The 67817-nt window shown below is 32.4% G+C and overlaps 1 protein-coding gene, 1 long non-coding RNA gene and 2 pseudogenes across 2 annotated transcripts; 2 read left to right on the top strand and 2 right to left on the bottom strand.

Moving 5' to 3' along the window:
* Positions 1 to 12624: 12624 nt before the first annotated feature.
* LOC120167110 (protein ORANGE, chloroplastic-like) lies at positions 12625 to 15424 on the bottom strand. Its single transcript, XM_039176219.1, has 8 exons — positions 15074 to 15424; positions 14805 to 14919; positions 14572 to 14688; positions 14342 to 14428; positions 13961 to 14037; positions 13469 to 13596; positions 13015 to 13151; positions 12625 to 12843 (listed from the first exon to the last, which is right to left on the bottom strand). The coding sequence occupies exons 1-8, from the start codon at positions 15262 to 15264 to the stop codon at positions 12766 to 12768; spliced, it is 930 nt and encodes a 309-aa protein (XP_039032150.1). The 5' UTR covers positions 15265 to 15424; the 3' UTR covers positions 12625 to 12765.
* A 1546-nt stretch (positions 15425 to 16970) lies between these two features.
* Positions 16971 to 18896, top strand: LOC120167122. The gene is made up of 3 exons (XR_005520005.1): positions 16971 to 17001; positions 17992 to 18087; positions 18874 to 18896. It is a non-coding gene; the product is annotated as an uncharacterized LOC120167122 (long non-coding RNA).
* Positions 18897 to 21284: 2388 nt separating this feature from the next.
* On the top strand, positions 21285 to 26157 carry LOC120167089 (annotated as a pseudogene).
* Positions 26158 to 43710: 17553 nt separating this feature from the next.
* LOC120167113 lies at positions 43711 to 44396 on the bottom strand (annotated as a pseudogene).
* Between the last annotated feature and the right edge of the window lie 23421 nt (positions 44397 to 67817).

Here is a 67817-nt window from a genome sequence, read left to right as displayed (position 1 = left end):
ATTTAATAGATAGTGACTAATCATGGTAATAGCATCCGTTATATCCGCAACTGCGATAAATATAACCGTAATAACATATGTTATATCCACAACTGCAATAAACGCAACTTAACCGAAAACACGACCACAAACGCAATTTAAATCCCTAGTTATTATATATGACTTAGCAACACAATTAATTCAAAAATACTTAACTTGGTAAAATACCCATCCCTATTAACAATTATAGGCATGTTGTTAGTAGAATAATTTATAGTAGGGTCTGCTTAATGGTTCTACAGATGCAACAAGGGGATAGGGGTTACTATATAAGAGTTTCTTTGTAATTCCTTAGTTTATATAAGGAATAAGCAATTAAAATATATTATCTTTTTAATTCAAGTACCTAAAATATTTTTTTGATTAAAATAGGTATTTAAATTTATCTTTTTGATAAAAAAACAAGTATATAAAATATTTTTATCAAAATAAATATCTAAAATATTCAATTGTTTTCAACTGAATTCTTAAAATATTATTTAATCAATGTCACGTGTCAATTTTTTAGAATTTAGATGAAAAAATTAAATGTTTTAAGTACATATTTTGACCAAAAATACTTTAGATACTTATTTTGACAAAAAAAATAATTTCGATACTTAGATAAAAAATATACTTCAGATACTTACTTATAACATAAAGCCTATTCCTTTTAGTTTTATTGTAATATACACCGCTTGTTCTTTTGGATATATGATACTTCAATTATCCAAATAATAATAATAATAAATAGCAATAACATTATTATCATTTATCAGTAAATATAATAAAAAGGTGAAACGAAATTGATTTACAGAAAATTGCATTTGCTTACTCATTGGAAACCTTTGTAACAACCCGTTGTGCTCCCTAATGACAGAAGAAGTAAGAATAAACGAATAAAAAAATTTCAAAACGTTCGTAACCCAGTTAGCCTTACCTGAATGGTACTCAATCACACAATCCTAGTCCTTTAACATCTCATCCATATGCCCCTGCCTCAAATTCAACTCCTTCTGAGTGAGAAGGTATTTGAGACTCTTGTGATCAGTGTAAAGAATACACTTTTCACCAAACAAGTAGTATCGTTAGATCTTCAATGAAAACACTACCGCGACCAACATTAAATCGTGTGTAGGATAGTTACGCACATGCGACTTCAACTGCCTCGACGCATAAGCAACTGCCTTACCATCTTGCATCAGCACACACCCAAGACCCACAATCGACGCGTCACTATAAGCCAAAAAATCCTTTCTGACATTGGTTAAACCAACACTGGAGCCTCTGTCAAAGTTGACTTTAATAACTCAAAACTATTTTGACTTTTACTCGTCCACTCAAACTTAACATCTTTTTACAACAACTAAGTTAATGGAGAAACTATCCACGAAAAAACCCTCAACAAACCGTCTATAGTACCCTGCTAACCTACGAATCTCAACAATATTCCTATGCGACTTCCACTCAACTATCGCTTTAACCTTACTCGGATCAACCCGAATACCCTCGGTCAAAACAACATAACTAAGAAACACCACTTCGCCTAACCAAAACTCGCACTTAGAAAACTTAGCATCCAACTTCTTTTCCTTCATAACTTGCAAAATAACCCGGAGATGTGAATTATGATCATTCTCAGAAGCTGAGTACACCAAGATATCGTCAATGAACGCTACTACAAAATAATCGAGATACGGGTGAAACACACGGTTCATTAAATCCATAAATATAGGTGGAGCATTAGTTAAACTAAACGACATCACTAAGAACTCGTAATGACCATAACACGTCCGAAAAGCTATCTTCATCACATTCGATTCACTAACCATTAACTGATAATACCCAGAATGCAAGTCGATCTTCGAAAAGACCTTGGTACCCCTAAACTGGTCAAACAAGTCATCGATCCTAGGCAAAAGATACAGATTCTTGATCGTCAACCTGTTCAACTGATGATAATCAATGCATATCCGTATTGTACCGTCCTTATTCTTTACAAACAAAATTGGAACACCCAACGTGGAAACACTTATATGGATGAAACCTCAATCCAACAACTCTTGCAATTATACCTTCAACTCCTTTGGTGCCATACAATAGGGCGTAATAGACACAAGGGTTGAATCGATATAAGTCTCTATACAAAACTCAACCTCACGATCCGATGGAAAGCCTGGAAGCTCTTCTAGAAACACATATGGAAATTCCCAAATGGTACAAATATCCTACACACATAACTCCCGACCACCCGGATTAAGTACGTAAGTTAAGTACGCCTCACAGCCACGACCCAACATCTTACTTGCATACAAAACTGACACAACATTAGAAAAAACTCTGATCGCTCACCCATAAACAATAACTCAACGTCACCCGCCATCTTCAAAATTACCTGGGATAACTCGAAATCCAAATTCACACGAAACCAATCTGTACCCAGAATGACGTCGAAACTATGAGAAGATAACTCCATCAAATCAGCCAGAAAAACCTCACATTGAACAATAAAAAGACACCTACGGTACACACGATCCATAAGTGCTCTCTCACCCAAAGCTCTAGTTACAACCAAACCCACACTCTTAACACAAACATGAACACTCAAACAACTAGACAAACTACCAAGGATATAAGAGTGCGTAGAACCATAATCTATCAAGTCAAACAAAGAAAAGTACTCTAGCAGAAAAAGTACATTTGATAAGTCCATCGGTACATAATTCTAAGGCTCACGAGTCGCGTACACTCTAGCAGATCCACCTGTCTCCGTAACCTCGATACGACCACAGACTCTACCACGAGCCTGACCCATCAGACCACTAGTACCAACTCGACCACCTCCTCTGGAAGGAACATGTGCACCATCTCTAGGCCCAACTCTCCTTATACAATCTTGCAACTAATGACCCTTGTCGCTATAACAAAAACAACATCTAGTAGTAAGTCAACACTCGCCTGAATGACTCTTACCACAAGACGAACAAAGTAGAAACTGTTTCCAACTTTTAAATGATTCAACAGCCTTACCAGACTAACCCTGATGAGAATCACACTGATATGATCCTTAATCCCTCTTAGTTGAACGACTCTAAAAACTTGTATCACTGGACCTCTTCCTAGAGAATTGCCTTACTGATCCACCCAAGGTATTTTTGACATCCCTTGCCTGATCTATCAGAACTCCTATTAAAGTTACTACATGTTAAACAATCTCATAAGGAAGCAGCACGCAAAATTTCATACCAATCAGACATCATACAATCACTCAATTGATCATACAAGATTAGGGACCTAAACATAAATAAGCAAAACTTATGTACCAAACAATAACATGTATATGAGGGTTTCATTATATAAATAAGTGTGTAAAAGAAGTGATTACTCAAATTTCATTAAATTCTAATTTAAGTGTTTAAGTAACTAAATAAATCAATTTCTAGGTTAACTTGAACTCACATAATCATTCAAGGGTCAAATTAGAATTTAAAAATACTTTCGACCTTTAATGAATGCAATTTCACCTTTTTCCATTGAGCAAAACAGAGAATGGATCAAACATTTCTTGAAAGAGATCGATCATTTTCACGGGGGATCGATCTTTTTGAAAAGGGATCGATCCTTTGCAAGGTAGTAAGTTTGGGATCGATCCTTTCCCCTAACAGATCGATCTTTTTTCTGAAAAACTGCAAATTTGCTAAGAACACGCATATTTAGTCATCTAATCACCGACATAAATGTAATCATGGACTAGGAATATGCTTGATCACTATTCAACCACTTTATACATGTCAAAACAAAGGTGTAGCATGCTTTATAACACAAGTCAACACATTAATCAATGATTTGGCACCGAAAGTCAACAATTGTATAAAAGTTCATCACAAGCACAAGTCACCTACTCATTTTTGGCATTTAAGTTCATTTCATGCAACCTAAGAGTCTAACACACTTAGTTTACCAAGTTACACTTAACTAAACACTCTAAACACTTCTATAGGGTCTAAATCAACATGTAAGTAATCTCATGCTTCAAGCAACAAGTTCATACTTATAAATCCAATGTCAATAAATCAAAACAACATCGAATCCCAAATATAAATCAACTTATTACAAACCAAAATCCAACATTATAAATACCACAAAGTGAATAATATGTATAAGTCCCAAACGTCCCCAAATTGCCACACAAATCAAAATCCACATACTTAAAGCTTTATACCTTACCCTTGCTTGATCAAACCGATGCCAAGCTCCTCGCCTCCAAACTCGACTCTAATCCTCTTAAAAATGTTAACAACTAGTGTGAGCTTATAAAGACTAGTGAACGACTTACATTCAAAGCAATGCACATAACCAAGATAAAAATCAATCATATATGTTCATACGTAACTTGTTTCTTACTCTACGCATATAATTCAACATCTCATACTTGAATGATCAACTAATATTTTCCAAATCACTTGATTTCTAGATTAAACAAACATCAAGGACCATATAGTTCAAAAACAATCACAATCACACATGCATAATTACCTTCATTGACAAATCACACAATCATACACATTTTTCCACTTTAAGATCAACGGCTTTTGTTCGAAACACAACTCACTCATTGGATAAATGGACTCCATACAACTCCCATTTTGCTTACATACTCACATAGATCCAAAACCACAAATTACAGAGTAAACTCAATGCCCAACCTTACATCGTATATTCTCGGAGCAAAACTCAACGTACCATCCAAACCCCGTATAACCCCAAATCAAACACTAATACAAAACACATAGAGTACACTTTCTTAGGCATGTCTTTCATATCCAAAGGTCCTATTAAGAACAATAGTCAATTAATCCAATTCACCAAGAGTAGTTGTCAATGATGCATAATTTTCACATATCAATTCAAATACACTTTGAAACACACTTACGGATTTGGTTGTCATGATCAACCCACATATTTGGACAGTGAGAAAGTTCAGCTCATCCAATTAACATTCATAATACATATAGATTTTCACTAAACTGTTTCCAAAAATTCTATGCATCATTTGCAACACATCACATTCACAATTCACATTCTCATTCTCATTTCCAAAATAAGTGGCATCATATGTAAATCAACATAATTCAAATTCCATCATCATAATTAACCAAATAACACAATATATATTATAATTAACAAATGCAACACTACACGAACCTCAACCTTGAATCACGTTCATTTCCTAAGAATGAGAGCCACTCACCTTGCTATCCGAAAATAAAAAATGCTTTCAAACACTACCTCAACGTTCACCAAACTCAAAGAACCAAGTTTCCTAAACCAATCAACACAATAATAACCTTGCAAAGCAAATTAACACATCAAAATCTAATCTAAAACAAAGCAGAATCCTGTGTTTCCAAAACAAAACATCAACACAAAAATATCGAAAACCTTACCAAAACGTCACTCTGAAAGCTCCAAACCGAAATGCACGAATCTCCACACTAAAAGATGATAAAAAACAACTAGAATAAACATCTAAATAAGCTAGAACTACACAATCTACAAACCTAAATTCTTGTATTCCCAAAAATACCTAAAATCGACATTGTTTTCAAGAAATCAATATCCAAATCATTTGCAATTGAAAAAACTAAGTTAATATGATTATAATCACTCCAAAAACAAATCAATTTCATTAAGAAAATCTCAAAATCAATTCAAGAAATCAGCACATTAATTATCTCTGAAAATCAATTAAAATCTTGGAAATCCTTTCAATTAAATAAACAATTCAATAGAATCGTTAATGCTTAGTCATTTGCCCTTGAAGCTTGAAAGAAAACCAAGGAAACGATTCTTACCTTGCTATAAAATAGATTGAAATTGAGATCATCAATGGAACTCCATTATGATCAAGCTTTAAAAACAAGAATAGAAAAGAAGAGAAAATTGAGAATTAAAATCAAGATTAAAATGAGTGAATTTAGAAATAAAGATGAAAAAGAGAAAGAATTGATCAACTTGTTTGGGAGAAAATGAGAGAAAATGAAGGAAGTTATGAGAGGTTACCAAAATGCAAAATAAGAAGGAAATGAAAAGCACGTGAATGAAAACAAGTAAATAAGGAAATATAATTTAGATTAAAATGAATTTAGACGGAAAAAATGGTAAAAAGGGAAAATTAAAACATTTTAATTTAAGAGGGAAAACTCTAAACATAAGCCTTGGTATAATTACTTCATAGACTTTGGACATTGTAAAAATTTACAAAATGATCACCGAAATTATAATTTCCAATTCCTTTAATTCGGTTACCAATTTATTTAATTAAACTTTCATAATCCACATTAATCATCTAAAATCACTTAAAACCTTTCCAAAATATTTTTAAAACCAAAATATAAATTTTAGAAAATTTATTCTTTTTATCAAAAATTTGGAAATCTACCTGAAACCGACCCTAACTACCAGACCCGAATTTAGGATGTTACAAAAATAGAGGTTCTGGGTCGAGGGTATCAGTACTGTAAGAATAATACTGATATTGTTCTTTGTGGGAGGTTGACATTTGAATGAATGTGAGAGAGTATCGATACTCATCATGGGAATATCGATATTGTTCGTGTGATATCGATACTCAGAAATGAGTATCGATACTCGATCTCACATTTTGGATTCCAGTGTGCTATTTTGGTACCGATACTCATGGGGTAGTACCGATTCTTTCCATAGGGGTATCGATACTTGGATATTTTATGAAACATCGAATGCAAAATTCGTATCAATACCCTAGGGAGTATCGATACCGAGGAGGTGAGTATCGATACCCACGTGAAATCTTGGGCAATTTTGGTAGTTGATTTGATGAGGGTGAAATAGGGTTCCTTCAAGAGGTACACACTTTCATAAAACTAAAGTGAAACAGTAATTAAATGTGTGATAACATAAGGTCTTAATGAGGTAAGATTTCATAAGACTTATGTCTTTGTTTTATGTTCGGGAAACAATGAGGACACCCGAATTACTTAACGACGCTAGCGTAATTATGTAAGGATATTCCAGATAATTCTAAATAAGTTCTTAGGCACTCTAATGCTAGTTGGATGATGTGTTGATGCTATGTGACCCAGACACATCCCAAGTACTCTAGAGGAGTAGACTAGTCGGGTAAAGTACTGACGCTTTGTGACCTAAACTTAACCCCAAGTTTAGGGAGACATTGATGCTATGTGACCCTGGTCTTTCTTAAGTGTTGTAATAAGTAAAAAGGGATGTGAGTTTCACGAGGCTAAATGACCCCAAACTACACCATGATACTTGTTTGCTTAAGTGTTACAATCGTTTATGACCATATTGTATCATGTTTTTATGTTGGATGCATGTAGTATAATAGGGTTATTTATGTGGCACTGAGCTTGTGAGCTCAGTGTATGGAATGTGTTTCTGTGTGTAGGTCCTTAGATGCCGATTCGAGGAGCACATCGCTAATTCAGATCTTTCCAAACTTGATCGCTTTCATAGTATGTCTCGAGTATTTTAGTGGGCATGTACTGTCATAGACTCTTATTTGTATTTGAGTCATAAACTCTGTATTTTGTTTAATTTGAACTTATTTGGAGACTTTTGTTGGGAGCTCCCTCGTAACGTATAAACTTTTATTTTGCATGTGTATGGTATTTGTATATTTTAGTTATGCATTTGATAAATATTTTCAAAAAAAAAAGTTAGCCACTTAAGTGGTCTCATGTGACATCATAATACATCGACTTTCGGGTCAGATCGGATTAGGGTGTTACATTATCCCCACTATTGTTGTGATTTATTTTCTTTCAAGTGTCACCCTTTGATTGGAGAAAAATAAATCTATTAAATTAAAAATAAATTAATATAAATTTAATCTACCAATCGAATGATGACATGTGTCACCAATGGCACATTACACCTCTTGATTTCAGGGTTAAATTTATTTTAATTTATTAAAATTATGACCAAATTGAAAGAATATATAAAAACAAAGACCAATTATGTAATTATACCAAAATGTTTTAACTGCCACATCACCTTCTCCATTAAATATTAACGGCAGGTTGAAGTATTTAAATAGTTAGGTCGTATGATTGATCAAATCGAAACATTGGTGGTCAAAATGTTTTTTTACCATAGTTGAGTGGTCACCCGTGTAGTTTACCCTTAATTCAATGGTAAATTACGTATTTAGTGCTTAAACTATCAATTTTGGTTTGTTTTAATACCTAAATTTTTATTTTTTTTAAATCATATCTAACATTTAGTTTTTGTTTCATTTCAATACTTTGTCGTTAAAAACTTAATGGACATGCTCATCAGTCATTACATCTAGAGTCTTCAGTTGTTATATATGTCAATCGATGAAACCCCAAACTTTTTCAGTTTACACCTTTTTGACCCGTAAACGCAATTATGATCACCATTTTATCGAGAAACGCCTCAATCTCTATCTATTGACGGTAGACTCTTCGATTTTTTCATCTTACAATCTCATGGTCTACCATTCGATGGGTCTGAAACTGGACTATGTTGGTCGATTCGTCATTCTCTCGTGGTTCACCATTCGGATTGGTCGTCCATCCACTGGAGCTATGTCACGTCAGCCCGTTTGTAAATTTTTAACGATGATATATTAAAATAAAACATGTTGAACTTATATTTTGATATAACAAATATTTGTAAAATTGATTTTTGAACTTAGTCCAAAATATCTTGAAAAATATGTTTTCTAAATTGTTTTATATATGTGAAATGTTTTTGAGTTCATTAAAACATGTTTAAAGTGTTTAAAATGTGTTTAAAGCTTTTAAAATATGAAAAATATTTTTCAGTCACTATTTGGCATTGTTCATACACGAGTACTATTCATAGTTTCAAAACTTTTATAAGGGTTTCGAAACTTTGTACCCTAAAACTGTTTAACGGCCTGATTTTCATCAACAGATATATTTTCAAGTAAGAGTTTCGAAACTTTGATTAAAATTTTGATACTTTCCCCAGAGTTTAGAAACTTGCATGTGCATATGGCCTTTATTGCATGCTTTTAAATCTTCTAATGACTATAACTCATCCCCAATGGTCGTAAATGGATACCAACTCATTCCACATAATAAAAACACTCCAAGGACACTTGAAGAAGGTTACAACACCTATCCAAGCAATAGAGATCAAGAGAAAAACTCTTTCACTCTTTATTTTCCTTTTTCTCTTGTACATAAGTGTTTGAGCTTAATTGCCTATCTCATCCATTATTGTCAGCTCAATTATTGTAAATACCTACCTTTGCGAGGTTTTCTTGTTTAAATTTATTATCCTTTGTAAAAGGGGAGTGGTTCTAGCTTAGCCTTTGAAAAGCTAGGAAATTGTGAATTTATTAGTGAACCTAGGGGAAAAAGAACAAATTAATGAATTTATTAGAAAATCCTTAGTTGTGGAGCTAAGGCAGTGGATGTAGACTTGGTTGAGAAGTTGAATCACTATATATCGTTGTGCAAAATTTTCTATCTTTTATTGCTTCCACGCCAAAGATTTTTAAAGGCCAATTCACTCTCTCTGGGCGGTTTTCATTGATAGTTTCGAGCCTAACAAAACAAAACGTTGGGTATGATTTTAAAAAATGAAAGTTTATATACTAAAACAAACTAAAACCGATAATTTATATACTCAACACGTAGTTTACCCTTAATTCAATAATTGATATGATATTTTTTTATCATTTTAGTATGTTCGATCTTATATTTTTATATACATATAAAGTTGATCATGAGTCGAATTAGTTGAGGTCTTGATTCACTCGAATATAAACTCAAGTATAACACTCTTTCGTTTGTTATCTTACACGGGTTCAAAAAAGATCCACTTATGTTTTTTTTAAGTCTATGTTGTTTTCTATAGATCATATTTATTTATTTTTTCTTTGACTTTTTTTAGCTAACGGTAGCACCGGTTTTTATGTTGGTTGCTGACCATTGATTACATTTTTCTTTTTTAGTTCTTAATAAGAATAATTCTACATTTGTGACACGTTTTTCTCTGTCTTTCTGGTGCTTTTTTAGTTGTTCTTTTTATTTTTATATTTTCTCAGTGTTAGATTTGATGATACCACGATTGATCAAGATGACACTTATTTGAAAAATTCTCAAGTTGAATTTGGATACGCGATTTTGCATTCGTTGATTATTTCTTGCTACGCTTGACTTTGATTTGTGATTCTCAATTGTCCTTAAATAGCTTAGTCTTTTTTATGATTCGTTTAACGATGCAGTCAGATTCGTTTATGTATCTATTTTTCATTCGAATCTTTTGGTTAGATTTTTAACTTTTTCCATGTATGGTCCTTATATGATCTAAATTGACTAGTTTCAATGTTAAAGGAAAATATTCAACTAACGTATTTAGTTTATGATGATTGTTATAAACTCTTATTGTAATTTTAGATATTTTAATTTTTTTAGCAAGACTAGCGGCTTCTATTAAAAAGAAAGACTCACTCGACTTGAAACTCAATTAGACTTTTTAGGTAAAATTCCGCACTTGACTTGTTCTAAAATATATATAATAGTTAGGATGCACACTTCTAATTTTACATCTTTTTAGAGATCGTTGGATGAGTAATATCTCATTATTTTTTCTTACAAATATCTTCTCATTTAGTGACGAATCCACCCTTAGCCTAGTACCCACCCTGAAATTTAATTTTTCTTCAATTATTTATATAATTTATTAATTGTGTCTACCTCATTCAAACATTTTATATTATTAATGCATGTGTACTCATACTTAAAACATTTTTGAATCTCAGTATTCTCATTTATTGTTGTTAATCTAAGTTGTCTTTTTTTTTCTCATTTAACGATTCTAAAAAAGTATAACTAAAAAATATACGGTGTGAATGGATCATGCCTCATAAATTCTCATTTTATCATGTAAAAAAAAGATCTAATTGAAAAATATAGAGATGTATTATAGCAACAATCCATAAATATGTAAAGTCAATTATATTATTCTTGGGTTGGATTGAGTCAAGTCGAGAAATTTTCACCTATTGACTCGATCTTATCCTTCAAAAAAAAATTCCAAACCTGATTTGTTTTTTAAAAAAATAATGCTACAAAATCATATTCGATCAAAATTCATCAAGTTTGGATTAAATACTCTATTCCATAATATATTAACAATAATATTAATCAAATTAAAATTAAAATTAATCGATAGATAAAACAACATTTTTTTATAATAACAACTTCTTAAATGAAAATTAATAATTTTATAAGATTTTTATCTCTTTAGGTTATATATATATATAACTCTGAACATACAATTAATGAATTGATTTATCATTTCATCTATTATTATTGTTACATAATATTGATAAAAACTTACATAAATAAATTTTATTTATGTATATTGTTATTATGACAAAACATAATATATAACAAGATAAAATATGTAAATAATCATTTGATATTGACTTTTTGTTGAATACATTAACTATGAAAAATTATAAAATCATTGGATTTAAAAAATAATAAATTAATCATTTTCCGTAAAAAATAATAATGTGATAGACTAATTTTTTTATTCTTATATTTTGTTTTAGGGCATGCAAAATGAATTATATTTTTTAGAAAATAATTTTTTGCATTCATTTTATAATGTTTCGATGAAGTTATGTAAACCATTTATCACAGGTTGATAATTTTTTAGAAATTATTTATTTAAAATTTTTAATACAATAAATAATATTATTTATTAGAAAAAATTAATATTATTATCTTTAAAGTACTAGAATAATTTAGTTAATATTATTTATGTCAATATTATTATTAAATTATTATTTCTACACTTTTATAAATAAAATATTAATACTATCATGTTTTATTAGAAAAACTATAAATTATATTAATTATTTATTCAAATAATAGTATTAAATTATTAATTATTAAAATAGGACTATTATTACAATATCATTAAATTATATTTTTATAATATTGAAAATATAATATTATATTATTGAAATTATTAATAAATATATGTTTATAAGTAATATTTTTTTATTAAAATGATATTACAATAATATATTAGTAATAAATACATAAAATAATACTATTTTGATTATTTATCTTTTAAAGTGAAAAATTCGAAAAACGACTTACCAAAAATTAGATTGTAAGTTATTTTTATAGAAAATGTAAATTAAATTATATTAATCAAAAAATGAATTAAATTGATCATCTGTTTTCCTCCAACCAAACACTAGAAAATGAAGAAAACATTTTTCATAAAACTAATTACATAAAAACAAACATACCCCTAATTTAGACCAAATTTTAAAAAATTAACTCCAATATTTATACCTTGCCATCTTCTTCTTCTTCTTCTTCTGATCCATAAACATAAAAGTAAATAAAAAGTATATGAGGGTTATTGAAATAAAGAAAAGTATATATACTCTCTACTTGTTATTGAAATTAATTAAATAGAAGTACAAAATTTCCGTTTATTTGAATAATTACTATATAATAGAATAATAATAATTACTATATAAGATTAAACAGATTTGTTAACATAAAGAAACGGGTAGACGAATAAAATTCATTTGCAGAAAAGGAAAGCCTATTGAGATGCTTGTATGTACAAAAGATTGGTCATCTTGTGAGTTTTGACAAATAGATACATACATGGATTTTACATTTGAAGCAAATAATAAGAGGTGACCATGTACCTCTAATCAAATGGATCGATTCGCGGGTCGTGTTCGCTTGCCATTGCCATTCCGGTGCAAAGACATGTTGGACACATCACCTGCCGCAAGTTACAAAAAGAAACAGTTATGAAGAGACGTACATATTCCCGACATCAAAGAATGCTACCTCCGGCAAAGATAGTTATATAATGAAACACCATTAGATTTCCCGGTTGATATGCAGCACAAGTAAACAAATCACTGAGACTACATACTTTTAGATGACTAACCTTTCCGGATCCCGAACAGTTTGAACATCTTTCGGATATGGGGGGTGATAAAGGCCGGTCTCCGCCGTTCACGGTGGAGACTGGTTCAGTAAGAACAATCGATCCAGTAGTTAAGCAGCGAGCACAAGCAAGATATCCTGCATATACCAGTTCATATAGACCTATCAAATCTCAATCCGGAAGAACGCATACCTGAAGTGACTAGAACGGTAATGATCCGACTATAACGACTTGAGCCAAAAACAACCCCAACTTGAAATGACAGTAATCCAAAACCCAAAAGACCTGAACTGAAACCGAAATGATCCAAAAATTCTTAACATCCGCATGGACTGTTCTAAATTGACCCAGCCCAAATCTAACCCAACTTGTCCGATTGATAGGTCTAGATGAATAAGATACCGTATATGGAATATAGCAAGGCTGGAAAAAGAGGGAAGTCAAAAGAATATACCTGTTCCAAGACAGTATTTGCATCGTTTATGCTCTTGCTGTTTAACATTGTTTATTTCAACTACCATCAAGGCTGAGATTACCCCTACAGCTCCTCCAGAGAAGGATGCTACTATAGGATCTACCTGACTGCATTTACCACGAACGGAACAGTGTTTAATGATACTACAGTGAAACAAAATTGAATCCACATGTTTAACAACTTGATAACAACAAACAGATGTAACTTCTTTCTGGAAGCGGACTTCTCTAAGAAATTAATTCCCCATTAATATTTCTAAGTAAATATCGTAAATTTCATAAGTTCGGTTTGTGACAATTGCAGCTGCCATTCTTATCTAGGAGTATAACCAAAAGAAGTGTTATAACTTACAAGGAAATCAAAAGGACATCAACTTTATCATGGTAGCAAGATAGCAATCAAGCAAAAGAGCTCAAGTTATGCCAAATAATAAAACAACGATTCACTACAAACGAAGAAGACTGTTCATACCTCAACTGCATAGGCAGATGTACACTCCCAATGAAATCTGCATATGATGTGCCTCCTAGTCCAAGCTTAAGCTCCAGCTAGGATATATGGGAAGAGAAAGAAATAGGATGCATAAGGAAAAAGAATGCGACTTCAAAAACCATGTCTAATTCTATTCTGTGCATATTCATATTAAAATAACATAGCATGTCCATCAGCAAATTCCAAACGAGATTCTTTTACTAAAAGAGAATTTCAGCACTAGTGAGGCAAACAATGTAAATGATTATTTCCCTTCAAATGTTTTATCAAAAGAACACATTCCATTCATTCTATTCCTAAAAGCACAACTGCCCAACCAACGACATCAACCCAAGAGAGACTAGATCGCGAATGACTTACAGTGGGAGCTAGAAGTCCACCAAAAATAATAATCCCAGCAATAAGAGAATAACAAGTCACATAATAAACCTTGAGATTCGATGAGGTCTGCAAGTGAAATACAAGGTCAAATATAGATAATTGTACATTGATTAACTTCAGTTTATTAATAAAAATTCTGTTCATCTAAAAAAAAAAAAGCAAAAAGTTAAGTTGATTGGCGAAACACATAATTAAAACAAAAATCTTACCAATGGAGGCAGAAATGGGATGAATGATGGAAAATTAGGAAGATCACTTTCTTGCTCTTCCTTGTAAATACCAAGTTCAGCACACTTAATTCTTTGTTGTATCCTTAACCTCCGAACCTACAGAAATATTTGGGATTTCTCATTATAAGCCATTGCTACTTGATGAGAATATGCAGGAACTTTCCAAAACTCAGGTAAAAAAAACTAATTTAGAAGAAACTCAGTCATTTGACCTCTTCCATTTGGAGAAAGATTTTATTTCGTCTACTTCGAATATTATCCTCAATTTCTTGCAGTTCCATTGTGGCGAAATCCTGGACTGTTTCAGGCCCTTCTATGATGCAAAATCTGGATCATATAATCCTAAGCTTTTGAAATTCATACTTTGATACTTTTCAAACATAAACGAGTCCGATCTTAACTAATTTAGCTTTTCATAGCTCAGAATTTACATGACAAATGAAATTCAAATTTCGATTCCATAAAGCAATAAAGAAATTACCCGGCGCCAGTTTTATCTGCGGTAGAATCAGAATCAACAGACGGCGCGGAGAAAGAGGAATCGGGATCAGTAGCCATAGATTGCCATCTCGAATTTAATTTGCGCTTCGTATGAACGAATCTACGACTCAAAGGAGGAGCCGAAGGCTTTACCGTACAAGAAACCACAAAGAATCGACTCAAACAAACCATCCTCGAGAAGAAGAAAGATGTTCCACCTTGATTTGCACTTTCTGCTCTCAATTAAATCTCATATCCAGTGGTGTGATTTTCCTAAACGATTTACAGAGAGATCGAAGAAGACAAAGCGGAAGCATTAACTCTTGATGCAAACGTGAATGGCGAAGATGAATCGGAAGCCAGTAATGCTGCCAATTAAGTGGAATCATAAGGTTACCTGCTTTTCTTTTTATGGATATTTTAGTTCCCTTGACAATGACTTCCATTTTTGTTTGTTTGTATTTATGGTAAACTTTTTCTAGATGAGGATAAGAAAGAAATTATTCAAAAAGGTAAATTCAAAATTCCATCACTTAACTGTTATATCAATCTTATTATAGTCACTATATTTATACGAATTTTAATTTACTCACTTAACTTTTGATTTGTTCTCATTTTGATCCTTAGAACCTTAAATCAGAAATGAAAGTATGAAATCGTAACCATGTATGCTGATGCGGACTTGTTTTTTTTCACTCGCATCCGCACCAATTTTTTATTTTGTTATTTCATATTCATCCTTTAAAGGGATGAGATTTAATAGGGACACATTTATTCGATTCGATTTGATTCAATCTAATTAAGTTGGTTTTGTTTTCTTTTTTCTTGTCAATTCAAATTTAGGATAAGTCGATATTTTTTAAAGGGATGAGATTTAGTAGGGACAGATTTAGGTTTAGGATGAAAAATTTTCACTTGAGATAATATTATAATATTGTTTATATATTTAGGGATATTTAGAATAATATCATTCTTTTAATTCTTTATTTTACGTAATAAATATATATATATCCAGGTCGGGTGCGAATTTTTACTCGAAAAATCGAGTCAAAATTTGAGTTGAATGAGATTATCCTAAACTTAGGTTAGCTCGAATGCAAGTGGAATTTTCGATCCAAGTTCGGGTAGATAGAAACTAGACTTAAAAAATCTAATTGGATTTCAAGTTGGATGAAGTTCCCTTAAGCACATATTGAATCAAATGTGAGTAAAAAATTAAATTTTAAATTCAAATTCAAATGAACTAAAAATCAGACTCGACTTGATCATGATATATTTCAAGTTGAAGTTGGGTTGTAATACCCCAAAAATTTGGATAATGACCAAAATGGAAATTTTGAATGTTTGATGGTTAAAGTAGAATAATTGAGAAAAAGTTTAGGGAATTAATGGTGATTTTCTCAAAAAGAATTTTATTTCATAAATGGATTTATTTAGTGGCCAAATTATAAATTTGGTAAAGTTTGGTGACCAAAATATAAACTTTAAAAAGTTTAGGGACCAAAATGTAATTTTAAAAAAATTACATATGGGTCACGAAAATAAGTAAATAAAAATATTATTTTCTCATTTTTAAAATGTTGGAAAATAATATTTAATGGTTTAATTCAATGTTTAATTTGAATTGTTTGATTAAAGTGACTTAATTGTAATTTTTGAAAATTACAAGGGAAAAACGGTAAAGTGAAAAATTAATTAGTACATCTTTGACTATTGAAAGATGACAAGATGATATTTATCTGATTTTGAAGATGATAAGGATATGTATTTTGGTTTAATGGTGATTATAAATTTATATTAAGGGTATATTGATATTTTCTCAAGTTAATGATTAAATATTATTTTAAAAGATGATAAGCATGATATGAATCTAAAATATCATGCTAAATGTTCATCTTCTCCAGCATCTTCACGTGAGAAACCTTGAAGGTAAGAAAATATTTTATTTTCAATTTTTGAGCTAATTACTTTGGAATTGGGGTTATGTCGTGAAATAGGAAAATGATCTACGCGAAAAACGCTATCATTTGGTACCAATATTACTTTATAATTTTGTTGGATTTCAAAGATCCCAAATCTAAGGTTTGTGTTCATATAAGGGATCATGAAATTGATGATGAATCTTGATGTTTTTGAGGTTGTAGATTCATATTCAAGCTTGATTGATGGTTATAACATTTCAATCTTCCTAGAATTAATTCTATAAAAATTTTCCAACTATCAAGTTGGATAACTTTGTGTTTTGATGAGAGATAATTAGGGATTTGATTGTAGAAATGTTTTAAGGTTGATTGAAAGTTGATTTCATACTTGAATCGAATCAAAATCGAGCAAAATCATGGAAAACCTAGTTTTGATCTTTAAACCATTAGGCTTTGGTCTTAAAGGATGAGAAAAACTATGGAAAAATTATATATGGGTTGGAAATGATGAAGGAAATATTCTACAAGCCTTAGAAAAATTAGGGACCATTTCATAATTTTTGAAAAGTTGGAGATCAATTCATAAATTCTGGAAAATTGAGGGGTTGTTTTATAAGTGTTGTATAATTGATGTACTATACTGGAAATTGTTGATTGGGAATTTAAATGAGTGTTATATGTGAAAAATGACTATTTTGGAAATTTGAAAAGATTGATGATTTAAGTACAACACTTACATAGTTGGGGTACTTAAATGTAATTATGCCTTTATAAAGCATTTGTATGATAGATATTACAATTTTGGAATTTTGGTATTAAGAATTTAAGTGATAAAATGGTGAAGGACCATTTTTGTGTAAATTGGAAAGGTTGGTTCCAATGTTAAAAGGAATTATTAAGTGTTTAATATTTGGTAGAAATGGAGTTGTTATGGGATATGTTTATGTTAGTATAATACTAACATATGTATCATTTTGAATTTGTGATTTATATACAGATCATGATTAATTTGCGATTGAAGCAAGTCAAGTATAAAAAGGGTTTATTATGGAACATACTGAGGCACATATTGTGGATTTTATAAAGTGTCAAGGTGAGTGCAATACATGCATGAAATTATGCATGGATGTTTTATACATCATCAGGAAGACTTGCGATAAGTCAACCTTATTTATATCAGCATGATATATGTTATTTTTATAACTTCGACATGACATTGAAATGTCACGGTATGAAATTAAAATGCATTGATCATGAAAAAAATGTGATATTTTACCATGAATGTTTTCGGGTATGAACTGCCCAATGATAAATTTGATAATATACTTTGCCATGGATGGATTGAATAAAATAGACTATATGCCCCAGTAAGTCATTAAAGGATAGGGTATAGTTGGCATGCCATAGAGTATAGCAGCTATAGGTTCATAATACACTTCGGTGTATATGGTGGGCACGACTTTATGTGTAATACACTTCGGTGTATATGGTGGGCACGACCTTATATGTAGCACTACGGTGCAAATGTTACTCGAATACCCAGGGTCCTCATGGTTGTATATTGGGTTATAGGCTATGGATTATGGTTTATTGCTTGATAAATGGTAAGCATGCAAATAAGCTTACGAGCTTATGGAATATTGGCAAGTATATGGGTAAAAATAAGCTTACGAGCTTATGGGACAAATGGTAATTATTTTGGTAAAATAAGCTTACAGGCTTACGAAAATAAATGGTAAAATATTGGATATGCAAATAAAATGATTTTATGTCATTTTGAATTTGACATTGAAAATCATGCATGAATTGTATTGAACTGGTTATTGTTTTTAATTGCCTCACTAAGTAATACTTAGCGTGTGATGATTTTCACGTGTAGGTAAAAAGCCAGTAGTGGTAAAGTGACATCAAGCATCGAGATGTATATTTTCAATATCAGTAAGACATCCTAAGATGTAATGTTGACTATATTAGTGGCATGTAATTATTAAGTTTTACTTGCTTTGATGAAAGGATAAATTTTTATGAATTTACATGTGTAATGCTGAATTTACTGTAGCAGTCACTGTAGCAGTGCATCGACGCAATGTAGCAGTACATCGATGCACAAATATAATTTGAAATTTTGGTGCATCGGTATACTGTTCACGTTACTGTAGCAGTGCATCGGTACAATGTTCACTGTTCACGGGTAATGTTCATCACTGTTCATGGTAATGTTCATCACTGTTCACGATATTGTTCATCACTATTCATAAAAAATCTTTTAAATTAAATTTGCTATAACAAAATATAAATTATATGATATGATATTTTTATAATATCAATTATCATTTTAAGAAAATAAATTTTAAATCGCTGTGTAAATTGGATAATGGTTTTCGAAAATTCGGGTGACATCTATAATCTATATAAGTATAATTATACAGGTTATGAGTGTTACATTTATTGGCATCAGAGCTACATGTTTAGCCGATTCTAGGACTAAACCGAGGTTGTTTTGAGTTCAAAAGTGTATATATGCCACTAGGATGTCAAAAGTTACTGATAGTTGTATATATAATGTGATGATGCTTATTGGGAGTAAAGTTATTATTTACTAATGAATGATGATTTTGACTATGTTTAGATGTTGGAATTAAAGACAAAGGTTAGAAAGTTGAAAATGTTGAAAAGAAAGTCGAGATATAAAATCGACAAAAAGGGACCCGACATGGTTTATGTAAAACACCTTAGAAGGGTGGATATAGTAAGGGATTTTTCTCCATTGTGTGGAAGAAATGCCCCAGCTTTCAACGAAGTTTATAAATTGGAAGAATCGATTAAAAAGTTTAAATGGATTACAAGAAAAGTCGAATAGGATGAGGATCCATAGGAGATTTCTGAATCTAGTGATGATTTTGAGGTTTTTCATGTAAGCTTAAATAAGTGAAATATTTAAGTTAACCATTAAATTGATTAAATCATTGTTGATTTGAGTAAGACGAATTGAGTAAGCAGTAAATATGATTTCCGCTAAATGTTTAAATAAAGTTGAGTTAATAGTGAATCAAATGATTATGAGTTTGATTGAAAATAGATATCAAGTCCATAAAACGGGATAGAATTACCTTGTGAAGGTAAATATGAGAAAATGGGTTGTCTAGCCTTCCATGCTGAAATGAATTATTGTATAGATCGATATTGATTCTCAAGAACTTGAAAAGTGCCAGGTTCTTAGTGAGAGGAAAAATAGTAAATTACTTGATAGTGTGATTTTAGCATTAACTGCTATGAAGTTATTGCTACAAATTGTCAAATTTTCTTATTGAACGATATTGACATTTAGACTTTCAGTTGTGATTGAAAATGTTTCAACTGTTCGAAAATATTATTTTTGGATATGGAAAAGTTATACAGATTTCCTTAGGATGAAATAAGGAATTCCAAAGTAGAAATATTCAATTCTACTTGATATCGAGAGATATTATAGTGGACGACTATAGGTTACGGTCATGATACAAGTTTAGTCGGACGATTAATAAATGTTCGATAAAGACTTAGGAACTTATGTTCCTGATGAATCTGATGGGATTATCATTAACAAGTTTTAGATCATTTTGATCATGAGTTGGTTGTCTCTGCATTAAGGTTGGGTTAATAGTCGCGAGAAGCGATTAATTTAGAAAAATACAGAGAAATAAAAAAAATATAGTGATTGATGAAAAAGCAAAATCATCACTAACGTGATATCAACAATGGTTGCGATTAAGAAGATGTAAAAAGGATACATAGCTTTTGTAGCTAAAGTGATAGATACTTAAGTATCTGAAGTAAGATCATATGATATTTCCATAACTCAGGAATTTCCATATATCTTTCTAGATTTATTATTTGGGTTACCTCCAAATTGAGAGGTGGAATTTAATATTGATAGTTATCAAGGCATTAATCATGTATTTATGGGTTCATATCGAATGATTGCGATTGAGTAAAGAAAATAAAGAACCAATTGCAAGAGCTACTAAATTGAGGATTCTTTAGACCGAGTATTTCACATTGAGGTGAACCAGTGTTGTTTAAAAAAAATGGATATGTGCGATTATGCATAAATTATCGATAGTTAAACAAAGTAACTATCAAGAACAAATATCCTATTTTGAGGATTGATGACTTATTTGATCAACTTATTGGAGTAGTTGTTTTCCCTAAGATTGATCTTAGATGGGATATCTCCAGTTAAATATTAAAGAGGAAGATGTTTCAAAGATAGTTTTCAGAACACGGTATGGACACTATGAGTTCGTAGTAATGTCGTTTGGTTTGACAAATGTTGAGGCAACATTCATAGATTTGATGAATCGAGTATTTTAAATTTTACTTGGATTAATTTGAGATGGTATGTATTGATGACATTCAGGTATACTCGAAGACAAAGTTAGAGCATGATGCTTATCTTTGTAATGTGCTCGAGATACTTAAGGATAAAAAGTTATATGCCAAACTGTCAAAGTGTGAGTTTTGGCTATCAGAAGTTGATTTTCTTAGTCATGTTGTCTCAGCATATGGCATAAGAGCTAAAAAATATATATATGAAAAAAATAAAAAAAAATATAAAAAAAAAAGAAAAAGAGAAAAAAATGAGAGATGATTAATATATATATATATATATATATATATATATATATATATCACTGGTGAAAAAATAAATATGCGAGACTAAAGACTTTGAAGTTAACTCTGATGGGTATCTATTTTATCAAGAAGAATTTGTATTCCTCATAATGATGAGTTAAAGAAAGATATTATTTCTGAGGCACATTATAGTCTACTGACTATGCATACAAGTGGAAACAAAATGTATCAAGATGTAAAAATTCATTTTGGTGGCCATGTATGAAAAGAAACATTATTGAGTTATTGCTACATGTTTGACATGTTAACAAGTAAAAGTTGAGAATCAAGTGCTTTCATAATTGTTGCAACTGATTTCTATTTCAGAGTGGAAATAGTAAAGAGTCACTATGAATTTTGTTACAGGATTCTATTTGGGTGATAGTGACCGGTTAATTAAATCAGCACATTTCATTTTGATGCGAATAGACAATGCATTGGATAAATATACAGAGTTGTATATCAAGGAGATAGTTTGACTACATAGAATGCCAGTATCCATTATATCGGACAGAGATCCAAGGTTTACTTTAAGATTTTGAAAATATTTGCATAAAGTTTTGGGTACTTGATTGAATTTCAGTATGACTTTCATCCATATACGGATGATAAGTCAAAAAGTATTATTCAGATATTGGAAGATATGCTGAGTGCATGTTTGATTGATTCTAAGGAATTATGAAAAAAGAAAAGTATTTGTTTTTAGTAGAATTTTTCTACAATAACAGTTATCAATTGAGTAGCAAAATGGCTCTGTATGAAGTTTTATATGGGAGAAAATGTTGAATCTCATTAAATTGATTCGAGTTAAAAGATCGAAATCTGGTTGACCAGATTTATTGAAAGAGGTTGAGGATAAAGTAAAGATAATCTCAAGATGACATTTGATCGGCAAAAGTTTTATGCAGACTTGAAGCAAAAAGAGATTGAATTTCAAGAAGGTGATGAAGTTGTTTTTCTTAAAATATCACCTTGAAAAAAAATTGTGTTTTGGGCTCAAAGGAAAAACTAAGTCTAAGATTCATTGGACCCTATGAGATATTAAAAAGAGTTAGACTGATAGTTTATTAGTTTACATTAACTCTAGAGGTAATTGAGATCCAGAGTTGGATAAAGTACACAATGTTTTTCATGTGTCGATGCTTAAAAAGTATCGATTGGATCTTTCACATGTAATTTCATCAGAGGAAAATTGAGATCTGACCAGATTTGTTTTTTTTTTAAGAAGAATCAATTCGGATCTTAGCTTGAGAAATCAAAGAACTGCGTAAATTGAGAAATCAATTCGGATTACTATTCATAAAAAATCTTTTAAATTAAATTTGCTATAACAAAATATAAATTATATGATATGATATTTTTATAATATCAATTACCATTTTAAGAAAATAAATTTTAAATCACTGTGTAAATTGGATAATGGTTTTCGAAAATTCGGGTGACATCTATAATCTGTATAGGTATAATTATACGGGTTATGGGTGTTACATGGGTAACCATACCCAAATACATAGTTTATCCTATACTTTAAAACAATAAGTAAATGAATTTTAAATTATAAAAATTATGTCATATTACACTTTTAAATATTTATATTTATATTGATTGCACGAACAAATGAACTCAGTTTTTAAGGGATGATTGTTATTATTAGAGGTCCACAACTCGAGCATGACGTATGTATGATGTTTGAGTGTTTTTTGTCAAATGATTAAGAATATTTTGAATGATTACTGTATTATAAAAATACATATATAAAAATATACACCATAAAATAATTTTAATATATATATATATAGTAAATATAAGTATAAAATATGTAATGCTTGACAAATATAGGGTTTGTTTGTTTCATTGTAATTGATTTTTCGAAAACTATTTTCTTCATTTTTAATGTTTAGTTCGTAGAAAACAAAAAGTCAACACAATTCATTTCATGGTTAATATAATTTCCTTTGCATTTTCTTGAAAATTACCTATAATTTGATTTTCCTTAAGTCATTTTCCAAATATTTAAAATAATAATATTTTATGTATTTGATATTAATATACTATTTTAGTATAATTTTAATAAAAAATTTAATTAGTAAAATATATTTATTAATAATTTTAATAATATAATATTTTTAATGTTATAATAATATATTAAATTATATTATAATAATATAATGTATTACATTTTTATTTTAATAATATATAATAAATTATTAATAAAATTAAGTTTATTACTTAATTTCATAAAATAATATTATTAAATTATTAAATATTTAAAATATATTTATTAATAATTTTCTAAAATAATTTAATATTATAATTTAAATATTATAATAAATATTTTTTTAATAAAATATAATATTTTTATTCTATAAAATTATAAAAATAAAATATTTTAAAAAAATATTGACATAAATAATGTTAAATATATCATTTTACTATTTAAAAATGATAATATAAATTATTTTCTAATTAATAATATTATTTATTATATTCAATATTTATACTAAATAATTTTAAAAAATTTATCAATCAATAAAAAATGATTTACATAATATCATTCGTATATTGTAAAATAATTTTCAGAATTTATTTTTATGAAATATAATTTATTTTACGAAAATCATTTTTTGAAATTTATTTGTTTATACAAATGTACCTAAATATCAAATTAGTTATATATATATATATATATATTAAGAATAAATCACTTCAAAAATCACTTGAAATCGTCACATAGGGTTAGACCTGAAAAAACTTGACTCGAACCTGATTACTCGAATCGATTTACCCGACCCAATATCTGATATTAACCCAAATATAATAATTAAATTTGATCCGATACCCAATCCAAAATTTAGCGAAATCGAAATTAACCCTAACCAAAAGCAACCCGTACTAAAATTAACCCAAATCGAAAGAAACCCGAACCAAATTTAACCCGATGCGAAAGCAACCGAACCAGATTTAACCCGACCTGAAAAACAACCCAAACATATTGAAATTGATAAAAGTTATTAAACGATAAAAGTTATTTTCAATAATAAATTAATTTAAATAAAATTGATAATTTATTAAAAATATTAGATTTATAATAAAATAATAGAAAGTTTAAGAAAAATATAAAAGTAAGAATCTAATTGGAAGATTGAAAACAATAATAAATAAAGTTTACTTATCTTACTTGTTATAAAAATATTAGATTTATAATAAAAATGATAGAAAACAACTAAAACAAAAGAAATAATATTATATTTATAATAAAATTAATATAAAGTTTACTTATGTTACGACAATAGCTCAACAAATAAAATTATGTATATTTTTTAAAATTTAATAAAAATATTAAATTTATAATCGAAAATAAAAAAATTAATAAAAATTTATTTCTTTATCAAATAGTTATCATTATAAACTTTTCATACGAGATTAACATAAATTTTGATAACAAATTCTAACACGTATTATAGGATCATATGTGTCAAATTATCAATATATCATCTCTAAATGATGATTTAATTCAAAATAAGTGAGTGCAATGCATCTTCTCTTTTCTTTTTCTTGCTTAGTGTCGTGTTAAAACAAGAATGTATGTTGATGTTTGCATCAGCTTGTTAACCATGGTATTCGCCAATCGATTCTCGTCGAAGCGCTCGTGGCGGCGGCGGGTTTCTTCGATCTGTCGGCCAGAGAGAAGCTTAAGTTCAAGTCGAGCGATGTTTATAACCCGTACGGTACTCGACGAGCTTCAAAGACGGGGTTGACAAGGTCCAGTTTTGGAGGATTTTCCTCAAGCATTATGCACATCCCTTGGACGCCTGGATCGATTCATGGCCCGACAACCCGCCTCACTACAGGTAACAGTTAGGAATCAAATTATGTCAAATTAAAGTACAAAGACGAAATCCCGATATCGACTACACTACACTATGTCATCTCCAACTCATAATGCCTAATGTAATAAGCCCAAATCACCTAAGCCAAAAACTTGAACATGGAATGCAAGTGATTGCAGTGAACTGTTACCCGCCTTGCCCCGAACCGAACACGGCGCTCGGATTGCCGCCACATTCGGACTACTCATGCTTAACCATCGTCCTCCAAAACTCAACCGACTTCGAAATCTTGGACACCGAGGACGGCGGCAACTGGACTGTCGTCCCGGAGATTCGCGGTACGTTACAGGTCCATGTGGGTGACCATTTCGAAGTGCTGAGCAATGGGATATACAAGAGTGCGGTCCATAGGGCTACATTGAACAGTGAAAGCACTAGGATTTCCATTGCAAGTTTACATAGTTTGGGAATGGATGATAAAATGGAAGCAGCTGCAGAACTCGTGGATGAACAAAATCCCAGGAGATATAGAGAAAGTAGCTTCAAGGATTTCCTGGATTTCCTTGCAAGTGATGATATTGTAGATGGGAAGCGTTTCATTGACACACTTAGAGCTTGAAAGATAAGAGGTTATTTGGTTTTCTTGGGTTTAATCACATCATCATAGAGAAGATAATACGTCTGTTTGTTTCCTAGGAAAAAGTTGTAGTTTCTTCTGCTTCAGCATTAGTGTGTGCATCTTTAGTTCCCTTGATGGTTAAATTCTGTTCCTCTGGTTTCCTTATGAGTAATAAATAATTTTATAAAGTTATATATATATATATTCATGGCTTTGATTTGACTTGTCGTGTATTTAGAGATAAGTATAAACTATATTTAGTACCTAAACAATTAATTTTGATTATTTTAGTACTTAAATTTTTAGTTTTTTTAAAAATTATACATAATGTTTAATTTTTATTTCATTTTAGTACATTCATCAAAAAATTAACGGAATTTTGCATGTAGCATTTTTATGGGTAAATTACATCATTTATCCCTTAACTATCTTCTCACTCCTATTTTGGTTATTAAAGTTTAAAAATTTTCAATTTAAGTACTCAACTTTCAAATTGCTCATGTTTTAATCATTCTAATTTATTTTATTAATAATATTTTGTGACATGATATTTTTTGTTATTTTATTAATGCGTAATTAAAATAAAATATTAATTTAAAGTGAAGTAATCAAATTAAAAAAGTTAAACTTCAATTACCAAAATAGAAGTGAAAAGATAGTTGTGATAAATCAATGATGTAAATTACCCATAAAAAAGTGTCAAGTTGTAACCTTTCCGCTAAGTTTTCTACGACGGAGTAGTAAAATGAAACAAAATCTAAACGTTAGGTGTGGTTTTAAAAAAATGAAAGTTTAGATACTAAAATAGACCAAAATTGATAGTTTAGATACTAAATACATAATTTACCGTAGAGATAATTATGGGTCGGGTTAATTTTAACCCATTTGAGCACAATTCAAAAATTACACTTTCCACGTGCATATGACTTGATTTGATTTTAGAGAGGTTTCACTTAATTTGAATCAATACAAATATATATATAGGTAATTGCACCAAGTGTAGAAGAGATTTAATGAATTTGACTTGACTCGTGGTATACTTAATGGATATTTTTAAATGTTCGTGACTGAAAAAATGATAGACATCATGGATAGATCGGGAGTAGTCGTCCTTCCTAAAAGTTTAAAATTAGTATATATTTTAATTTTTTTTATGTATTTTCGGTTCAATTTGTTTTGCTCCTGAAATTTTTTAAGTTCGTCAATTTTAAAATTTTAAAAATTCACTCCTTTAGGCCTTAATATAAATTCATATGTCCGTTCTTGGAAACCTATATTGACAAAAAAAAATTTAGACGCCTAAAATTTAGACACCTACATGAGCAATTTGTTTTGCAAACTTGTTTTTTAATTAAGCATCGAATAGTTTCAGTAACCAAGAATTTTGGATCAATTTATAATCTAAGTAATTGTTTGGGAATGTATGTTGATATTAACCCAGAAATATATAAATAAAAAGAGAAAACTATCATAACATTTGATTCACCGTCATTCAAACCAACCTTTAAACTTTTGGTTTACCATAGTACAAATAAAAAAATTAAATTTAAAATACTCAAAATTTGAAATACATTATTCATCATCAAAATGGATTATTCAAATAGGAACCCATTCAGTTCTTGTGGAGCTTTTAATGGATTTTGTACGAAAAAAATTAATATCAATTTACTAAGAAAATATGACAAATAAATATAAATCATGGTAAGTGTACCTAAAAATGGTTAACAATGCTATCATCATCATGATTGTTCTCGCATAAACGATACACCAATACTAAAACAACCCTTTTTCATGATAAAATCAAAACCACAAATAAAATTATCAAATCTTATAAGTAATAAAAATTAGTATTGACTAATCAACCTTTGTGTTTTTACCCTTTGTTATATATGTCAAGAACTGTAAAAAAATAAAATAAAATTACTTTTATTTATGGAGACCCAATGCTTAAGTTGACCGTTTAAAATTTGTAATACTAGTTCTTTAATTAACACCCCCTTTTATTATTTATATAGTTGTCATATTCTTGATAAAAGTCACAAACAAAAATAAGACTTGAAAAATGAACATAGAATTGAAATAAATGCCTTTGCGTCATCTTGCATAGATGATTGTTGAGATTCAAGTTTTCGCCCAAGTTTAACAAATCAACTCATTATAACAAGCAAGATAGGGAAACTCAATCATAAACCTGATTACATACTAAACATTAGATCTCGTTAGTGAAGTAGCAGAAGGGTTGTCAGTGTCGTATTTGGATCTGCGCAAAAGAGGCACCTGTCCAGGGCCCAGAATTTTTATAATGTATTAGAGGGTCCAATTATTTGAAATATTTGTTCTAATATTTGTTAGTGGGTATGTATTATCATAGATCCTTTTATATTATATGAGCAAACTCACAGTAATAGCATGTCATAAAATAAACAAAACGAAACAACAAGAACTACAAGGAGAAGAAATATAAGAACAAAAAGAGAGAATTGTATTATTATTTCAATGTGAATTGTGTACAATACTTTCTCTGAACTTAATAATTATAAGAAGTAGATGTCATATAAAATAACTCTAAGGGATATTAATGTTTTAATGATAAAATATATCAAAACTCTATATCACAGAGACATATAAAATAAATGATAGAGAAAAACATTCACAAAAATAAATATTCATAACACCCATAACTTTTTCAATCCAACGGTTTCATTTATTTACGATCTTTAGAACTCCAACTCTTAATTTCATTTAAATGATTTAACAACTTTTGCAATCCAACAATTTAATTTGTTTACAATAACTTTGTCCATCCAATAATTTAATTTATTTGATTATTTACTATTGCTAAATTTCAAACTCTTAATTTTGTTTAAAGAATTCAATCGTATTAGAAAAATTAATTGTTGATTCCATTCAAATGATTTCGAGATACGTTATTTTTTTTATTTATGTAATAGTAAATCAAATGTCATTCCAAAATTAGTTCAAATCAAACACTATATATTAGGAGGGTGCATCATTCGATATCGAATATTATCATATCCAAAATTTCGAATATTTAAAATTGAAAATGAAGTAGTTTGTATAAAAAAATGAAATGAGTGAGAAATGAAATTGGAAAAAATATAACATACCAATGCGTATAATTAATTGTCGTTCATCATTCTTCTTATATTTGTCATGATAGTTTGTAGCAATACTCGGATACAAGACGATGTTGGACGTTTGGGGTTATCACATTGGACCCAAAAAGTCCTGTAATACCCCACTTATTGAATTAAGGACTTTATTGAAAGGATTTGAGATTTGAGATTTTATTTGATTGATTTATAAAAGATGAGAATAAATTGGGAAGAATAGTTTAAACTAAATTGTAGTAGTGGAGGATTAAAAGGATATTTTAGTCAACTGGAATTAGATGAATTTAAAATTCATTACTTTTAAGGTATTAAAGTAAAGAGTAAAGGAAAAGGGGAGTAAAATTTGGTCAACTCCTTTCCTACTTTTTCTTTCCCGTGCATATTCTCCTCCATAGCTCAAAGGTGAGTTTTCAATTTATTAGTTTATTCTTTTATTTTTAGTTGGGTTTTGAAGCATTGAGTATACTAGAAGATCAAGGAAGGATTTAATGGGATTAAAACTAAGTTATGAATGAGATAATAGAGATTGAAAAAAATGGGTTTTTGAATGATATGTTAAAATATGAGTGTTTATGGATGTTTGCTGGTAGATTTGACTTGCCAAAGAGGTAAATGAGAGATTAGAAGTATTAGATGGGATAAAGAACATATTAGAAAAAGTGGTTTGATTCTTAGAATTTAATGTTCTTGAATGATTTTAGATGATCTAAGAGGCTAAACGAAGTAATGTTAGTATGGATAGTTAAGGAAGAGTTTAATAGTATTGTATGGGGTAAATATAATGAGAATTGACCACAATGGGATGAAAATCCAGTTGAAAACTGGAAATTTTGGGTAAGGGTATCGGTACTGCTAAGAATAGTATCAATACTATAGGCTAAAATTTGATAAATTAGATGAGTAATACCGATACTGATTCAATCAGTATCGATACCGATGAGGTAGTATCGATACCATGATAAGGGGTATCAATACCAAGCAACTTCGAATCTAATTTTGGTATCGATGCCGGTAGGGGGTATCGGTACCTTAATAGGGTAGTATTGATACCATGATAAGGGTATCAATACCAGGCAACATCGAACCTATTTTTTGGTATCGATACCCAAAGGGGGTAATTGACCATAGTATAAAAATATCGGTACTAGGGTAGTAGTATCGATACTATGGAGCCATAAATGTTAAAATAGACTGATATTGGTATAGAAAGTTAATGATATGTTCTTTTGAGTATTGTTTAAGTATAATGGTTAGGAAATATTCTAACATTGGGTATGATAAAAGTTTTTATGGATGCTTGAGTAGATCAGAACCAAGCTCCCGAAACACGCAAAACTAAGAGCAAAGGCAAAGTACCAGAGTAATCAGCCTTACCTTTTGGATACATATCAAGGATAGTCAGGTGAGTGCATTTATTTTGTACATTAAGGGTTATAAATATATGTTGTTAAAAACATATATTTCATCGATATATCAGTACTATGTGTACTACAGGCACTTCGTGTGCATATTCATCATGAGATGATGAATCGCCGTACAGGCACCTTGTGAGCAAATTCATGGAATTCATCATGAGTTGATGAATCATCGTACATACACCTTATGTGAAAATCCACGGAATTCATCATGAGTTGATGAATCACCGTACAGGCACCTTGTGTACAAATCCACGAAATTCATCATGAGTTGATGAATCACCGTACAGGCATTTCGTGTGCATATTCACAGAATTCATCATGAGTTGATGAATCACCGTACATGGCACTATGTGTGTAACTCACATAATTCATCATGAGTTGATGAATTTCCTTATATGCACTAATTGTGTATTCTAATAAATGAACATGAATAGAAAATGGGAAAATGACTGTAATAGCACCAATGGTGAAAAGTTATAAAGTTTACAATAAATTGTAAAGAGTTGCTCGATATTAGAATTGTTACCCTATACTATATTTATAAGTTGCTTATGATTATGTATGCCTCACTAAGTAATACTTAACGTGTGTTCATTTCACGCGTAGGTTGAATACCAGCTGAGTAAGGAGATCATCGGACTTCAAGTCAGAGTCGCCTAAACAGTAACAGTATGACATACCTATTACTTTTGCTATATTTTTGTTGGCATGTAATAGGTTTAGTAAAAACGCTCTGTAAAACCTTTTGAATTGAATTACTATAAAACGGTAAAATATGGAACATCTCTTTTTATGTGTATATGTAAGTTAATGTATGTTTTAATTATAAATAAATTCTAATGGTTTTATAAAATGAACAAAATTGTACGGATTTTCAAATGGGAAACTATTTTAAAAATGATGTGACGTCTATAGCTCGTATACGTAAAGGTATACGGGAGATGTGTGTTACATTTATTGGTATTAGAGCTATAGGTTTAGCTGATTCTCGGCTGAATCGAGTGTAAATTTTAAGGTAAAAAGAGTTTAAATGCCACTAAGATGTCAAGGTTACTAATAGGGTATAAATTGGATATGATAAGATGTCTCTCCTTACTAACTTCAGTATTATCTTTATGAATGTTATGATAGATTTTGGATTCTACAAATTTGAGAGGAGCGGCTGGTTGAGAGAGTAGAGACGAATCAGGTAGTGAAAGCTATGAAGAGAATAGCGAACATCTGATTCCGTCAGAGAACGCCAGCATACCAACACCTCAGAGTATGCATGTTCTAGAGTTTGGAGCTTTTATGCAAGCTCTCAACGCTATTCTGAAAAGGTTCCAAACTTCCCCACCTCCCCCTACTCCTCCAGTACCGCGAATGCTAATTCCGAAGGAGTTAAGAAGTTTGGGAGCTCCTCAGTTCAGAGGAAAAGAAGGTGAAGGTCCGCAGACCTATGGTTGAACGATGTGATGATGATATTGGAAAGTCTGCAGTGCTTTGATCATGAAAAACTAAGAGGAGTTGTATCGTTACTCAGAGGATCGACTTGGGTATGGTGGACAAACACGAAAATGTATGCTTCACCCGAGCAAGTGAATTGCCAGTTCTTTCAAGAGGAGTTTAAAAACAAGTATATCAGAGAGCAATTCATGAGATCAATGTTGTTGAATTTTCTCAACCTAAAACAAGGCGACCGAGCGGTACATAAATATGAAGCTGAATACAACAAGCTTAGTCGTTACGCTACTGAGGTGTAACGACTACTGAGGTGGTCCCTAATGATAAAGCTCAACGGGATTGGTTTATTGAGGGAATGAGGCCAAAGTTGAAAGAGGTAATGCTGGCCTTGAGTTTTCCTAGTTTACAAGAAGTGACAAATAGAGCTAAGGCGATTGAAAGAGCTCAAGAGGAGACATTGGCAGCAGAACAGAGTGTACAGTCATGAAAAATAATTGAGATGTCTTCATCTACGTATCATGCTAAAAAGGAAAAGGCTCAGGTTCCCAATATACTGATAGAGGAGATACCGCTGCAGCTGCACAGAAGTCTAAGCAGTCCCATTCTTCTGCTGCGAGCTCGGGTAGAGCTTTTGGAGAAAAGAGTAATCAATGTCAAATCTGTGTAGATTTCATTGGGGAACATGTAGAGTGCTTTTTGGCGCTTGTTTCGTTTATGGTGAAGCGGGTCATTATGCTCAGAATTGTCCGCTAAAGTCCGGGGATAGATCAACACAAACTGAAATATCGATAGCTACATCAAGTAGAAGCAGAGGAAGAGGAAGATCAGGGGGTCAATATGGGGCTATTTAGAGACAAGAGACTCGGGGAATGGCTCGAGTTTATAATATAAAGACCAATGAAGATATGGATGATCCAAAAATAATAACACATACATTTCACCTTTTTGATGAGCCAGTTTTTGTTTTAGTTGACCCTGGTTCTTCACATTCATATATTAGTACCAAGCTAATTAGAAATATAAGAATTCCTTTAGAACCAATTTCTAGTGAAATGATAGCGATAAACCCTATGGGTTAAAGTGCATGGGTGACTAGGGTGTGTAGAAATGCCCAATTAAAATTCAAAACTTGATGGAGTTACCCTTTGATAGGTTTGAAATCATTTTGGGCATGGATTGGTTGTCTTTACATCATGGATGGATAGATTTTCGTCGGAAACGATTATTCCTAATGGATGCTGCAGGCTCCAAAATTGTGGTAGTAGGTGAGAAGGAAAAATCCCTGTTCAATGTGATATCGGCTTTGACCGCCAAGAGAATGATATAAAAAGGATGTGTAGCTTTTCTAGATAATGTGATAGACACTCGAAAGTCGGAAGCGAGATTGTAGGATATCCCCACAGTAAGGGAGTTTCCAGAGGTTTTTCCTGAAGAGTTACTGGGTTTACCTCTGGATCGTGAAGTAGAATTTAGAATTGAGGTTTACCCAGGCACCAAACCTGTTTCTATGGCTCCGTATAGAATGGTTCCAACGGAGTTAAGGGAACTAAAAGCACAGTTGCAGGAGTTGCTTGATAAAGGATTTATCCAACCCAGTGTTTCTCCTTGGGGAGCACCTGTGTTATTCATGAAAAAGAAAAACGTGTCTATGCGGTTATGTATTGACTATCATCAATTAAACAAGGTAATGATAAAGAACAAGTATCCTCTTTTGAGGATTGATGACCTATTTGATCACTTAAAAGGTACAACAGTGTTCTCTAAAATAGATCTGAGGTCGGGGTACCATCAGTTAATGATTGAAAATGAGGATATTTCTAAGATGACTCATTACATTCTAGTTCAAGTAGATTACCCAATGAATAAGTATGATAAGTTGTATATAAAAGAGATAGTTAGACTGCAATGAGTTTTGATATCGATAGCGTCTGATTGAGACACCAGGTTTACTTCAAGATTTTAGAAGTATTTGCATGAGGAATTGGGTACTCGATTGAACTTTAGTACATCTTTTCATCCCCAGACAGATGGTAGTCAAAGCGAACTATTCAGATATTGGAGGATATGCTTAGGACGTGTGTGATTGAATTTATGGGATCATGGGAAAGGTATTTGCCTTTAGCATAATTTGCGTATAATAATAGTTATCAATCCAGTATTAAGATGGCCCTTATGAAGCTCTATATAGGAGAAAATACAGAACACCATTAAATTGGTTTGAATTGAAAGATCGGGAATTAGTTTGGTCCAGATTTGATGAAAGATATGGAGGATAAAATAAAGATTATTCAGAGTAATCTACCTCATATCGACAGAAGTCCTATGCAGATTTGAAAAGAAAATAAATAGAATACCAGGGGAGACAAAGTATTTTTGATAGTATCGCCTTGGAAAAAAGGTATTACGTTTTTGGCGAAAAGGAAAGATGAGTCTGAGGTTCATTGGACCATATGTGATATTAAAAAGGGTTGGACCTGTAGCTTATCAGTTAGCTTTGCCCCCAAACATAGACAAGATCCATAATGTTTTTCATGTATCGATGCTTAGGAGGTACATATTTTTGGTATCGATACCCAAAGGGGGTATCTGTACCATAGTATAAAAGTATCGGTACTAGGGTAGTAATATCGATACTATGGAGCCAAAAATGTTAAAATAGACTGATATTGGTATAGAAAGTTAATGATATGTTCTTTTGAGTATTGTTTAAGTATAATGGTTAGGAAAGATTCTAACATTGGGTATGGTATATTTTATGGATGCTTGAGTAGATCGGAACCAAGCTCCCGAAACAAGAAAAACTAAGGGCAAAGGCAAAGTACCAGAGTAATCAGCCTTACCTTTTGGCTACATAGCAATGATAGTCAGGTGAGTGCATTTATTTTGTACATTAAGGGTTATAAAGATATGTTGTTAAAAACATATATTGTATCGATATATCAGTACTGTGTGTACTACAGGCACTTCGTGTGCATATCCACGAAATTCATCATGAGATGATGAATCGCTGTATAGGCACCTTGTGTGAAAATCCATGGAATTCATCATGAGTTAATGAATCGCCGTACATGCACCTTATGTGCAAATCCACGGAGTTCATCATGTGTTGATGAATCACCGTACAGACACCTTGTGTGCAAATCCACGGAATTCATCATGAGTTGATGAATCATCATACAGGCACTTCGTGTGCATATTCACAGAATTCATCATGAGTTGATAAATCACCGTACATGCACTAATTGTGTATTCTAATAAATGAACATGAATAAAAAATGGGAAAATGACTGTAATAGCACCAATGGTGCAAAGTTATAAAGTTTACAATAAATTGTAAAGAGTTGCTCGATATTAGAATTGTTACCATATACTATGTTTATAAGATGCTTATGATTATGTATGCCTCACTAAGTAATACTTAACGTGTGTTCATTTCACGTGTAGGTTGAATACCAGCTGAGTAAGGAGATCATCAGACTTCAAGTCAGAGTCGCCTAAATAGTAACATTATGACATACATGTTTACTTTTGCTATATTTTTGTTGGCATGTAATAGGTTTAGTAAAAACGCTATGTAAAACCTTTTGAATTGAACTACTATACAATGGTAAAATGTGGAACATCTCTTTTTATGTGTATATATAAGTTAATGCTGTTTTAATTATAAATAAATTCTAATGGTTTTATAAAATGAACAAAATTGTATGGATTTTCAAATGGGAAACTGTTTTAAAAGTGATGTGACATCTGTAGCTCGTATACGTAAAGGTATACGAGATATGGGTGTTAAAAGTCCTTTCATATTTTGATCCCATCTCCTCAATCTGAAATGATACAAATACGGTCCTGGGTGATGACATGTAGCCGCAGATTTCTTAGGAAAAAGCCCAAGACTATGCATATTCTTCTTCAACAAGGGCAAATGCAACGGGAAGAATGTTGTGATTACCGTCTTGGACAATTGTCAATAATAAAACTTGTTTTTATTTCTCATACAAAAATGTACCATCAATTTGGAAAATGGGTTTATAGTATTTGACTGCATTAATGCATTGTGGGTAAGTACAAAAAACACGTTGAAATTGGCAACAATCTCGAAGAACTTGATTATTGTGGTAGGCATGGTGAGTTTCGAACTCAACTATTATCCCAGGATTAAGTTGTTTAACCAGGTTAAACCAACTGGGTATTTCATTGTAAGATGAATCTCATTCGCCATATAGTTTTATAATGACATTTTGTTTTGCCTTCCACGTTTTTTATAGAAGACAATGTACCTATATTGAGATCGTATTGCAGAAATCAACACTGCAATAGGTACGTGGGAGCTTGCTTTGACCAAGGGTATGATGGCTTGGAAAATGACTTTAGAGTCCAAGTTTCGATGGTCCTGGTTGATCCTGTGCACAATATATATGAAGGTCACTGTATTTTGTTAGTTCTCACCTGTCAGTCTTCTCTCTTTGAAACACGAACCATCTAGCTACAACCGTTATCGTGGTTGACACAATAACATACATACTTTTCAGTGGTATATCGATCGACTTTGGAGTGAACTGAATTATGAATATTATAATTCTTATTGCCATTATTGCTTCTTCCCTAGACGTGAACTCCATTCCACGATATAAATCACCATCATTTACTGATGAATGCTTCTCATAGTCTCCAAGATGAGGCATATCAGGAAATTCCTTTGAGGTTGTGCACAAATGCTGTCACCACAGCTCGAATAAATTGCACCGAAGTGCCGCGTAGAAATTACACCAAAGTGCCTCATAGAAATGTCCCAAATGACCACATAGTATTGTCCCAAAGGACTATGCAGAAATATCCTGAAGGACCACATAGAATTATCCCGAAGGACCGCGTAGAACCCTTGACTCTTGGCATACCAATTATACCCTCAGCTCTCATATCACATATTATGGGCTTTACCATTTATATATTTCACATAACTTGTATCACATAGACATATAATCACATAGATCATTTTCATATAGCTTATATAATATTCTCATATAATCATATAGGATAACATGTAACACATAGCTCATGTATAACAATTCATGAAACATGTAAACATATACATATACTCATGTACACATAAACCATATCAATAATATACTTGAAATCATGCAATCAAACATTGGAAATAGACTCATCGCAAGTCTTATTTCCATATAATCATACTTTATAGTATTATGCACTCACCTTAGCCTCACTTAGTCCAATCAACGCTTATAACTCTTTATCTCTCTTGCTTAATCTTATCTCTTTGACTCATCTGATACTTTCTTGCATTCTATTTCTACACAATATACAATTGGTATAAATATTGGAATTTGTATCACTAGAATAAATCCTTGATAACATAAGCTAAACAAAGTACAAATTTTAAAATTAATTCTGAATAGTATTGGTACCCAAGGTACAGTACCAATACTTCTTACTTATAGTATCGATACCTATTCTCAGTTTTGGAATTTTATCTCTAAAAATGGTACCGATACTTGTACATTGGCATCGATACCCCTAGTACTGATGCTACTACTTCAGTATCGATAATCTTTGAATAATTCCTCAACTTTTAGCTTATGGTATCGAAATTGTTCATCCAGTATCGATACCCGGACCCAAATATTGCCTATTTTCACTTTGAAGTATCGGTACTGTTCATCCAGTGTCGATACCCCTTGCCCAGAACTTACTCATTTAACCCGAAAATTTTCCAAAACTTTGCTAACTTTCTCATTGTACTCTTGTTTAAAGCCTTTAAACTCAACTTCACCTATTCATCAACTTATATCAATTTAACTTATCATAAACTTCTAATATCTAACTAGAATACTTGAAATAAAAAAGCATACCAAAATATGTAACTTTGCTATAAATCCTTTCTAACCTCATAAATCTCTTATTCTAACTGATGACAAGTCAAATATGGCTTAAAAATCTATTTACAATATATTTCTCATAAATTCACTTAAAAAACCCCTTTTATTCAATCACTCATTTTTTTATTCTTTTAGTTTCTACTCTTTAAGCTTACTTAAGCTTTTCTAATACTCCAATAATCAAAACCAATCATAAATTACAAGAAATAACCAACTTAAAGCATTCTTACCTTAGCTATGGAGCTCACGGAGTAAGAAGGAAGAAATGATGAAGATTTTCTAGACTTCTCTGATATTTTTCTTTCTTTCTAGCTCCACATGATATAAAAAACCCCTAATAAATTTTTAATTCATTTTCTTATCAAATAACTATTATGCCCTTTCATCATTCCTTATTTGTTATTCAATCATACACAAAGAAATTCCACTTAAGTCCATGAACTTTTCAATTTTTTGAAATTAGTCACAAAGCTTTAAAATTTTACACTTTGATCACTAACCAGGTATTTGGGATGTTACAAGAGATTCTCTGAACAATAATGGAAAATGATTTCCCCGAAACACGTCTTTCATTTCGGATGGGATGGAATATTGTCACATGGCAGAGATTCTCTGAATAATAATGAAAAAACTTCTCCCGAAGCGTGCCTTTCATTTTGGATGGGATGTATCACTATTATAATCCAGAGATTCTCTGAATAATAATGGAAAATGCTTCCCCTAGAACGCACCTTTTATTTTGGATGGGATGGATCACTATTATAATCCAACGATTCTCTGAATAATAATGGAAAAATGCATCCCCCTGGAACGCCCTTTCCTTGTCGGTAGATTTTGTCTTAGTATCTCAGTGAACTGAAGTTTTATATATTAGCAGGATGAGGACACTTCAATCAAATGTGCCTTTTTTTCTTCAGATTGTATCTCATTTAACGTCAGATACTATATATGAAAGATAAAGCAAGTGGTCCTCAGTACTTTACCTTCCATGTTTCTTTATTAGTATATTATATATCATTTTCATAGACTTTTTCCATCATTTTCAATGACATCTAAATGTTCATTATCTTATCTCCCAAATGATATATTAGTTGAGATTTTACGTTGCATTTCTTTCAATTCTATTGAGGACTTTCTCCACATTCATTTAACTTATTGGGACTTCTGCTTCACATCCAATTACATAATCATATTTGCAAATGTTTGACTTCATCAGTATGCCTTGAAACCTTTGGATAATTATGAATGATTGCTCGCACGAATGGCTTATGTTTCCAAAAATCCAGATACATTGTTTAGAGAATGTATAGTGGAGTGTTTTTCCAAATATTGTGCCAATTTTGAACTTGGTTTTCATATCTTGAAGGAAGCCTCTACCATGGGTGTCATCGAAGCAACTTACGCTTTAGGCATTCAATTGCTTCAAATAAAAGAGAGGCTGTAAGAAGGATATCAAGTGTTGTCCTGCCTAAACCTAATGCATTTAAAGATGAAGCAAAAAGAGCTTCTACACTGCAGAAGCATGACTATGTCAACTATTGCCAAAATACTCTCGGTTTCTTACATCAAAAAGATTCCACAAACATATTACACATGTGATGACACATTTAGAGGTTGTTTTCATTGTTTTTGGAATCATGAAAACAATATTGTAATTGATTTTGTTCTTAGTAGGACTAATTAAATTCAATACGACATTTGTTATAGATTTGGACTATAAAAACAACAAACCATGAACATTACATTGAACAATAAACTATTAATCATTACATTAGGAGTACCAAACTAACGAGTTAGAAATGCGACACATCTGTCACACACCTTAAATAATAAATAAAAGCATAGTAATATATCTTAAATAGTAAATATAAGCATACACATGCATCCTAAAAAAGATTTTACACACCTTAAATAATAAATAAAAGCATAGTAATATATCTTAAATAGTAAATATAAGCATACACATGCATCCTAAAAAAGATTTTTTTAATGCTGTTACGATGCCTAATTGCGTTTGAAGCATGCTTACGGGTCTTCATCATCTATCTTTGTATTCCCAAACTCATTCAGTTTTATGTATTTGGTATTCGAACTCGAAGCATCATCATTAACATTATCAAACTCTACAAACAAATCCACATGAGATACAAAAAAAGAGTAGTAGGTCTCAATCATTCCACAAAGGTCAACATCATTACTTAGAAGAAACCTCTTAAATAAAACACACAACCTAAAATATAGAAAAAAGATTCTTCTTTTCCTCCCTAGTTTAAACTTTCTTTCTATTTTATGCTTCAACTCCTCAAGTGAAATTTTATTGTTAAAAGACATACTTAAATTTTTACAATAAAAAAGGTTGCGTAAATAGTAGCCATCCTAGCTAAACAACTCAAGCTTTTGCGTAGATAGATTAAAATTAGCTTTCACCTCGTACATATATATAACCCCTACAAAATGCGTCCTATAAAATGAGCCTACCTAATTTACTGTATCCTCTTTTTCCTTTTTTTGTAAAACATATTAAACATCATTTAAAAATATACTTTATATAAATACAGAATAACAAATAAAGAAACATAACAAGATGGAAAACCCAAATAAGTGACAAAACATTAAAAAAAATGCATAAAAAGAAACATAACAACTTGATACAAAATACATAAAAAATAATATTCAAATACATAATAAAGAAATAATTAATAAAAAAATTACAAATTTATTATATCTATCGATGTCTCCTAGAATGTGTTCTACAATGTGGTGATCGTCTAGCTCTAGAAGGATTTCTTCTTATCTATTGCTGCTCCTATTCACTCTCATCATCATCGTCATCATCGGTCTCAACAACATTATCTCGGTAAGGGGTAAATATCGATGTATCACCTCGGTAGAATAAGAATCCTAGAGATGTTAACTGATTATCCCACCACTCATTGAGAACTGCGAAAAATGTGAAAAATTGGACATCGATGTATGCGACGTATAATGCGGGCATAGTTTTTCTGGTGGAGGACCACCCACAAGATAACTCGCGTAGGAACTATAGGCCAGATTCGCAAGCATGGACGAAAAATACCCTTCAAGGGTGACATAAAACTCTGCGACCTTTGTGAGTAACCATACGATTGTGGCATATGAACCGAATGATTTGGAATCTCAACTGATGGATATGGGAAATGAACCAACATCGATGGAGTTTGAAACTTAGACGGTGCCCCCATGTAAAATGGAGGGCTAGGGATTTACATCGGTGTCGTTGGTGGTTAGTGTGAAGGTCCCAGTGACATAGATGCAAATGACCCAGGAGTGCCTGCTCTTCGCCAGTAGTGGGGGGACGATGATGTTTCGATGTTTGATATCTTAATTGCTGATGATGAATTAACCTTCTCGTGTTTCTCTGAAAGTAAAAATGATTTCCCGTTTACGTTGAACCATTTTATATAGCCAGGTGAAACCATGCAACTGGTTTCTGATATATATATTTTTGATGGGGCAAGCGTTGATGTCGGATCTCCCACATCACTAACCAATTCACCTATTTCTTGCCCCGCCTATCAACATTATGCATGTTGTTCATGTTTCTTGGTGCTTCAAGAATGTATTGTGTAAAACCAAATTGACGAAGCACACAATCAATCGGATGTCACTCAACAACAACATAACAAATAAGGGGCACAACTGCCAAGTTAGGTAGGATGCAAATCCTCAATTCATCGTCCAAATATAGCAACCATTCGAACTAAAACAAAAAAAATAGATTTCTTATCAAAATTTAAATGAAATTCAAATTATATCAATACAATTAAATCAAAAATGATAATAAAAACGTACATCTCCACCAGCTTTCTGGTCAATCAATAATCACATATCTTTTAATTTTTGTGGGATATCATGATGATTTTTCCTTTTATTTGACCACCTAATTAATATATATATATATCATTCTATAATTATAAAAAATATTATTTAAAAATAAATTTAGTCTTGCTACCTTGACAATAATGGAAAGCATATGGGTCATTCACGATTGGGCACAAAAAGGCATGCAGTACCATTCCCACGATTGAAAAAACATCAGACACCCACAAATAGTAATCTTACTATATTTTGTCGATCAACACATTTCTCTAAATAAAAATGCCAACACAGCAGACCCCCAGCTCAATGTGTTGACTTCTTCAAAATTAATCAGATGCCACAACCACATACAATACACCTGATTTTAAGATTTGTCGGGAATCAATATCCCTCCAATGAGTTGTAGAATATATGCCCCACAAAATGCTTTTGCGTTGTCCTCCAAACAATTTTCAGGCAACTCTTTAAATTCACTTTTCAACCACGATAATCTTATTCGATCACCGTTGAAGCTAGGCGACGTCTTCCCAAGATACTCCATGCATAGACCCCCAATCATCATCTGCCACACCACATATGATAGTTCTATCTACCGGTAGTTTGAGTTGCATTGAAACATCCTCCAGTGTAATCGTGCAATCCCCATATGGTAGATGGACGTGTGTGTCTCTCGCATTCATCTCTCAACGAGGGCAAAAATCAAGACGGGTTCAAGTTTATAACCTCCTTCAACTTTTTCTATGTAACCGAATCTAGTCATAGACAAATATGGTGAGATACGCCTCAATGTTTTCATCTTCTGATTGCAAATAAAAAATTCTAATATACTATCGTTTTCCTAATAAATTAATTTTGAGTATTAAAATTTGAACTACCATTTATGTGTTCTTTAAATAAATTCTAAGAATTTAAATTATATATAATTGATTCCATAATATTCGTAAATTTGAAAAGAATATAGTTTCATATTCTTATCGTATCCGCAAAATGACTCGAAATATGTTCAGCATCCAATCGCAACAATGCACTTTTATTTTTTATCTGCAATTCAAAACATTAATTAAATTAGTCTATAACAAATAAAAAATAATAAAAAATTTACTAAAAATTAAATAATTATATAAACAATTATGCATTGTTTATATATATAGAATAGATTGAATTTATGTTGTTTATATATATATAATAGATTGAATTTATGTGTGATTTTTTGAGTTGGGGAAAAGGATTTATATAAGGAATGGTTTGAGGAGTTTGGCGGAAGAAATCGGACGAGAAGATTGCGGAAGGCTTGCCCTATTGGTAGGGCCTGTCAGAAAATTAAGGGGAAGGGGGAACGTGCATCCAGTGGGATGCGCCTTCCAATGATGCTTCCCCAGGCATGCGCCGTCTAGGGGATAACTAATCCAAGCGATTTTGTAGGTAAGGCGCACGTGCCTTACTATTTTCCCCAGTAACGAACGTTCCTTCAAACATGTCTTTTTATCTTAGGTGTTAGATTGAAAAATATTTTTCGGACTAATCGATAATATTTTATTTTAGAAAGGATTATTTTGTAAAGAAAAAAACCCTGAAAACACTACTCAATATATTCAATTTAGATTCCAAATTTGAAACGCACTTGAGATATAATTTTATATTTTTTGTTCTTTATAAAATTATTATAACTATTGTTATTAAGATCGAAATGAAAGCTCATGACAAGCCGACAAGAAAGAAGAAGAGGTTATTACAGTCAAATAAGTAGAGTATCTGACAAAAACACACAGCTACATCCCTCATCTTCTTATGGTATTTATAAGATTTTCATCAAGTTTGGTTTAATGGCCACTTGATCCTAGACTCAAAGCAGCAGAAACTCAATTTAAGAAGCCGCCGCACCGGTCATCTGCGCCGTCCTATCTTTCATCTCCCTAGCCTTGCTAGCCAACCTCATCCCCCGAGCTGTCCAACTGATCCGCCGCCGGTGGGTGCCTCCCGGTCACATACCTGTATATATAATAGCAGTCGTTGAGAAAAAACCAGAACACGTTAAAGAAATCATTTAACAAGAGAATTGAAAAAATGGATAAACTATGTACTTAATCACCTACTCACAATTCTATTTCGGTCACTTTTTTTTAAGATCATACCTAAAATTGTATTTTTATTCTTTTTTTCATTCTATTTTGGTTCAATCAAAATTAAATTAACCATGAACATGTCATTATAAAATAATATCACGTCATCGTGATTACTATTAATTTTTTAATAACGAATTAAAATAAAATCGAGAGAATAATTAAGTAACTAAATGCATAACCCTAAAAAAGTGCACCTGTAAAACCACGACAACACAGTAACCGCTGCAACACCGACGAGAGCTTTCGCAATGAGAGCGGGGACAAGAACAGGACTGAAAATGACGAATAGTGGAGTGGCTATGGTGAGTGCAATAACGGTGCCGGCCAAGGTCAAACCGGAGAGGAGGAGGAAGGAGCCACCGGCGGTGGCGGCTTTCATCATCTGGTGAGCCATTGGTTGAGTGGTCTGAAGGTTGTTTTGAGCCATGGGTTACAATACAAAGATGGAAGAAACTGCAGGCTGCAGCTATATATGTAAAGAGAGACGTTGGAGAGAGAGTGAGGGAGAGGTGGGTTATATAACGGGAGATTGGAGAAGAGGGTGGGGGCACGTGGAGAGGATGCTTTTCATGCAGGGGTGCATGTCGTAGAGGGACTTGGTTTTAGGACACGTTGATTTTTGTGGGGTTTTAAGTTTTTTATTTGAGAGAGGTTCGTTGGACAACACCCTGTGGTGGGTAACGCTTGGGGTACAGTTTCAGTAGATGAGACGGGAGACCACTAAATTATGGTTATTAATCGATTTTGTCATTGAATTATTTTTTATCTTAATTCGATCATTAAACTTTTTAATTTACTGAATTATTTTTATCTCAATTCGATCATTAAACTTTTTAATTAATTCAATCAGATCACTCTCTGTTAAAAAATAGACTTGTTGACGTGCCCATTAATAAAAATGGCATAATTATACATTTGGTCATTAATATTGGAATAATTATACATTTGGTCCTTAATATTTATATATTCTATCAATTTAGTCACTATTTTAATTCAATTAAATAAATTTAAATATTAATTAGAACATAACACGTGTCAATACATGATTTGAAGATTTTATTTATGAATTTTAAATTATTTAATTTAATGATTTTTTATCTAATTAGGTGGTGACACATATCACCACGATTGAAATAGAAAATTGAAGAGCAAAAGATTGCAGTTAGGGAGGACTGAACCTATGCCTTTGGGGAAAGATTAACCAACGCTCAAACCGTTGGGCCAAAGCTCCCCAATGGTTTTAACTTACAACAATTTGGATTTGACTTCTAAAAGTTCATTAATGATAAAAACAATGAAACAAATTATTTGTTTAAATAAATTAATTTTTCTTTAACCGTCAAATAAAACCAAAATTTATTTGAAAATAATTAACCGAACCAAATCCACCGATATTTTTTCTTTAACATTAATCGAACCGAAATTAAACGGTCAAATAATTTCGGTTCGATTAATGTTAAAGAAAAAAATCGGTTGATTTGGTTCGGTTAATAATTTTCAAATAAATTTTGGTTCGATTAACGATCAAATAATTTCGGTTCGATTAATGTTAAAGAAAAAATTGGTTGATTTGGTTCGGTTAATAATTTTTAAATAAATTTTGGTTCGATTAACGGTCAAATAATTTCGGTTTGATTAATGTTAAAGAAAAAAAATCGGTTGATTTGGTTCGGTTAATAATTTTCAAATAAATTTCGGTTTGATTAACAGTCAAATAATTTCGGTTCGATTAATGTTAAAGAAAAAAAATTGGTGGATTGGTTCGGTTAATAATTTTTAAATAAATTTCAGTTCAATTAACGGTCAAATAATTTCGGTTCGATTAATGTTAAAGAAAAAAATCGGTTGATTTGGTTCGGTTAATAATTTTCAAATAAATTTCGGTTCGATTAACGATCAAATAATTTCGGTTCGATTAATGTTAAAGAAAAAAATCAGTGGATTTGGTTCGGTTAATAATTTTCAAATAAATTTCAGTTCGATTAATGTTAAATAAAAAAAATCGGTTGATTTGGTTCGGTTAATAATTTTCAAATAAATTTCGGTTCGATTAACGGTCAAATAATTTCGGTTCGATTAATTTTAAAGAAAAAAATTGGTGGATTTGGTTCGGTTAATAATTTTCAAATAAATTTTGATTTTATTTGACGGTTAAAGAAAAATTAATTTATTTAAACAAATAATTTGTTTCATTGTTTTTATCATTAACAAATGTTTAGAAGTCAAATACAAATTGTTGTAAGTTAGAACCATTGGGAAGTTTTGGCTCAACGGTTTGGGTGTTGGTTAATCTTTCCCCCAAAGGCACAGGTTTGATCCTCCCTGGCTGTAACCTTGTTTTTCAATTTTCCATTTCAATCGGGATGGTGACACGTGTCACTACCTAATTGGAAAAAAAATTACTAAATTAAATAATTTAAAATTTATAAATAAAACCTTCCAATCATGTATTAACATGTGTCATGTTCTAATTGGATAATTGAATTTATTTAATTGAATTAAAATAGTGACTAAATTGATAGAATATATAAACATTAAGGACCAAATGTATAATTATTCCAATATCAAGGACCAAATGTATAATTATGTCAGTTTTATTAATGGATACGTCAGCAAGTCCGTTTTTTTAACAGAGAGTGATCTGATTGAATCAATTAAAAAGTTTGGTGGTCGAATTGAGACAAAAAATAATTTGGTGACAAGATTGATTAATGACTATAGTTTGGTGGTCTCCGGTATAGTTTACCCTATATATTATTAGATGAACCTTGGTTTTATTTTAAACAAATTATAAATATAAAATTTCGCTTTGGAACATACTTTTTGTCGTAGACTCACAAAATTCGCTACATATCCCACAACCACAAGCACACGTACCAAAGGGTACCGTGTCCCTGGCACGTTTCGCTAAAAAAATGAATATTATATTGATAATTGTTACACAAGCATTCCATCAAGTCATTGTTTGAGGACATGGAAAGTTAGTGTTACATTATTACACATAAAAGTACTTAAAATGCTTGTTGTTCCAGGTTTTTCAAACTCACTTTTGATTAGTAGCAGGGCTTTTAATAATTTTTACAATTATTGCAATCATATAATTAAATTAAACTTTTTTAAATCTTAGTTTGAGTGAAATCAATTTAGATTAAAATAGCGTTAATTTACCACTACAGGTTAGTTCAAGTTGTAAACAGTTTGACATCCTTTAAGTAAGATCTCAAATTCGTGTCTTTGTGTATATAAAAAATCCATGTTGAAAGACTCACCCATCAAAGTCAAACATGTAACGCGAGTTCGCTTGGATTAGTCAAGACAAAACTTTGACATCAGGAGGACAAAAAAATAGTTTCAATTTTAGGTTGACATGGGATTCTAGGTGTTTAAATTAAGCGGATGATATAATGTTCCTTTAAAATAAATATTTGAGCCTTGAGAGTCATATTACGCTTGTGATCGAGTGTTGAGGTTGAACTACAATTTTTGCGAGATACCATGAGATTTTTTTATCCAAAAGTTCTTAATTATTTATAGGATTATAAGATAATATTATAAAAATAGTCATAAATAAATAACATGAAAAAAACTCTATTTTATTTAGAAGATAGTTCTTTTAAATATCGTATGATTTAATGAAGTAATTAAGTTATGTACGTGACCCGTTTCAGTTTTAAACGAATAAATTCGTTACAATGATAAAACTAGCCTTTAATATTTATTTAGATAGTCACTTTAATATTTTTTAGTATTTTAATCATTAATATTTCTTTTTTTTTGTCAAAATAATAAATATGTGTTAGATGGAAACTATTCACTGCTGGAATACAGTGGAGACATGTGGGGGCTATGGTCCCTAAAAATTTGAAAATTTCAATTTTAAATCCTTAATTTAAAAAATAATAATTTAACCCATAAAATTTTTAAAAAATTATATTAAGCTTTAATATGTTTGACTGATCTTAATTTAACCCCTCTCATAATTTAAAAAAAAACTCATTAAGCTTCTTAATTTTTTTAAAAATAAATTGGTTATACCTGAATTTTTGGAAAAAATTGAAATTGAACTGTTTAAAAATTTTGAAGATTTTAATTTAAATCTCTAATTCTTTTAAAGTTTTAAATTACCTCCTAAACTCTACCACCAATTTTCCCAACTGACCATTAGTTGATTAACAATCAATATTTTGTTGATATAGCATTTGCACATGTTTTCAACTGATGACATTATATCACTTTAAGTGACATGACATGCATAATTTTAGATGACGGAGCACACAACATGTCGTAACCGGTTTTCGCCTGGGCACGAAATTTTTTTTACTTGGCAAAAAAAATAATGTGGATAAAAATGATTTTGATTTAAAAAATATTTTGGGAGTCGCCATTGACCTTTTGGGGTTAGGTAGGTCAAATACCTGAAAAAATAATCTTTTAAAATAGTTTTGAATAAAACATAATTTAAAAGATAAAATTGATCTGCGTATAACCAAAAATTTTAGTAAAACAGGATTCGTGGTCGATTACGTTTAGGGAAGGATTAGCACCCCTATAACGCTCAAAATTGGTACTTTATTAATTATAAATTGTCTTTATTATTGGAAATTTAAAATTAAAGATATATTTAATCTATAATTATGTCATTTTAAATTTACTAGTATAATTATAAGGAAATTTATTAATTTTTATATAAATACGATATTTATTTATTTAGAAATATCAGAAAAAAACTTCTAGGTGCTTTAAGACAGCTCTTTTCTTCGATATTAAAAAGTAAATATAAAAAAATTTCTTAAAAATAATATATTTTATAGGGTAAAAAATATCAGAATTCGTATATCAAATTAAAAGGAATTAAACATGTTACTCGGTGTTTAAAATATTAATTAATAAAGTTATGAGGACTAAATCGGTTATTTTAATTAAAATATATATTTTATGTTAATGACTAAATTATAAATTAAATAAAATTAAGAGATCAAATTAAAAATATCATAAATTTGATTCAGTGACAAAATATAAAATTACAAAACTGATAGACTGCGGACGGATTAACTTTAATTAATTAAACACAGACCCCTACCCAAACGACGTCGTTCGGGAGGGGTATTTAAGCCCCAAACCAGACGGCCTTAAGGCCAAAATTCATTTTTCTCATCTCTCTCATTCTCTCTCTTTCTGAGAGAGTTTTAAACTCTCTCGCCTCTCTCTAATTTCCCTCATCGGAGGGAAGCCGGTCACCGGCCGACAGCCTTGTGCCGCCGATAACCTCACCGCTTCCGGTGGCCGGAAAAACAAAAACCTCCCGAACGATAGATCCGAGTGATCTACGTTCAACTTTGACCTTAGTTTTCCTTAAAACGTCCCGTATTTGCCTAGATCTAAGAAAAATACCTTCAGTATTTTTCTTCTACGACGGCCTTTGAACTCTGGTGGCGTCGCAGCTTCTTCGGTAAAGCTTCTCTCAATTTTTGTTTCGATCTTTTGATGGTTTGGTTGCTGTGTTCTCTGGCTTTCTTTCTGTACTCTCTGTTCTTGCCCTCTGTCTTTCTCTTGTTTGGAGGTGGTCGGCTTTTATAAGCCTCGCCGGTATCTTCTTCGGACTGGGTAAAAGATTGAAGCTTGGTGAGTCACCGAACTTCCAGTGGCGACTCACCGTTGAGGGCGACGTGTGCGGCTATGGCTAGGCCTTCTGGATCTTCGGTGGCGTCGTGGCAGCGTGTAGCAGAGGTTGACGAACGGCGGCTGCGTGGTCCCTAGGGTATCATCACCCTAGGGTTTGTTCTGGATGCGTGTGGGCCGTTGGATCTCTCAGATCCAACGGCTGTGATGCTGAGGCGGCTAGGGTATTGAATTAGAAACCCTAATCTGGTTTTAGGGTTAGCTAGGCCATCTGGATCTGGGTTACTGTTGGGCCTGATGTATCTGGGTTGGGCTCGTAATGTATTTAGGACTGTAATAATATTTATTAATAATAATAATAATAATAATAATAATAATAAATAATATTCAAATAAAAAAAATGGGTATCTTCAGCTGCCCCTCTTTGCTTATTCTTGTGTTAACAAGAATAGAGCAAAGACGAAAAGATAATAAGTTTTTTTTTCATTTGACTTCACTTGATTATGATGGAAATGTTGAACTAATTCTTCTTTGGGATTAGTTCTTCTCATTATGAACTTTTCCACTGGGGTTGACAACTCATCTCCTTTTGTGATGTAATCTAGCAAAGGTTGAACAAACTCTTCTCATTGTGAACTTCTTCTTCTTCAGATGAATTCTTCTCATTATGAACTCCTTCTGGAAATGCTGATGATGATATATCTCTTTCTGTGATAGAGTCATGCAAAAGGTCGAATAAGCTCTTCTCATTATGAACTTCTTCTTCCTTCTTCAGATGAGTTCTTCTCATTATGAACTTTCTCTGGAAAAGTTGATCCATCAAGTGATGAATTTAAGTAAAAGGTTGAACAAATTCTTCTCATTATGAATTTCTTCTTTCTTCTTCAGATGAGTTCTTCTCATTATGAGCTCTAATTGGCACTGCTGATCCACTGAGTGATGAATTCGAGCAAAAGGTTGAACAAGTTCTTCTCATTATGAACTTATTCTTCATTCTTCAGATGAGTTCTTCTCATTATGAACTCGACCTGGAAATGTTGATCCATCGAATGATGAATTCAAGCAAAAAGTTGAACAAGTTCTTCTCATTATGAACTTCTTCTTCCTTCTTCAGATGAGTTCTTCTCATTATGAACTCTTCTGGAAATGTTGATCCATTGAATGATGGATTTGAATCTTTGCTAAAATCTTTAAAATTCCTGTCAAAATTCAACATGGATAAAATGAATGAAAATGCACCTATTTTTGCAAATGCCTAAATATGATGCATGAATGTTAAGTTTATCTTTATTTGATTTCAAATTGGTGAACTTAGTCTTTCTTCAGTTGTGTAGAAATCCAATAAATCTTTCTTCTTCGAATCGGAGAATCTATCATCTTTGAAGAGTGTAGATGTAGATATGCCTTATTTTTATATAATGTCACAAAACCCCTTGAGAACAAAACTCAATGGCACAGGCTCTTGAAAAGTTTGCACTCATGTAACATGTTGATTCTGATAACTACTCATCTGATTATGAAGTGATCTCTCAAGATGATTTCATAGATATTGATAGTTCTTCTGATACCGAGGAAATTCTGAATTCTGATTATGATGAGGAGAGTAAACTGTTATACTTGACGAAAATGGGATACTCAAATGCTAAGTCTTCAATAGTCATAGAGATGTGGTCCTGATTCATCAATTACAGAGTTGACAGATTTTATATGTGCTGCTCAAATGGCTAAGGCTGCTGACACACTTCTTCCGGTAAAAGATAAGAAGCCATTATGCAATGATCCCAATTACAAGAAAAAGTGAAACTTGGGCTATGATTTTCTTAAAAAAGAAGAAGCAGAGGTAGCTTGGAAAGAAGCTTCTTGATGAAGACAATCATGCAGTTCATCTTCCTAATCCAATGATTGGTTTTGGAGTTCTTACTGAACCAGATCAGATATCTCAAAGAACACTTTCAGAAGATGCTATTGGGCCTCCTTATTTCTACCATGATAACGTGGTGGTTGCTTCAGTTGGTGTTTGGACCAAAACATCATAGTACTTATACGATGTAGAGCCAGAATTTGTAAATTCGAATCATTTTTGTAATGCTGTATGGAAAAGGGCTATATTCATAATCTACCAATTGAGAACAGATTTCTTCTTGTTCCGCTTCCAAATAACTCTATGATGGTAATAATTTGTTTGCTTTTCAACAATGATTGCAAACGTTGATAAGACTTACTTTGTATTCTATGCACTTAAAAGTATTAACATAAAGTGATATTCAGAAATCTTTAGCTTATTTCAAAATTATGTTAATCTATTTACAAAATAAAAGAATAAATTGAATTTCGAAAATAAATTGAATCTCAAAAAATAAATTGAATTTAGAGAAAATAAACTTAGAATTTATTAATAAATAGATAGAATTGTATCCAAAGTTATGGCAAGCATAGGAATGATAAAAATTCAAATGACTCAACAAATTATTAGCATAAGTATTTCTAAATTAATCAAATTGAAACAATTTAGAGCACTGATGTAAGCTAATATCTGGAAGATCTCAAACGTTGCCAGAATGCTTGTAGATGTAAAGTTCCTCCCAAAATATCAAACTCTTAAGAGGGTTCAATTGCCAGATGCCTAATATCAACATACATTTGAGCCGTCCTTTCAGGTTTTCAACTCAAATTCTTCCTTTGGTTGCAAGAAGCCCTTTGCGAGTTTTCATCTTGACCCTCTTTTTTTATTTTCTTCTTTCTTTTTTTTCTTTTCTCTTTATTTCATTTTTTTCTTCAAGCATAATATTTCTTGACAAAATCTGAGTTTATTGGGTTTCTCAGAACTTTTCCATCCATTTCTGCCAAGATCAACGCTCCTCCGAAAAAGGCCTTTTTTACAACGTATGGCCCTTCCCAATTAGGCATCCATTTCCCACGGAAATCTTTATGTATAGGCAAGATCTTTTTTAGTACTAGATCACCCTCTTGGAATTCTCTTGGATGTATTTTCTTGTCATGAGACTTCATCATCCGTTTTTGATACATCTGTCCATGGCAAATAGCTTTTAATCTATTCTCTTCAATAAGGTTCAATTGATCAAATCGAGCTTGGATCCATTCAGATTCATCCAATTTTACTTCTCTCAAAATTCAAAGTGATGGAATCTCAACTTCAATCGGTAAGACTGATTCCATCCTATAGACTAAAGAAAAAGGCGCTGCCCCAGTAGATGTTCGACCCAGTAGTTCGATATGCATATAAAGCAAAAGGTAACTTCTCGTGCCAATCTTTATAAGTTTCAGTGGTCTTTGTAATGATTCTCTTGATGTTCTTATTTGTCGCTTCAACTGCCCCATTCATCTTTGGACGATATGCCATTGAGTTTGCATGTTTGATCTTAAACTGTGCACAAAGTTCGGTCATCATTTTGTTGTTCAGGTTCAGAGCATTATCTGTAATGATCCTTTCTGGTAGGCCATACCGGCAAATTATTTCTGCCATACCGGCAAATTATTTCTTTCTTTATGAATTTACAGACTGTGGACCTCTTAATAGTCACTTGGATGAAACAATGTCCATTCGATGCTTTTTGTGTGATTGCCCCAATGACGTCTATTCCCCACATAGAAAATGGCCAGGGTGTTGTCATTACATGTAAAGGAGATGGGGGTACATGAATCTTATCTACATATATCTGTCATTTATGATATTTCCTTGCATAATCAATGCAATCTGTGTGCATGGTAGCCCAATAATATCCATATCTCATTATTTTTCTAGCCATGGAAAGACCATTTGCATGTGTTCCACATATTCCACTGTGTACTTCCTCAATGATGCTTCTGGCTTCGCTATTATTTACACATCTCAATAGAATTTGATCATTGCTTCTTCTGTACAAAATCTCACCATCAAGAAAGTATCCAGCAGCCATTCTTCTCAATGTTCTTTTATCAATTGCAGATGCATTTTGTGGATAACTTTGATACTTGATATATTGCAAGATATCATAATACCATGGTTTGTTATCTGCCTCTTCTTCCACACTGTAGCAATGTGCAGGAATTTCATATACTTGCATTTCGATTGGCATTATATCAACTTTCTTAGTTGCCTGAAACATAGCAGCTAATGTAGCCAAAGCATATACCATTTGATTTTCTTCTCGAGGGAGATAATTGAAGGTGACTCTCTCAAATTCTTTCACTAATTCGAGGGTAAAATTTCGGTATCCCAACAATTTGGGATCTTTTGCTTCCCACTTACCTCGTAATTGATACACCACTAACGATGAATCTCCATATATCTTGAGACATTTAATTTTTCTTTCTATGGCTGCTTTCAATCCCATGACACAAGCTTCATATTTCGCCATGTTATTGGTGCAAAAGAATTCTAGTCTGCTTGTAAAAGGATAATAAATATTTTCTGGAGAAATTAACACTGCCCCGATTCCTCGTCCCAAGGCGTTGGATGCTCCATCAAAGTAAAGCTTCCAAGATTCATCATTTGTTCTGACTTCTTTATTCATGGATATGCACAAAAAATCTTCATCTGGAAAATTAAAACTCAAAGGCTGATAATCATCTGATACACGACTGGCCAGAAAATCAGCTATGACACTTCATTTTATCGCTTTTTGGTTGACATATACAATATCAAACTCGGATAATAACATCTGCCATCTAGCCATTCTGCCTGTCAAAGCTGGTGATTCCATTAAGAATTTCAAAGGATCAAGTTTGGATATCAACCAAGTAGTATGATATAACATGTATTGTCTGAGTCTTCGAGTAGCCCACACCAAGGCACAACATAATTTTTGTATTGGTGGATATCAAATTTCACAATCAGTAAATTTCTTGCTCAGATAATAAATGGCTTTTTCTTCCAGATTCATCATGCTGTCCCAGTACACATCCCATCGAATTTTCAAAGAATGTCAAGTAGAGAATTAACGGTCTATCAGGCATTGGCGATACTAAAATGGGGCCATTGGATAAACATTTCTTAATAATATCCAAAGTTTCTTGACATTCATCATTCCAGACTTCAGGATTGTTCTTTCGAAGTAATTTGAACACTGGATCACATTTGTCAGTTAATTGAGAAATGAACCAAAGATATATAATTTAATCTTCCCAAAAAACCTCAAACTTCTTTTTTTGTATTGGGTGGTGGAAGATCTTGAATTGCTTTTACTTTATCTGGATCAATCTCGATTCCTTTTTTGCTGACCCAAAATTTTGAGCTTTAATTGATACTTCCTCAATCTCTGGATCAACCTCAAGCTTCTAGGAAGTTACCTCAAAAGTGCATTTAGCGGGGTTGAGCTTTAATTGATACTTCCTCAATATCTGGAAAAGCTTTCTCAAATTTTGAATATGTTCTTCTTCGGTTCGGGATTTGGCAATCATGTCATCCACATATACTTCAATCTCTTTGTGCATCATGTCATGAAACAGAGTTACCATGGCTCTTTGATACGTTGCCCCTGTATTTTTCAATCCAAATGGCATTACTTTATAGCAGAATGTGCCCCACATGGTTACAAATGTTGTTTTTTTCCATGTCTTCAGGGTTCATTTTTTATCTGATTATATCCTGAAAAGCCATCCATGAATGAAAACCATGCATGTCCTGCAGTATTGTCCACCAAGGTGTCTATATGGGGTAATGGAAAGCTATCTTTCGGACTAGCTTTGTTGAGATCTCTGTAATCCACACACATTCGAACTTTCCCATTTTTCTTTGGTACTGGAACAATGTTGGCTACCCATTCTGGGAATTTGGCTGCCTGTAGGAAACCTGCATTAATCTGCTTCATCACTTCCTCTTTGATCTGCAACAACATTTCTGGCCTCTTTCGCCTGAGCTTTTTTTGGACCGATTTATATTCTGGACTGATTGGAAGTTTGTGCATCACTATATCTGTACTCAAACCAGGCATATCTTGATAAGACCAGGCGAAGATATCTTTGAACTCTTGAAGGAGATTTATCAATTTTTGTTTTATCTGGATTGTCAGAGTTGTACCAATTTTCATCTCTTTCATTTCTTCATATGTTCCCAGATTTACAGTCTCAATCTCTTCTTTGTGAGGTAAAATTTGTTTATCTTCTTTTTCTACCAGTCTTAATAATTCAGTAGGAACATCACATTCCAGTTCATCCTCACACTCATTGATTTCCTCCAGACATATGGGCTGCTCTAAATTTATCTCTCGATTAAATTTAGGAATAAACATGCTATTAACATTGTGACACCTGAAAATTTAATTCGGACATATTTCCGAAAGGATATAGTAAATAAATGAAAAATAATGAATGTAAAAAATGTAAAGAATGTAAAGAATGATTGCCATTTGAGAATTTTAAAGAAAATTTCTTATATTTGATATTAGGTGAACTTAACATAATTTCCTTTACAAGATAACAAAAAGTTTTCATATTCTTGGGCTAAACATAAAGATTAGTTCTGAATATTACTCTGTGTTAATATTAAAAACTACAGGGAGGTCTTCAGCAGTCCAATTGTTGAGTGTTTCTCCAGGAAAAAAAGGGCGAATTTTAGCCAAGTATTTGCCAGTCTTGTTGTCATTCATGATCATGTTGATAAATAATCCTTCCATAGCTTCTTCAACTATGCTTTGATCTTTTGTCAACTTTTCTTCTTTAAAAGCATCATCAAGCTGTTGTTCTACATTAATCGTTCCTCTTGATCTGAATGTGGTCTTTAACTGTGGGAAAAACATGTGTTCCCAAGAGATTTCTTCTCCTTTCAACCTTGCCTTTCTATCTTCGCATCTTCTTTTCATCTCTTTGTTCTTTTGCTGAAAATTGGGCTTAAATCCAAGCCCAAAACGATCTTTCTTCATCTTTATACTTACAGGAACTGAACTCCCTTGAAGATTCTTTCCCAAACCTTTCCCAGTTTTAGCTCCCGATGCCTAAAGTCTGTCGTACAGTCATCTTGGTGCAATCAGACAATCTGGGATGTGGAATTTTGCTTCCCTCTGCAATAAAGGTTGCATTGACAAATTCAAAAGCTAGGAAAGAGCATTCGAGAGCATCATCATTGGTTTCAATATACAGAACATCACTTGTTATAGACGCAATGATTTCTTCCTCAGCTCCTACGCATATTAGTTGTCAATCAACAATGAATTTCAATTTCTGATGTAATGAAGAAGGAACAGCTCCTGCAGAATGAATCCATGGCCTCCCTAATAAACAATTATATGTAGGGTGGATATCCATCACCACAAAGTCAATATTATACACGACTGGTCCGATCAACAACGATATTTCCATTTTCCCAAGCACCTCTTTTTGAGTGCCATCAAAAGCTCGCACTACATTCTGATAACTTTTCATGTGCGATTTATCCACCGGCATTCTTTGAAGTGTGACCAGAAGCATCAAGTTAAGTGTGGATCCATTCTCAATCAATACTCCTGGCAAAACATGACCATGACAATGTGTGGTAATATTCAAAGCTTTTACTGACCCCATCCCGCCTTCAGGTATTTCATCATCCGTGAACGTTATGTAATTGTCAGCGGCTATATGTCCCACAATTCTGTCAGACTTGTTGTGGGATATATCTTCAGGGATAAAGGTTTGATTAAGCATTTTCATCAAGGCATTTCTGTGTCCTTTTGAATTCATCAATAGATCAAGAATAGAAATTCGCGCTTGCTATTTATGTAGCTGTTCAACCACACTATATTCACTATGTTTCAGGAATTTCAAAAATTCTTGCGCTTGTTTTTCTGTTACAGGCTCATTGAATGTTGGAGGGGATTCATCATCAAATACCTTTTGGGGTATTACCATGGCTTTTCCTTTTGCTTTCACCTGTTCTGATGTATTTGATGTTTCGGGAGAGTAACATCTCCCACTTCTTGTAAAGAATCTGACTTCACTCACTGCTTCAGACGTAGAATCCACACTCTGTATTTTCTCTTCTGACTTTTCCATAGAAACATATCCTCCTACCATTGAAACATTGGTAGTATAATTCCAAGGTACCCTGCGGGTGTCCTTATATAGAAATGGTAAAGGAGTTGTGATAACCACTTTCGGCTTTGTTGATGCAGAATTCACTGTAGATGATTTCACATTAATAATCACGGGATCACTTGTTCTCTTATTAGGTTTAGAATCTTCTGATGAGCAAACATCATCTTCTCTTTTCCCTAGTTCTTCTTCAAAGAATTCTATCTCTCTGTTATTCATCAATTTTTGCACCAAATCCCTAAATTCAGGACATAGTTGCATTTCATGTCCCTTCTCTTGATGATATTCACAATAATTCTTTCCTTCATTATGTTTTGGCCTGAATTCTTGTGGAATTATATCGGATAAGGAGAGTTATTGAAATATCCAAACAAAAGGAGATTTAATCTCAGAAACGACAGTTTTTGCTTTCTTTTTGTTCTCTTCCTGGATTGCATTTATGTTTTTATCTCCATGATTTGGCAGCGGATGATTTGATGTAGTTGGTGAATTGAATTATAACTTTCCAGTGTTGCTCAAATTTTGGACCACCCTTTTGAATGCAAAACAATTTTCGATAGAATGACCCGTAATTCCTTAATGGTAAACACAGTGCGCTTTTATATCATACCATGGAGGGAATGGTGGTTTCATGGGAACCAAAGGATAGGGTCATATGACATATGCTTTTAACACTGAATCATAGATTTCAGCATAGGGTACTGGTAAAGGTGTAAAAGACAACCTTTCACTTTCCCTTCGAGATCCTCTGGACTCTACTCGATTAGTGTTTGTTTCTTCTTTCTTAACCCTTGGCTGGGTTATTGTAACACTTTTCGAAGAATCCTTGTTATAAGAGTTTGCATTGTTGACTTCATTCTCTTTTTTCCGGTACATAGGTCTTTTGGAACTAGACCCCTCATTTGATTCAATTTTGCCACTTTTCAAGAAATTTTCAATGAGTTCTCCAGAAATGACCAAATCTGCAAAATTTCTGGTTGCATTCCCCATTAGATGACATAAATAAGGAGCTTTTAACGTATGGACAAACATTACTGTGGCCTCTTTTTCTGATAGAGGTGGCTGAACTTGGGCTACTGTGTCACGCCATCTTTGAGCATACTGTCTGAATGTTTCGTTATTCTTTTTCTCCAAATTTTGGAGAGTCCATCTATCAGGGACTATATCTGTCACGTGGCGGTACTGCCCTAAGAATGCCTTAGCCAGATCCTTCCAGAATCTAATGTTAGCTTTGGTCAGTTGAGTATACCATTTTAAGGCTGGTCCTGTCAAACTATCTTGAAAGCAGTGAATTAACAATTTCTCATCTTTCACATATCCTGCCATTCTGCAAAAAAACATAGTAATGTGGGATGAAGGGAATGTGGTACCGTCATATCTATCAAATTCGGGAACTTTGAACTTGATGGGGAGGATTAGGTCTGGAACCAAACTCAACTCACTAGCGTCAAACCCATAGAATGATTCAGTTATTTCCACGGATTTCATTCGTTCTTCTAAGCTCCTAATCTGTCTGGTCAATTCTTCATTTACTTTTTCTTTCTCATTCAGCTCATTCAAATATGGGATTAGATGCTCATCATTAAAATCCCCTATTTTCACATCTGATATAAGTGGATTTTTGCTTGAAGATGCAGATCCACTTGTTGATTTTCATGTGGTTTGGCCTCTTGAAGTGCTGATGTGCGGGCATTGATTTGTATAGGTGTAGTACCAGAGTGATAAATTGGTTCCGGTGGGAAACCTAGAGGATACATAGGTTCTTGGTCGAAAGATACAAGATTTTCATGTATTTTTCCAATGATAGCCTGTTTTTTAAACATGTCTTCTATTTTTTGCATCATGCTATCTTGTGAGTTTGCAATACTGGCTTCAACTCTGCTTGTTCTTTGTTATGTTGTTCCTCAATACGTTGTATTTTATCCTCCATAATTTTCTTAGTAGCTTGTCTAGTACCGTAGTGATGTTGTATTTCTCGTTTGGCCAGAATAACTTCGATTGAAAATTCTTTTGATATTATTTTTTCAAATTTTAATTAATGAATGTTATCTTAATAAAAATTATACATAAAGAAAATAATGCAATGAATAATGAATGTATGCAAAATGCATGTATGCAAAAGGTATTGATCCCAAATAAGTTAACTGTCATAGAACAACTTCCATCGGCATACAAAAGTTTCTTTATAATAGTTCATAACTACAGATACGGCGTAGCTTTCCTATTAAGCTCTATAATTTCTTTCATTAGCCATGACATCTTCTTTCCGAACTTAGAAACTGGATCAACGTGATGCTCAATTATTTTTGCTTCAACAGCTATCTCCCCAACATATCTGGCAACTTTGCTCATTGTTACCATGGACTCGAATACGATATTTCTTCTTTCATCACTTCTTTCTACATAGAAATCAGTCGATTTTTGCCATTGTTCATTAGTTCCTTCGAGAGTTTGCTCTAACTCAGTTATTCTGACTTGACAATTGTGCAGATTTTTTTCAAGATCTCTAATGCGTCTTCGCAGTGAAGCACTCTCCTCATTACTTTCTTTAAGATCACTAGGTCCTAGACGAACCTTTTCTTAAAATAATGACTCTTCAAGTTGCAAAATATAAGTATTAAACTCTGAGTTTTTGTTTCTAGACTGATCCATATCTTCTTCAAGTTTTGTTCGTGCTTCTTGTGCCCTTTGATTAAGCTTCTGGATTTGAACATTCTTGTTTCTGCATCTTTGCATCCAATTGCTAGCCACTTCTTTCTCTACCTCAAGTTTGGTGTTGAAATTCTTCCTTTTCAGCTCCCATTTTTCTTTTTCAACAACTAACTCTTCAATCCTTTGGCCCCTAACTTCAAGTTCGGCAATCAGATGGTTCATTTCAGATTCAAATCTCATGAACATGGTATTTTTCTCACCTTCAAATTTCTCAAGCATGTCGTTCTTTATCTTTTCTAAATCTTTAGCTCGATCCCTTTCTCTCTGCATTTCATTCATGATCTCGCGGTGTTTAGCTTTGTGTTTTATAATTCTCTCTATTCTATCAACCTCAAAATCTTCCATTTTCTACTTTCCTTTCTCAAGGCTTTTGAGTAGACGGTTATTCTTTCCTTTCACATCTTCAACTCGACTTTTCTCGATGTTCAATTCTTTGGTCATATGTACTGTTGATCGGCTCGGTCCTGATGCTTTCCGGGATTTATATAGCTCATGGTAATTCTTCTTTAACGTTTTGAATTCACTATCAACTTTTTCTTTGCTTTCTCTCAGCATTGCATATTGTGCTGAATGAAAGTCAACGTCAACACCCAACATAGCTTTATCTCGTCTCATTTGCTCTAATTCTTTTGACCAACCTTCTCTTTCCGCTTCAAACTCAACTCTTAGGATTTCAATCTCTGATGGAACCACCTTAATGCGATCTTCCATAGAGATATCCTCATTTTGGTCTGGTAGAGGAATATTTTTATTTTTCCTGACATATCTTCATTCCTTATAATCAGGAGTTAACATTTCTTTTGCTGCTTTAGCTCAGATACAAAAAGTTGTTTTCCAAGCTGTAAAAGCCTCCATGATATTTCTTTTATAATTTTTGTTGTAGAATGCGAACTCAGACGAATGTAATCCAGCAGTGACAGGAACAAATTGACGACCTTCATACTGTCTTATGACCAGAAGTGGTGCATATCTGATTCCTCCCCACAATCCGAGTAGCATTACCCAGTTGTAATCACCACATTTGTAAAATAATTCCCTTTGGATTTGCCACGGGGCTCGCCAAACAATGTCTTCGCTTTGCAGATTTCGAAAGGCATTAATCCACATATCTTTCGTAATTTCTTTCGGCCATTCTTGCTCCAGAAATTCTTTCAATGGTGAGTAGTCCGTATTAAAGCGCCGGTATGAAACCTTTTCTGTCCTCCAAAAATGGCTACGGATCCAGACATATAATAATTGGGCACATTCTGAGAATCGTCCACCTCCTAGCTTCCTACAAGCGTTTAACGATCTGAAAGTCTCTGCTAGAATTGCAGAAGTAGGATTAACCCTTTTTGGTAGCTGCTCAAACAAATCTACTACTGCAGCTTCAATATATCCCAATACTTTCGGGAAGATGACCATACCATACATACCCAGAGCAAAGAGATCGAATCGTACTTTATCATCTGGATGACTCTGAATAAGTTCTTTAATGTTGGTCCAAGTAATGCCTTCGCTTTCGCCCTTTTGTTTTGTACAGGATACCACCCATTCCTCTCGTACTCCGGCAATCTTTGCTAATTTAACTCGAACAGGTTGAGTTTTAATTGACCTTGAATAAATTCGATTCTCCAAATCCCCTTCTATATGTAACAAAGTTGTGTACTCTCCAATAGTAGGAACCAAGTCCTCCTTATTGAGAGTGAAGTAATTGTACCCTGGATTCCAGAATTGAATTAGGGCTCTAAGTAAGTCATCATCAACTTCGACATAGAGCAAATATGGGATGTCCCCGTAAGTCTGATAAAACTACAACTTTTTGTTTGAGTCTCAACTCTCCCAAATGCCTCGCAAATCTTGTATATCATTTCTTTTTAGCGAAACTGGAGCATAACTGGCTAACTCAGATACATAGTCATCCTGCAGACTGTCTCCCCCTTGTCTTTGTAAGTCCTCAGCCCACTGTCTTACTTCTGAGTTTAGAACTATTTGATTTGAACACTTTTTATCCATGGATGAAGGTTTTCCAATTAGACAATTAACACGAGGATCAATGCCTTTTATCCTGTATGATGTTATGCAAAAAGAAGAAAAAGAACATACAAAAAGAAATGAATTAGTTTACATAATAAAGGAAAAAATAATTTAATAATAATGTCTACCTAAATATCTTTATTTAAACATGCTTTCTTCATACTTTAAATAATTTAAATTCACGTGCAATTTATTCAATAAGAAAATAAATAAATAAATTAAAAGGAAAAGTTATAATCCATTTCTCCTATGCATACACCTATATTTTGGACAAAATTTCGGCATGGCTTCAGATCGGAAGAGTTTCTAGGGTTTATTATATGCAGGGTTTCAGATCTAAGAATAAAGGTACCCGAATTGTCTTTGTTAGTGCCCCATTGGGCTACTAACCCTCAATCCTAGTCCATCAAAGACTAAAGTGGACCGAGTTCAATTCGAGGGGATACACTTCTCTATGCCTGACACGGAGAATAAATTCTCACGAAGACAGAGCATATGAACCCCGAAAGTTACTTGCTAGGTCTGATACGGAGAATAAATTCTCACGAAGACGTCGCTTTCACTCCCACTTAAAAGGGACAAACTCAATTATAGAGCTTTATGTTATGCAATGCAAGTGTTGTGTGTGAGGATAAATGTTCAAACCTCTGACAGAAAAATAAATAATGAAATAAAATACTTGAAAATAAAATGAAATATTAATAAAATAATATATATAAATACTATGAAAATAATAAGTATATATAAAAAATTTGAAAAGAAAGAATTATAAATTAAATATATGAATTTTTAATTTCTAATTAATAGAGACAATTTATAATTGATTTTAAAAGCTTGACCGGTCCCCAGTGGAGTCGCCAAGCCGTCGTAACCGGTTTTCGCCCGGGCACGAAATTTTTTTTTTACTTGGCAAAAAAAATAAAAATAATGTGGATAAAAATGATTTTGATTTAAAAAATATTTTGGGAGTCGTCATTGACCTTTTGGGGTTAGGTAGGTCAAATACCTGAAAAAACAATCTTTTAAAATAGTTTTAAATAAAACATAATTTAAAAGATAAAATTGATTTGCGTATACCAAAAATTTTAGTAAAACATGATTCGTGGTCGATTACGTTTAGGGAAGGATTAACACCCCTATAAAGCCCAAAATTGGTACTTTATTAATTATAAATTGTCTTTATTATTGGAAATTTAAAATTAAATATATATTTAATCTATAATTATGTCATTTTAAATGTACTAGTATAATTATAAGGAAATTTATTAATTTTTATATAAATAAGATATTTATTTATTTAGAAATATCAGAAAAGAACTTCTAGGTGCTTTAAGACAACTCTTTTCTTCGATATTAAAAAATAAATATAAATAAAATATTTCTTAAAAATAATATATTTTATAGGGTAAAAATATCAGAAAACGGACTTCTAAGTGCTTTAAGACAGTCATTTTCTTTAATATTAAAATAGGATTATTATTATTATTTTACAAAGAATAATTCATATAAAGATTTTAATAAAAAATAAATAATTATTTATTATATATATATTTTTAAAAATAATAATAATAATAATATATTACAAATAAACATATAGAATTAAATCTTCAACTAAAATAAATGAAACTATATAAAAATGATTAATAATTTAAAACTAATGACTAAATTAGAATATATTAAAAATAAATATCTAATTCGTAATTAATTATTTAAAATTTCAGTGGCTAAACATGCTATTCTACCCCTTTATTAATTTAGTGACTAGATTAAAATTATATCAAATTCGTATATCAAATTAAAAGAAATTAAAACATGTTATTCGGTGTTTAAAATATTAATTAATAAAGTTACAAGGACTAAATCGGTTATTTTAATTAAAATATATATTTTATGTTAATGACTAAATTATAAATTAAATAAAATTAAGAGATCAAATTAAAAAGATCATAAATTTGATTCAGTGACTAAAATATAAAATTACAAAATTGATAGACTACGGACGAGATTTAACTTTTAATTAATTACACACACACCCCTCCCCAAAACGACGTCGTTCGGGGAGGGGTATTTAAGCCCCAAACTAGACGGCCTTAAGGCCAAAATTCATTTTCTCCTCTCTCTCCTTCTCTCTCTTTCTGATAGAGTTTTAAACTCTCTCGCCTCTCTCTAACTTCCCTCATCGGAAGGAAGCCGGTCATCGGTCGGCAGCCTTGTGCCGCCGATAACTTCACCGAAGCGGTGGCCGGAAAAACAAAAACCTCCCGAACGATAGATCTGAGTGATCTACGTTCAACTTTGACCATAGTTTTCCTTAAATCATCCCGTATTTGCCTAGATCTAAGAAAAATACCTTCGGTATTTTGCTTCTACGACGGCCTATGAACTCTGGTGGCGTCGCAGCTTCTTCGGTAAGGCTTCTCTCAATTTTTGTTTCGATCTTTTGATGGTTTGGTTACTGTGTTCTCTGGCTTTCTTTCTGTGCTCTCTGTTCTTGCCCTCTATCTTTCTCTTGTTTGCAGGTGGTCGGCTTTTATAAGCCTCGCCGGTATCTTCTTCGGACTGGGTAAAAGATTGAAGCTTGGTGAGTCACCAAACTTCCAGTGGCGACTCACCATTGAGGGCGACGTGTACGGCTATGGCTAGGCCTTCTGGATCCTTCGGTTGGCGTCGTGGCAGCGTGGTAGCAGAGGTTAACGAACGGCAGCCGCGTGGTCCCTAGGGTACCATCACCCTAGGGTTTGTTCTGGATGCGTGTGGGCCGTTGGAATCATAGCATCACCTGTCTCCTCTGTCATGTTTGCAGATTCCTGTGCGCCAGTATCTTTCTTCAGTGCTCGGCAATCCCTTTTAAAGTGACCCTTCTTTCCACAATTATAATAAGTAAAACTTTTCTTTCCCGTTCTTGATTTTCCCCGTCTGGATTTCGATCTGCCACGATTTGAATTTCTTTCTGAAGTTCTCCCTCTAGAGTCGGTGTGCAAGGCTGATGAGGTTGATGCTTTACCCGATTCTCTCTGTTGAATTTCTTCACTCAATACCAGATCCCGAACATCGTCGAATTTTAATTTGCTATTTCTCGACAAGCTGCTGACTGTTGTAACAGTAGCATTCCAACTGTCTGGTAGAGATGATAAGAGAATTAAATCTCGAACTTCATCATCGAACTCAATTTCCACGGAACTCAACTGGGTTGTGATTGTGTTGAGTTCATTTAGGTATTGTGTCACTGATGCCCCTTCCGCCATTCGTAAATTGAATAATCGCCTCATCAAATGAACTTTGTTCGAGGCCGATAGCTTCTCATACATACTGGAGAGAGCCGACATAAGACCCGCCATAAGTCCTACCATGGTCTTTTTCTTTGCTATGTTGAAAGCAACATTTCGGGATAACGTCAGTCGGATAACTCCGAGGGCTTGTCTGTTGAGAAGAGCCCAGTCTTCATTCTTCATGCCCTCTGGTTGCTTTCCTGAGAGGGGTTGATATAGATTTTTCTAGTACAAAAAATCTTCAATCTACATCTTTCAAAAGCCAAAGTCCGCACCATCGAACTTTTCAATTTTCACATTCCATTCGTCTGTAGCCATTGCTCCCACTCGAATCTGGCTTTGTTTGGATCGTTTCTGACAATTCTTGCGAACCACCGTGTATTAGAACACCTCCTTCGACAAATTCGTATCGCCGACAAAAAAATTTACTATTCACAAAATTCACTATTCACGAAATTCACTATTCACATGAATAGTAACCTCACAAAAAATTGACAAATTTCACAACCAAAAGCTCTGATACCAGTTATTGGGAAATAAACAGAGTACGAGTAATTTTCCTATAACCAGATTAGTAAGAATGTGAAATAAAAAAGGAAAAATAATACCCGAAAAATTGATAACGGAGTTCAGCCAATTACGCTTACGTCTCGGACTGCTGTAGATATTTTACTAAGAGAGAAAATTACAGGTGTTTACAAAACACTCACTACTCACAAGAAAGCTCTCTAGTAATGGGAGAGAAATGATTTTTGGGATTTTGGGATGATTTTGAAGCTAAATTAGCTAGGATATTTATAGCTGAAGCTTAAGGACTATTCTTATAAATACCCTAAAGTTTAATGACTCAATTTTTTAATTATTCCTTTACTAATTTCAACAAAATTAGGCAGGCCACCTTTGAATTCTTACAATTGATGGCTGCCATCTAGAATACCATGCAATTGTCAACAATTCATCTAGAATCCCATGCAATAACATGCGTAAAATTCAATAATCCATGCGCAATTGTCAACATTCCACTCTTGTTTTAGATACCTCCCCTATTATCGAAAATATTCAACCTTCTACTAATTCTTTTATGAATGGGGCACTTTTGAATGCCTTCACCAAAGAGGAAATATTCTCTGTTGTCAAGAATATGACCCTGTTAAAAGCATCTGATATCGATGGGTGTCTAACATATTATTTGATTAGTATTGGTCCATTATTGGAGACGATATCTCGGCATAATGCATCTCGGTTTTACCTAGTTCTAAAGATCTTTCTGGGGCTAATAATATTATTGTTGCCCTCATCTCTAAGGTTAATTCTCCAACAACAATGAATCGGTTTCGGCTTACAAGTTTATGCCCCATTTTGTACAAGATCATAGCCAAAGCTCTCGCAAATAGACTTCAGCTGTTTCTCGATCATTGTATCAACTAGACTCGGAGCATTTTTATCCCTCACAAGTAGATTACAAATAACATCCTAATAGCCTATGAGCTTCTACACTCGATGAAACAAAAAAGGTTATGCTCTAAAGGTTCTTTTGTATTAAAATTAGGCATGATCAAAGCATGTGATAGAGTTGATTGGTCTTTCCTTGAAAGAATGCTTCTTTGAATGAGTTTTGATAATCGCTAGGTGTCAGTTATTATGATGTATGTTCCACAGTTACCTACTCTAATGGGGTTAATGATACTCGCTTTTGTCCAACTAGGGGCCTAAGGCAAGGCGACCTTCTAAGTCCTTATTTATTTCTCATTTGCGTAGAGGGATTATTTAGTTTACGTAGTGCTACCAAAATTGATGGTTTGGTTCGAGGCCAATTTGGGATTCTAATTACACATTTTTCTTTACAGATCAGAAAATTCTATTCGGGGAAAGTTCTTAGGAAGAAGTATATATATTAAAAAGCTTGATCTACCTCTATGAGAATGTTTTAGGCCAATAAGTTAATTATTTCAAGTCACTTATTTTAGCAACAATATCCCTACTTATACTTCGGGTGTTCTCAGCTCTCTTTTTGGAGTACATTGTTCCATTAATCCAAAAAAAATTCTCGACTTGACTATTATAGTATGTCGAATGAAATAAGAGGATTTTGTGGTCTTGAAAGATAATATGAATAAAATGGTTGATAATTAGAACAATCATCATTTATCTATGGGAGGCAAGTGAGTGTTTATAAAATATGTCGTACAAGCAATACCAATTTATGATATGTAATATTTTCTCTTCCC

This window comes from Hibiscus syriacus, unplaced genomic scaffold (genome assembly GCF_006381635.1).
Source record: "Hibiscus syriacus cultivar Baekdansim isolate YM2019G1 unplaced genomic scaffold, ASM638163v2 tig00111662_pilon, whole genome shotgun sequence".
Classification (NCBI taxonomy): domain Eukaryota; kingdom Viridiplantae; phylum Streptophyta; class Magnoliopsida; order Malvales; family Malvaceae; genus Hibiscus; species Hibiscus syriacus.
This window is presented reverse-complemented; position numbering and strand designations above follow the sequence as displayed.

Excerpts from the sequence above, each read along its gene's own strand:
- LOC120167110 (XM_039176219.1), bottom strand. The coding sequence starts at position 15,264 with ATGGTTTGTTTGAGTCGATTCTTTGTGGTTTCTTGTACGGTAAAGCCT. Across the intron at positions 14,429-14,571 it reads TCCCATTTCTGCCTCCATTG|ACCTCATCGAATCTCAAGGT; the intron begins GTAAGATTTTTG and ends TTTCACTTGCAG. Across the intron at positions 13,152-13,468 it reads CAAATACTGTCTTGGAACAG|GATATCTTGCTTGTGCTCGC; the intron begins GTATATTCTTTT and ends TGGTATATGCAG.